This window comes from Symsagittifera roscoffensis, chromosome 4, assembly GCF_963678635.1.
Source record: "Symsagittifera roscoffensis chromosome 4, txSymRosc1.1, whole genome shotgun sequence".
Taxonomy (NCBI): Eukaryota; Metazoa; Xenacoelomorpha; order Acoela; family Convolutidae; genus Symsagittifera; species Symsagittifera roscoffensis.
In genome coordinates this window covers 47,372,504-47,444,592 of record NC_087065.1, presented here as the reverse complement: position 1 = coordinate 47,444,592, position 72,089 = coordinate 47,372,504, and the positions used below count along the sequence as shown (strand labels likewise).

The 72,089-nt window shown below is 37.7% G+C and overlaps 3 protein-coding genes across 3 annotated transcripts; 1 reads left to right on the top strand and 2 right to left on the bottom strand.

The window, feature by feature from the left end:
• Nucleotides 1–27,348: 27,348 nt before the first annotated feature.
• LOC134844617 (ubiquitin-associated domain-containing protein 1-like) lies at nt 27,349–38,640 on the bottom strand. The gene is made up of 10 exons (XM_063861381.1): nt 38,102–38,640; nt 37,781–37,833; nt 37,594–37,707; nt 37,020–37,122; nt 36,307–36,541; nt 35,630–35,948; nt 35,216–35,302; nt 34,782–34,923; nt 28,268–28,473; nt 27,349–28,004 (listed from the first exon to the last, which is right to left on the bottom strand). Exons 1-10 carry the CDS (start codon nt 38,502–38,504, stop codon nt 27,900–27,902), a joined length of 1,767 nt encoding a protein of 588 aa, XP_063717451.1. The 5' UTR covers nt 38,505–38,640; the 3' UTR covers nt 27,349–27,899.
• A 125-nt stretch (nt 38,641–38,765) lies between these two features.
• Nucleotides 38,766–40,681, bottom strand: LOC134844163 (uncharacterized). The gene has a single exon (XM_063860709.1). It carries the CDS (start codon nt 40,627–40,629, stop codon nt 38,863–38,865), a length of 1,767 nt encoding a protein of 588 aa, XP_063716779.1. The 5' UTR covers nt 40,630–40,681; the 3' UTR covers nt 38,766–38,862.
• An 8,432-nt stretch (nt 40,682–49,113) lies between these two features.
• On the top strand, nt 49,114–50,314 carry LOC134844029 (battenin-like). The gene is made up of 2 exons (XM_063860483.1): nt 49,114–49,589; nt 49,711–50,314. Exons 1-2 carry the CDS (start codon nt 49,267–49,269, stop codon nt 50,294–50,296), a joined length of 909 nt encoding a protein of 302 aa, XP_063716553.1. The 5' UTR covers nt 49,114–49,266; the 3' UTR covers nt 50,297–50,314.
• Nucleotides 50,315–72,089: the final 21,775 nt, after the last annotated feature.

Here is a 72,089-nt window from a genome sequence, read left to right as displayed (position 1 = left end):
ACAGCCTTTGAGCAGACACAACTTGAGCCGAAAAAAATTATAAAAAAATTGAAAAAAAAAATTTCAAGTCCCCTAAAACTACCTTGAACAACACTAGCAATTGCAATAAAAAATGAAAGTTGCCTACAGCACAAGCAAAACCCGTGATGTGGCAACTAAGCCGACAAAACTTGAGCAGACAAAAAAACCCGACAATTCAATTTATAAGGCAGAAACTTCAATTGGATACATGCCGAAAAAAAACAAGGTACGGCAGGGGCTCGAACGGATCTGCAAGTTCTAAGGATTCAATTAAAACGCAAGAAAGGAAGGCAAGTAAGATTTGTAAGAAAAATTGTGTACGGGAAAAAAGTCTAGTTGTCGACCACAAGATACTTGCTTTTGCAAGTGTAATTGGCTAAAAAGGATAACCGGTTGCTGTGCAAGTGTAAAACGGAATGTTCGGACCATAGTCTCATAGAAAATTCAAAATTTTTCAACCTTTTTTTAATCTTCAATTTAGTGTTGTTTCGTGTGCGTAGTGTGTAAGAGGATCAAAAGGAAAGCAATAGTAGATCTTAATGTCATAGTTGAATAGGCAAATTGAACATCAGTTTTTGCCAAAAAAATGACAAGAAACAAAAAAGCGTGCAAAAAACAAAAAAAAATTAAAGTATTTCCAAACAAAGTTCCCCCCCTTCTCGAGGATGAAACAATTATTCACAAAACGTTAAGAAAGTTGTTAGTTTACTAAGAGAAATGTTGGGTTTGATTGATAGATCCCTTTGTTTCAATTGGTGACTAAAGTTATACGTCTCAGTGAAATTATATCATAGATCATGTTCGATCTGATCTTAGAGTTAAAATGATGATTATATTAACAGATAAGTTAAAAAGGACGATTAAATAGAAAAGGTTAAATGTTTTGCGCAACTGTTCATCTTTTGTTAACTTTTACCAATGGGAGAGGCTGTTACTTTATCAACATATAGCTTTTTCGTTTCTTACAATATTCGTTGGCAGGTAGCGGAGAGAATGTGCGGAGAAGTTGATGTGCAATTCTTGCCGTAAAGGGTACACTGTATAATCCTACTAGTCAGTTGGGGTATTGTCCGATGCTAGGGTGGTGGCACTTACTTTTTCCTCTCGGTACGTTAAATTTGACTTAAGAATTTTCTTTACTTAAAATTGTTTACTTTCCGAGTGACTCTATTTAAAATGAAAATTCATTTTAAGAGAATTTAAGATTTTTTATGAGAAAAAAAATAAATAGAATTGAGAGTATTTTAGCCGGCCTTTTCAGCGTAAGAAATTAAGGTCACTGAAACACGCAGTCAGGCTCATCCGAAACAATTTTAGTTTGGTTTTCCCTGCACCTGCTATTAGACTTCAGTCCTCTACTTATCTTTATCCTCCGTTTGATCAGGAGACTGACATTTGCATTTTATTGATTTTTTATTTTTAAAAATCAATATTTATTTTAACTGGGGAACTCACAAAATTTCCACTTGCTTTAGTTACTTTAAAATTTAGAGCATCGGGGGATTTATCTATTTTCAAAGTCAAAACAATAAAGACACTCCGACTCCGCCTGACTGGCGTCGCGGATAAGCACTCAGTTTCCTCGATCATCTGTTAACCTTTCCTAAAAACTTTTGCCTTTTTCCAAGGTTAATAAAAGAGATAGAAAAAAAATCCGTTCAGAATTTGAAAAGTAAGATAATTGGTTTTGACTTTTAAAGTTGTAATTTAAGTTGTTCAGTTGAAATCTGAATCAAATGTTAAGTTAAAAAAGGCATTCTTATCTTGAGGTGTGAACAAATTTAGAATACAAAAGAATCCACTCGGATCTTATTTAAACAGTTAAAACAGTAGCCTTTTATATTTGTGTAGCATTTCCAATACTACAACTCAACCTTTTTTTAGATGAACAGTTGTGATTGCAATCCCTAAGATGGGCATTGCTTAAAGCTTGAATATAATTATAAATCAACAGGTTAAAAATTAAAATGAGCTTAAGAAATAACAAAGTTGATAACGTTTAAGATGTTATTTAGGCAATGTTTTCGAGTTTCTTCTCTAAAACCACATTTTAGTCCCTTAGTATCTTCTTATCTTTCCAGCTGCCTCAATTTGCTTTTTTAACTTTTTTTGCCCTCCGTTTTTGTTTGGTCTTTAGCCGCATTCACTCTAATGCCTTTGCTAGCTTGTCCACCTCCTCCTCGTGGTCGTGTTCCGGGAACGATGTTATTCCACTAAATGGAACGAGCAAAGACGTCTCTCCTGATTTTATGAGATACTCCTTTGTAGTTCTTTCCTTCAATTTGCAGGAGTTTTTTGAGGGCAGAGAGAAAATAGTTTGATTGAAAGAATCGTTGGGGTCGGTTGTTTGATTCCTTTGTTTTAATTAAAAAATAAACTTGAAAGTCTCGGTTAGGTTATATCACAGATAAACTAAAAGGGTTGATTAAATAAGTATAAATGAGTTATAGATGGATGAACAACTGTCTTAGATACCAAAATAGGTTTGGAATTTTTAGGTTAAGTTACATTAGTTTAAGTCAGAGGAAAAAATTAGAATCTTACCTCTGTCAATTCTGGAGTGTTACATTTTTCAAGAGTATTTTTTATTAATAAGAAACTTAGGGATAAATAAAAAAAGGTAAACAATTCTACTCAACTGAGCGAGTGAGGAAAATAATAGTTCTGAAGATTCAGGTTGATTTGTTTCTCAGCTCTTTGGCTGAGACAAATCTGCACCTGCAGTCTAGGCTTTCAATTTCATTTTCCCCTTTTTCTACATACTCTTGATGAAATTTACATTTGCAACTTATTGATTTTTTTAGTATAAAAAATCAATCATTTAACAGACTAGGGCAATTTATTAGTGTTGCACCTGCCTTACTTAAATAAAAACTCGAGTTTTTTTTGTTAGGATCGCAAAAGGACTGGAAGCTTTGTCGCCGCGCTATCTGCTTTTTAAAGCAAGACAGTAAACCAGTCCGCCTAACTGGCGTCATACTTGTTTTCAATATCCAGGCTAAAAGCAGCAGAACAAATGAGTCCAATCTCGAAAGATTTATTCAAATCGGAGAAGTGTTTAAATGTTAGAAAACTAAGCTAAACCATAAGTTGGTGTAGTATTGTTTGCAATACTACACTATGCCTATTAAATACAACTTCCTCGAAACGAGAACTCAAGTGTGTACTAGAAAAATAGAATCTTGGACAGGCCACATTTCTAATAAGTGATCAACGCCATACCTGCGAGATATCTGTCAAAAAATGTAAATTCAGAGGTCGTATGGAATTACACCAGCTCAAAGACGAAGGCAATAAAAATGGTTTCAACGAAGTCTAGGCATTTATTTCGATTCGACACGAATGATACGCCATCATTTCATATGAAAGGAACATGGATCAAATTCAATTGAGGCTCATCGAAAGATCCAAGATAACCTTTTTGTTTGGACTCGTAAGCTATATAAAGTTTGACTTAAATGCTGCACAAGAGATCTCGATATCGACAAATTTTGCTACATTTTTCTCCAGGTGATCACCAGAATTTTCAAAAACGGAAAGGGCGGTTCTCTAACTTTTTATCAGCTTTCTTTAATTTGATCAGATTGATTTTTAGATACTTTTGGTGAAAACTTCTGCGCCGCCGCAAATTTTGTCAAAATGCACAAAAACTTTGTTTTGGAACTTTCTGGAATTATTAAGCCAAAAATGAGTTTTTTGGCACCTTCTTCTCCTTAAGGCATTGATCTAACATTATCGAATACATAGTAAAAAAAATTATTTTGTCTATTTTAGGTAAAGTTTCGAGTAATTTTTTTTCGGTTGCGAAAGAAGATAAAGCAGCTTTCAGTTGCACTAGTAACTATGTAAGTGATATAAATTTTTAGGTTATTCGAGGAGCCTTTAATGATATTAATTCAGAAAAGCTATTCAATTTCGAAAAGTTGACAATCTGTGATTTTCCAGAGCTAAGAAAAGACATGGTTGTAATTGTTATTCCGAGTCGCCCAGAGTCATTCGAGACACGGCATCTGATTCGAGAAACATGGACGAAAACTGAGTCGTATGACTATCTACTCATGCATTATGTAGCCCTTTTTGTTGTGAGTTCATGACTTCAGTTTCTATGGTTGTAGTGTTTTGAAAAAAAAAAAACGTTTAATTTCAGTTTTTGAAAAGAATTTGACCAGTTTTTTTTCGCTTGTTGCACCCTGAAACTAGATAATTTAGTACCAAAAACTCTAGGGTCATCTTTAGGGTTACTTGTTCAATAGAGCCCTATTAGCGTAGTAGAAAAAAGTAACTTTGAAGAAGTATTAGTTTTGGGCAATCAAATTTGTGACTCACCACATCAATTGCAAAGTTCTTAAGTCTCATTCAATTAATCTGAAAAAGGGACCAAACCATGCTTAGGGAGAGCTCAAAATCAATTCGGTCGGCCTAAAAAAAAGGTCGACAAAATTTTCGAATTTTTTTTTCAAAATCCGCCCCCCTCGAGAAAATCCTAGATCCGCCCCTGATTAATCATAAAGTTAAAGTTTGAAAATATGGAAAATTTTAGCTTAATCAGAAGTGCAAAACTCAGTGGCGTGCGCAGAAATTTTTCTTGGGGGGACGGCAGTTTTTCGAAAAATTTTGAAAATTTTGCGGACCTTTTTTTTAGGTCGACCATTTTAATTTTCGGAGTTCTCCGAAAATACTCTAAGTGTTCCTATTTTGTCAAAAATTTTCTGCGCGCAGACAAAATTAAAAATAAAACAAAACAGGCCAAAAAAACGGCGTTTTTGGCACTTTTTGGAAAATTTTGATAAAAATGCGTTTTTTCGGCGCGCGCTCCCCCCTCCCCACACCGAGTGCCCATGGATTCTAATCGATTATAATGGATTCCCGAGACAAAAATAATTGATTATAATCCATTAGGGATGTAAAATTCAGACCACGAAATCGATTATAAAGCCATTATAATCGATTGTTTTTGAACAAATATAATCCATTATAATCCATTATAATCGATTATAATCCATTATTTTTGTCACTGAAATCGATTATTTTTACCAAGATAATCCATTATAATCGATTATTTTGAAATGAAAATCCATTATAATCCATTATAAGTGATTATAATCCATTTCATTTTTAGAACTAAATTCGATTATTTTTGCAAAACTTTGCAAATTTTGCGAGAAGTTTGCAGATTTTATGCCCTGTCTTTTACTAAATGCCATGTCTCAACTTCGTCCCCTCGCCCCCTCAAGCTTTTTACCGGGGGGGGGGGCGGTAAATAAACCTGGCGGGGGGAGTAAATAAACCGAACGGGGTGGGGGTAAATAAACCGGGGGAGGGGGTTAAACTGGTCATCTTACTCCCCCCCCCCCCCGATACGCTCTTGACTACATCTTTAAAAACATATCACTACCATTGCCGTTTGTTGTAAGCGTAGATGTACACTCTTATAGGTGAATACGCCGATATCTGAGGAAGTTCAAAGCCGGTTATTCGGAGAGGCCAACGTCAGAAAGGATGTTTTAATCGTGAACTTGAAGCAGGACTATAGACTTCTTACAGTTCAACTAATGATGGCCTATATTTGGGTAAACCAGAAATGCCCTCATGCCAAGTATGTTCTGAAAGCTGACGAGGACAGTTACGTAAACCTTGAAAAAATTGGTAAACTGATTCTGACAACAGTCAAACGAAAGAATAATTACGTAAGTTCAATAAAGATTTGTGTAACAATCTCCCCTCCCCCTATAGTACCTAGAGATATTTCTGCCCTCCCGTGCCCAACATAGGCTTCTAATCTGGATATAAATTGTATATAGAAAATCGAATCTAACTGTCTGTGTTTCTAAAAACTATTTAGTTCTCATCTAACTAGAAATATAACAGTTTATATATAGTTTCAAGAGAGAATAATCTAAAATCAGTTCACAGGCTCAACCGCAAGGAGATAAACATTTATTATACATGTTTTGAGAAGACACAAAAGTCATAGCAATACATGTAAGTTATAACGAGTGTTACTTTGCAACAGATTGGGCTTTTTTCCACTCCCCCCATATTTGAATTTCAATTTTGAAAAACTATTTTAACGTTGTCATAATGTAATGAAAATTTGCATGGTGAACAAATTAATTAGTGTGAACAGATTTTTTCTTAGCTTACTTCGTAAAATCACGCATTTAGCCATAATCACACCTAATACAACTTAAAAAACTAAAATTTGAAATTTGGGGGCCTATCGGAGAATGCAAACGATTATATAGCTACCGGGAGATCGTGGGCTCTAGCTCCACCATGAGAAACTTTTGCAACAAAATGCATTAGGTTTAGATAATTTCTGATCAGAATTAACACCAGAAACAAAGAATTCCAAGAAAATCCCTGCTTTTTTAATTATTCAAAAAAATTTCTTGTCAGATGTTTAGATTGGAAGTCAAGTATTGCTCGCCAGAAATAATGAATTTATTCGTACAGGCTGAAAAAGGACTGCTTCAATTGTTAAGCAAACAAGACTGCTCGCATATGAGGGCGAAGCCCTGATTGTTCCGACTGCCCCTTAACCCATATCGACTAGTTTTTATGGAAAAAAAACTATTAAAAATCTGTAAATTCTAGACAATATCAAAGATCAAATTTGAGCTGTACCAAATTATTACGACCAATTAGCTAGTCTCAAATCAAAGTGCAACAGTTTTGTTTTGCGGGATAATTCGCCACTTATAAGTACTTGCGTTACGCTCTCAGCATTATTAACAAATTCTTCAAAACGCGCATAATTTAGTCCAGAACATGGTCAAACTGGCCGTTCTAAAACTCCAAGGAACATACATAAAAAATGGAGATCAAATATCTTTTTTTTTGAACTAAAAAGTTCGAAAACTTCATTGAGGTATGAAAACTTTTTGTTAAAACTATTGCTTCAATCGGCGAAAACTGACTGAATAAAAAAACCTCTCCACGCATAAATATACCGTTTTTTTTTTCAAATGTCAGAGAATTAAAAACGTACCTGTAAGCAAAATTACTCTCTTTTGAAATAGGAACGGGAATAATAAACGTATTTCAAAAAATAACTATATAACTATATAGCTATGCTCAAGTACTTAAATATTAACCATGACTAACAACTTAAAAGTGCCGAAGTACAACAGTGAAAACTTTGTTCAACAGTGCCGAAAATGAAAACTTTGTTCAACAGTGCCGAAAATTTGAACAAATTTAAACATATTAAGAGCGGCAATCAAAAATTAAATAGCGATCGTTTACAATCTTAAGTGGCACTTAAAGATTTGGGAGAGAAAATTTGCAATTTAGACGTTTTGGCGCCAAAATAATTGTTTAATTTGCTGTTGCAGACATTTTGGCGCCGAAATTGGAGTGATTTTCTTTGATAATTAGCGTCAGTAATTTCCCGCTCTTTAGAAAATGCGTGTAAATTATTCTGAAATTTTCCCGCCTTTTCAGCACTGTTGTACTTTGACACTATTGAACGCCCCTCTTAAAAGTATGTAGTTCTGTTTCTAAAGCGTCGAAAAATAATAATAGACACATTTAGCATAAAAATTTTCTAGAGTCAATTATCATATGCATACAGTTTACTCGCAAAATCAGCCCTTTGGGCCTTATTGCCTCGTAATGCATAATTTATATTAAACTTAAATGCAAAATTTACATATAAGCTGGGGCGAATTTTCGAAAACTTTTCAAAATTTTGTCGACCTTTTTTAGGCTTTTTTTCGCCATTTTTTACTCTAATTATTTATAGTTACAGGGTGGATCTAGGAATTTCTCGAGGGGGCGTGGCGGATTTTCAAAAAAATGCGAAAATTTTTTCGACCTATTTTGTAGGTCGACCAAATTGATTTTCTGAAAACCACTCTCCCAAACCACTATAAAGACCATAATTTGACCAATTTAGGCGTTTTTAGGCACTTTTAAAAACGTTTGACCAAAAAATCGCGTTTTTCCGGCTCGCGCTCCCCCTCAAAATTAGTATTTATTGGCGCCAAAGGCGCCTTTAGCAAAGTTTAGGGGTCCGTCAGCCAAAAATGGATATCTCAAAATAGTTCAAAGGGGGAGCGCGAGCCTAAATCCACTATTGCATATAAGTGAAGCTGAGCTTCACACCAAATAAGACAAAAAAAGAACGAACGACAACATTCAGAAGCAATGGAAAAGTCAATTAAAAAATGAGCGTAAGAAATCTTCAAAAATTAGTTTTTTCTCTCTCTAAAATAGTCTAAAATGGCCGAAAGTATCAGTTTGCAAAAACAAACAGATCCCGACTGGAACCCGAACCCAAAGGCAACGTAGTTTCAAGCATGTTTATTACCACTACACAAAATAAGCAGAATGCTCATTTTACTTTAGCTTACATTACGTAGCAGAAGTGGAGCTATGTTCTCTCAATCATTGCGGTATAAACTAACCTATCAAGTGCTTCTAGTGGCATTGTTAACAAGTTGCTAAATCAAAAAAAGGCTGATTTCTATTTAAAAACGCTTGCTAATTGCAAAAAAATCACACAAACGCAGCAGTGTAAGCTAGCAGACAGAAAATCAAAGAAAAGCCACTAAATTGATAAAAACTGAAATAAATTACAAAAAATAGAGTTTTTTTCGCAATGATAATCAATGTAAGAAAGACACAACCATAAACCCAATTGCTGGCCTTGAGCAACCACTCAGCAACCTTTATCGCGTGGCAATTAAGCCAACCCATTTTTTAAAGCTCATGCTGATTCTCATGCAAAGTTGTGGTAATGGAAAAGAAGCGGTAATGAAATAAATTCTAAATTTTTTTGCTCCCCCTCCAGAAACACGCATGGGTATCAAAGTCTACTTTTCCCATAAATGATTGCAAAATTAGTTCGCTATGCCTATAAAATATAAGCGAAACTGTTAAAGGCGAAATCAAAAGTTCCGGCTACAATGAAAAGTCACAAGTCGCACCAGAGAATTCCACTATATTGCGACATAGCTGACAATGCATTAGCAGAAAAACAATAAGCCGAGATCTTGGTCATATTTGAATCTAAGACGGTTGCCGCCTCAGACGCGCTTGTTACCTGTGGACTAAATGCACCAGGGAGCTACAAAATCATTTAATTTTCTAAAAACATTTAAGAAATAAATGAGACACATGTAGCATTTTCACGTTCGAATTATGTGAAAAAATTTAGTTACGGGAAAAAAGTCTAGTACCCATTCGCAAAATCCTTGCTTATTGCACGGGTAAGAAAAAACGATATGCAAGAATAAATTAGATCACCACAAAAAATTTTTTCGAAATATTGTAAGACATTCATTTTTAACCATACCGACATATTTTTTCTAAAAGCGCCAATATATACAAATTATAAGGTGAAGCACGAAAAAAAGCAAAAAAAATAAAGAAGCAGGAACAAAAAAAAACAAGAATGGGCAAAAAGATATTGGAAGTTTAAAGTCTTGGTATTGTTTTGAGAGGTTTTTTGGAACATAAATCTGGTTGATCATAAAATAAAGTCCAAAAAATGTTCGAGAAAAATGTAGATCTGCCCCAGTACTCTACAAATCAAACATTAAGAAGGTCGTTGCTAAGAATGTCATGCATATGTGGCTGAATGGCGGGTTTGATTGATTTTTGATCGATCTTTCACAGAAAAGAATCGGTTGGAGGGAGGTGAATGGCCCTGTTTTTTCAGGGATTTGAACCTTTTTCGCTCCCGAGGGTTCATTTGACTACATCAAATTTCACTCAATTGACCAGCTTTAACTTTTAAGCCATATTTGCAACGAAATTGTTCATTTTTTGAGTGTGATTATTTTAAAAAAACACAATTTTTGGTCAAAACATTACTTTAAAAAACTATCCTAAAACTTCGTGTTTCACTTGCTGTTTTTTTTTAAAAACACGAATGCAGCGCAATAGAAAATGGATAAAAAGATTTTCAATAGCGTTTTGCGCGAGCCCGGAAAAGTCTGCAGTCGAAGTTTTTTTGATTTTTTTTGCATTTTTGAGCAAAAATATAAAAACACTGAAACCCTCTCACCCTTTTCATCTGCATCATGAAGATATGAAACATTACCGATTGGTAAATTTTTTTTTGGAATAATTGTCTTCTCGAGTTTTGGCTTTTTTCAGCGCCTCAGAAAAGCTCTGAGAGACAAAACGGTACAACCCGAGAGACCAAAAGCTGACAGAGTTCAGGTATGCAATTGTAGTTCAGTTTTCAATTATTGTGAACACTCAGTGGAAAACTTAAAAAATATGCGGGGATGTACTAAACGTTTTCGCAAAGAATTTAGGTAGCTTTTTAAAATTCAAATTTTTGAACTTTCTGATAGTTTTGTTTAGGAGACTATGAAAGCTCGGGGCGACCTTCCAGACTTTGATAGTAGCACCAGATCTGAATATAGACCCAAACTGAAAAGTAGCGCCGAGTGTTTGAGCCTGGAAAGCCGCATTGTGGACCGTGATAGTCGCACCGTCCGTCGCGAAAGTCTGCGCGTACCAAAAGTGTGTCGCAAACCTCTGGACAAAAAGTCGCGAAAGTCTAGCCATAGAATTGTGAAAAATACACGCATAAAAGCAAAAGTCTGCACTTGAAGTAACAAAAGTATATACTACAATTTCCAGACGTTTAACTGTCCAGACTCAAATTCCAGACGTTTAAATGTCCAGTCTCCTGTAAACTCAGAGTTTAGGGCCTTCATGTCTACATTTTGCGACCAAATCTTTGGTTGTCTAGACTTTTGCGACGCATGACGCAATTTTTGCGTCCCATGGCTCGACTTTGTGTCAAGTTTTTCAAAACATAAACTCTTGCCACGATTATGCAAATTAGGTCTGAATCCAGATGCAGCGCAGTTTCATGACCTACGCCGCGACTCTCCCGACTTTATGTCGGCCGGACTTTCCAAAATGAAAAATTTGACGCGTTTACGTAACTTGGGTCTAGATTCGGTAGCGGCGTCCAATTAGGTTTTTTTACGCTCAAAAAAGATTTTTCACCATTTGACTTTTGATGTATTTTTAAGTTCAATTCAAAACAATTCGCAAAGAAGGAGACAAAAAACGCTCTTCAATAATGAAAAAACCGATGGCGCATAAGAGAAATATTTTTTGGTTTTTAGCTACCAATTACAAATAAGTTGTTAGATTTTCCAGCAGAATAAACAAACTACCTATTGATACAGCTTTGTCAAATTGGGTTGGTTTCATCAAAAATGTCAATTATTAAAGCTTCTTGAAATTAATAATAGCGGCTAATTTGAGTTTTGCAGCGCAAGCAATACAAAACCAAATGACTAGGATTAAAAGCGAATGAATAAACAAATCAAAAACTGAAGAGAAAAACTTCATAAGTGTTTTTTTTTTCAAAAAAAAACGTTACAAAAAATTAGAAAACCGACGTGATTCTTAAATTAAATTGTCTGTAACATAGAAAACTTACAAAAAAAATGCAAAAAATCAATAAAATTTATTTAAAAATCTTTGTTTGAAAAATTTATTTGAAGTTTTTTGCAAAAAAAATGCTAATATTCCTTAAATGTATTTGTAGCTCAACATATTTTAAGAAAGCTCATTCAGGACTACATGCGAAAGCTGAAACTTTAAAAAAAACTTGGGCTATGGGAACTCAGCCGACAAAGTTAAATTGATAAGCGATAAATCGAAAAGGCTGAAAATTTCTAGTTTGCAAAAAGAATGCACAAGTCTCGCGCGGATTCGAGACGCAAAATTGTTGTAGATGTATTACAAAATTGAATGTAGAGTTTACAGCGTCAAAGTTCAATTCAAATAGGCGCTCACAGATGAAAAATTTAAAAAGGAGGAAAATTGAAAATCCCCCCTCCCCCCAAAAGCGAGAAAAATCAGTTTATGTTTCAGTCTCATTGACACTTTTCTAAGAGTCTGTTAGTAATGACAGTTTACTTGAAAAAATTTCTAATCTATCCAGAGGTGTTAAATTTGAGTTTTACTATAATTAAATGGATGCTCCGGAGTCTACAAAGAAATCAATCAAAAAGATCAGTTACGGCGCAACTGGCGACTCTTACGCTAGTTTACTGAACTTTGCTCCAATGACCTTTTTTAGAATAAGTTTCATTACGAGGCCAAACTGTGTATTTTGTGAACTGTGAGCGGATTCCGCGACAAGGGCGCTCCAATTTTTCTTTTTTTGTTCTATCATTCTCTTTGATTGTTCCGACAAGATTTTGTCATGTTTGAAGACTTGGCTCTGGAATCCAGGAACATACAGACACAAAATTGTGCGCCTATCCAGTGCACAGTTTGGCCTCGTAATAGTAGGGTCGCTGGACAAAAATTGTATGCCCAGAAGTACCATATGCCAAAGATACCAAAACAAAAAAGAATGCCAATGTTTCAGTGAGCCAAAAGAAGAGAAAACGCTTTTTTAAATGGAACTGTATAATTTCTCAGTTTTAAACTTTTTTAGGAAGCGGAAAAAGTGTATTTTGAATGGTAATTGTGTGTGTTTCCACAAACAAGGAAAACCAGCTGCTAATAAAGCTGCACCGCATATCCCGTTTTTTTTTTGTGAGTCAATGAATGTATTGAAGACTACCACACAGGGGTGCATCTAGAATTTTCTCGAATGGGGCGAATTTTCAAAAAATAATTGAAAATTTTGTCGTAGTTTTTTTAGGTTGACCAAATTAATTTTCCGAACTCTAAAATATCACTAAAACTACTCTTTTTTGGGCCAATTTTTTTTTCGGAAAAAATCAAGCCAAAAAAAAAAATTTTCGACACTTTTTGGACAATTTTGACCAAAAAATCGTTTTTCTTGGCGCGCGTGTTCCCCTCAAAAATAGATTATATTGGCACTCAAGGCAATTTGAAAATTTAAGGGTCAACCAGCCAAAGCATTTGGGTAATCAAGAGGTCGAATCCTTGAGAAAGGGGAAAGCATTTGCCTCATTCCCACTGCCCCTCCCCCTAAATCCGCCACTGCTCCTTCCTATATATGTTTTTATGATTTTTTTTCATTCTAAACGAACTCACTGATCTTCATTTAAATGGGTCTTGATGAAACTTAGTTTGTTTTACTTGTTTTTCGGTAAAAGCTTTAAATTGCTGTATTAACTACTCATTTCTGAATGCACTCAGGTAAATATACATTTTTTGAGTTTCATTAAAAATCATTTACTAAGAATAGGTAAATTGCACTCTCCAATTACAGAAGCCGACATGGCGCGAAAAAACGTGAATTACATCTAGTTTCAAAAGTAGATTTCAATCTTTTGATTGGCCAGCGGAATAAAAATTTTACCCCTTGACCCAGTTTTCCTAGATTCTATGAAATGCTGATATATTTTTAAAAAATTGAAAAAAAAGTGAAAAATATTTTAAGTACTTTTTTTTCATTTTCCTTGTTTTTGATCAATTTGCTAGCTTTCCATTGGCTATTTTTTTGTTATAGACTGAAGGAGTTTATGGAGGACGGTGCAAGCTTGAACCTAAGGTGAGTTTTCAGCCTGAACGTTTTGCCCACGTTAATTGTTTCATAGCCTAGACTTTTTTCTCATTGTTTCAATCACATTGTCGGAAAGCAAATCTTGGGCGTGTTTTTCAATTTACCGACCCAATTGCACAAATCAAAAAGATCCGATTTACCGACCCAATTGCACAAATCAAAAATCAAAGAACCGAAAATTTTTTATCATACGAGCTTCTAAAAACGCAACCTATTTTTGAATAAATAGTTAGATGCAACACGTTTGTTCGAAGCCACTAATGAAATCAATTAAGAATTTAAATAAGAAGTCTACTTTAAAGATTATCACTTCTGAAAGATTACGGACAAATTTGCCCGAGCTGTTTTAAAGGACAAGAATCTTGAATCAACCGCAAGAAAGGTTTTTTAAAATAAGAAATTAACGCTGATGAAATGTACTCATTCAAAATAATAATTCTCATTCGTTACGCTACTACCAACTTTTCAAAATCAGGCAAAAAAAGTTATAGGAAAAAACGGATTTAAAAACTTGTCGCCCAGATTAACTAAAAAAATATAGCGAGATAAAAGGTCAAGAGCGTCTACAGCATGCTACAAATACAACACAGACGGAGCGGAGCTTGGTGTCACTTGCAATACAACACAAGCTGAAAAATATTTGTTTCTCGATGAAAGACAACTACTGGCTCAGCTAAAAAAGGAGGTTTTTGTTTGATCTTTTGAATTTGTTAAGATAATGCAGTGAGAAATGCATAATTTCAAAAACTAAACTTGCCTCAGAAACTTCACAAATAAAAAAGTGAGAGTGCAAATTTTTGAGACAATGGATTCTCCCAAACACAATTCATAACTTTTATTTTGCAAAAAACAGGTCGTCGCCGCTATCGTAGAGAACATTTCCAAAACCGGGTTTCTCAATTGAATACTTCACCTGATAACTGGTGCGGTAGTTTTCAAGTAAACTCAAAAGCTTTCCCAAAAGTTTCATGTCTTTGACTTTTTTGAAGGCCATGATTTTTTACTAAAAAAGGTTGATTTCAACCACTTATAAAAGTAGGCTTTAAACAAAATGTTGTTTCACCTAAATCGGTGATATCATATTTGTTGGGGTCTGGTTATCGAGAAAAGGTCAAAAACGGTCAACAAATCAAACATTTGACATTGCCGAGAATCATAGCTTTTTGCGCAAAAAAATAATTATGCGTAACCATTTCTGCAGCAAAATATCACGAATCCCGTAACTTCATTTAATCTCAGAAAATCAGATGTGGGAGGGTCGTTTTCGTGAAAAAAAGAAAAACTTTTCAGAAATCGGTCATAAATCAAAATTTTGACGTGACGTTTCCGAGGGCCATTAATTTTTAGTAATTTTTTTTTACTTAGTTGCGTACGCAAAGAAGTATTCCACAAGAAAATTTTGAACAAGGAAGCGTTTTACCAGCTGTTTTATCAGTTGAGTGCAATAACTCAGACTTAGATTACTAGTTTTCGACAAAACGATAAAAATCCAAAATTATGGGTCAAAGTCCCCCATAGACATTCTTGAAGGCTGTACATAAAGATTGAAGAAAACAAATACTAAAAGAGTATGCAAACATACAGGGGATTAGGCGGTATTTTCTTTGATACTCCTTTTATGAAAACGACAAGTGCAGTTTTTGAGACTTTTCACAGCGTCTCAAAAACATGAAATATAAAAAAACCCAATCCCATACATTTTCAAATTACCTGTTTTAATCAAAAAAAAATTATACGCTAAACGGCCAAGCAACACTTTTGAGTTTTTACTAAGCAAGGGAACCAATTTTACGAAGCATAAAAAAACGACAATCTTCGAGCAGAAACCAGTTGATACGAAAAAATTTTATTTTATAAAAAAAAACTTATAAAATGTTTCATGTCCACCCTGAATCTAAATAAACAACACCTGCAATTAACGTGATGTTTGCCTAAACCAAAATAAAAATCTATGATAAGGAATTTAAGCTGACAAAACTTAAGCAAACAAACGAAAGCCAATATTTCAATGCTAACTGGAAATTTTTTTCAAAATTATACATACTGAAAAAAAGCTCCTGCCCGGATGAAAATCACTAAGACAAAGGAGTTACCTCTGGACCAAGTGCAAAGAAACCTGGAAGTCGCAAAGATTCAACACGGATAGCCGATTGATGTGGCAGAAGCACAGCACAGACCACATTCTAAGAAAAAAAAAACACCTTTTTTTCATCAAATTAGTGTCTTTTTTTGCCGTATGATGATTTAACTGTACAAGCGCGTAGAAATTAAGTGAATCAAGCATAAACGACTACAATAGTCTACAAACGGCAAAACTAAACTAAAAAATTTGAAACAAAAAAAAATTTTCGAATTTTTTAAATTTTTTTTCTTTTCAATTTTTGAAGTAAAACATTAATTCAAGAAGTTAAGAACATTTAGAAAGAGTTGTTTCCAGCAAAAACCAATCTAGTTATCTATTACAAAACATAATGCCACAAAATTGAACTTTAAATGCAAAAAGTAGCCTGAACAAAAAAACTGAATCATAAAATCAAATCAAAGACCTTTCAAGATTGTGAGGAAATTGCAAAACGATGAAACTTATTTTTTTTTAAATGAACGAACATTTTGATTTCAAAGGAAACACAACCAAAAACTGAATAAAACAATGCAAAGTTGAACAAAAAACATGTAATTTTAAGTTCAATTTTGAAAAAACATGTGAAAAGACAAAGAAAATAACATGTCTTTGATTAGTTTCTTGAACCCTATCCATACTTAAAAACACACAATGCATATTTTAAAAAATCAAAGGAAAAATCATTTAAAATATACACCAAACTTCAAGAATTAGTCATTTTCTGTCAGTATATTTTTTCAATTTTGTTGAAATTTGCTTATAATTTTAGAACAATAATTTTTTTAAATGTTATGTCAACGGCAATGACAGTTTCACTTCACCATAACCCAAAAATGGAAAAAGGAACTAAAAGAACCAAACTATCAGAAAGTTACAAGAAAAAAAGAGGAAGATATACTTAAAGCTGGTTCCTAATATAAAACAAAAAAAGAAAAAACCAAGAATAGTTTTCATACATAGGCCTCAAAAGTTCTAAAAAAATTACAAAATTTCACAAAAACTGAAAAAAGCCAGAAAAACTAATAAAAAATAAAAAAATAAAAAAGGTATTATTAAAGCTTTTGGTACATCAAATAAAAACTAGAATGAATGTATACTTTGTAAAATTTTAATTGAACACTATGCATATTAATGATTTACTAGAAAGTCTAGAATCCGGTTACAGCGCATAAAAAGAGCATTTCATGCTAGCTGACAGGAAAGGAAAGAAGAACCACTAAGTACGCGGACTATTCAAAAAACAATTCGTGCAGAAAAAAAATTTAGTCACGAAAAATTTTCAACTAAAAATTCTGCTCTGATAGCTTAAACATTTTTTGCGATCTGAAAGAAAGCATACAGGCTAAGTTTCCCTCGAAACACATTTGACGGCGTTCAATTAAAATCTGAAAAACAAATTCTATCGAGCAACTGAAAAATTGTTGTCATGACAAATTTAGAAATATAAATTTTAATCTGTAACTATTTTTAATGTTTTGTGCGATTGGAAGAAAAGCATACAAAATATAATTTTTTCGAAACGACCCAAAATTAGGTTAGTAAGCCAAAAATATAAAAGCCGAAAGCATTTCGGCCAAAATAATTTTAAGCAAAAAAACACAAGGAAATTATACGAAGTCAAGAATCATAAAATGAAATTTGCAAGAGTAAAAGAAAACATAAAAAGCAACTGCAATGAAAAATGCATACAGCAAGAAAAAATCTATTATGTGGCAAATAAGCCGGCCAAACATAAGCAGACTAATCACAAGCCGACATTTTTTTGAAACGGAGTTTTTCCGTTCCACAAAAAAACAGGTACTGGTCAGTATTGAAACCAGCAAATTTACCGCCCCAAGCGAATTGGTTTCCTTCAGTCTAAGTGTGCCGGAGACGCTTACAAGCTTGAATTCAAAATGAACCAAGAATTCAAGTGATTGGAGTGACTATGTTAAAAAGTTGCCAACTCGCCAAAAAAGTCTAGAAAACCGTTTTGTCAATGCTTGCTAATTGCAGGCATATTCATTCCGATTAGCGCCGGTTCCCATCATTTAGAAATTCTGGTCCCGGACTATTTTTTTCTAAGACTCTTATCTCTTTGCATCATGTCGTTAACGTGAAAGAATTTAAGATTCCCTAATGACAAAATTCCGACTGCTTGCAAATTGCTAATAAATTTTCCGAATCAACATAACAAAACGACCCCTTTCAGACCGGTTTCGACCGCTATTTTTTAAAGTCTTGCTAAAGAACAGAACTTTTTTTTGTTGATAAGGCCAAGTTTTACAACATTATGAAAAATAAGGGGGGACATTTATTCTGTTGTGGGACCAGTGCTGCCTCATCGATAAGATTTTTTTTTGACGTCAAAATACAGTTTTAACATCTGACGTAAAAGTACAGTTTTAAAAATTACACGAACAATATGAACGCAGGCTTGATAACAGAATACTTTTTTAATTGGCCGAAAGCTATATGAAGAAAAAAGAGCAATCGAATTTCTCTAAAAAAATTAAAGAACTTCAAAATTACTCATATAATTCAACATACTATCTACTGCGAATAAGTTTTGAAAAAATCAGGCCCAAACTCAGTGCATTTTATAAAAGCATTGAAACCCTGCTTCAGGTTTGGAGACTAAAATTGTAAGTAAACTATTTTGCTGTTTTAAGATTATTTCAGCACTGAAAGTATTGAAAATCGTCTTGAAAACCAAATGTAACTGACAAATCGAAAAAATATATATTTTCAGTTATCTTTTAATCAAGTATCGCCGCAAAAAGGTGTCGAAAAATTATGCACTGCGTACCCAGCCGTCGCATACTCTTGATTGCGTATACAACCAATTCTAGGTGGCCAGGCCAGATGATAAAGACCAACAGGAAAATCTAAAATGGAATGTCTCAATCAATGACTACAGCGAGGACTCATACCCACCCTACTGCATAGGAATAGCCTACTTTTTCTCAGCGTCTTTCTTACCGGAAATCACGACCAAATGTCCCTTCCATTGCATCGGGCTTCTGAACTCCAGCAATAATTTCAGTTTGTCGAACTGTTTTTGGAAATGGGAGGATGCCTTTCTGGGCTCATGCTTGAACACTTTTGACAAACCGCCGTTTGCGCTTTATGGGCTGCTTAATGGGATGAGCTTGGACGGCGCTACAACAAGGATGGCTATGTTGAAGTTACGCCAAAGATTTACAGCAGTTCACTCGGTCAAAGGAAAAACTTTCATCATGTTGCATAATATTCACAAACGGAAGGAAACAAGTAGTAACGAATGGCATAGAATATTCAACCAATTGGTTTAATCAGAAATCCAGTTCAATTGAATCAATTGATTAATTCATTACATCAATAATCCAGCTCAGTCGCTATGGAAGAATAAGCTCTTAATTACGTTTACCCTTGAATCATTCAAGCAAAAACTAATCATAAACTTTTAAAAACTAGGCCTTATCCGTTTCTATATACAGTGCTGATTTAAATTATCCGGACAAAATGAACAAAACTTAAGCTTTGAAAGACGTTTTTCTCAAATTGCGTTAAGGTTAGACAAAAAATGAAGAGAAGAAAAGTTGCTTAGAATTTCATCAGAATTAATATGGTGCAATTATTTCTCCGAAATTCGCAACCAAAATATTACCCAAAAGTTGGGTCATTTCGGCTTTTTTCAATTAATCAAGAATTACGCTGAAACTACTTTGTTAATTGATGACAAAAATATATCACAAGAAGCCACTTACACAGCCTAACAAAGTTGTAGATAAGTTGAATCTCCAAAAACCTGGATAAGAAAAATTTCTTAGCGTGATAGTCAAGAAACGTAATTTTTACGATACAAAACCAAAAATCTTTGCTTAAAAACAAATTTTAAACAATTTACTCAAAGTTTTGCAGATTTCACCCTTCTAGAACTTTGTTGGGCTGTGTAAGAGGCTTCTTGTGATATATATTTTTCATCACATAAGAAAGTAGTTTCAGCGTAATTCTTGATTAATTGAAAAAAGCCAAAATGACCCATTTTTGGGGTAAAATTTTGGTTGAGAATTTTGCAGAACGAATTGCACCATTTTAATTCTGGTGAATTTCTAAGCAACTTTTGTTCTCTCCACTTTTTGTCCAATCTTAACCCAATATGAGAAAAAGTATTTGAAAATTCAAGTTTGGTTCGTTTTGTCCGGATAATTTAAATCAACATTGTGTTATCCTATCCGCACATGTATACGTTGATATGCAATATGTGGTCAAATGGTTTGGGTTGGAAACGAATAAAACTTAGTTTTTGAAACGAAAACCACGGAGGTGTTAATAAAAGTTGTTAAGCCATTAATGGGAGGCGGAGCATTAAGTAGAATGGTCCAAGTGCAGAATGGGTCCAAAAGCAGAAAAACAGAAAAAAATTTTTTGTTTGTTTATACGGGCTAATTGATAACACAATTATTAGAATCGTAAAAAAACCAAGAAAACGAATAAACTATGCATGAAATGAATAATTTCAATAAGTTTATAGATTGAATTTTTTCAAATCGTGATTAAATTACTCAATTTATGCATAAAATATTCGTTTCTTTGGTAATATTTACAAATCTTATACTTAATTTACCGATTGGCTTGTAAAAATTATTATTTTTGTTTTTTTTTGCCCTTGGATCCATTCTGCTCTTAGACCATTCTGCTTATTGACTGACCACCCCATTAATGGGTCAAAGTGGTGTTGAGTTGTCGGAAACTGTCAATTTTTATCTCACCTGATAAATAAAAATTATTGTCACCTGATATACAGTGCTGGTTTAAATTATTCAGACAAAAAGAATAAAACCTGAGTTTGAAACGCGTTTGAGTAAAATTGGGTTGATTTTACTCAAAAAAAAATGAAGACAAAGTTGGTTGAGATTTTCAGCAGAAATATTGAGGTGTTAGCGAAGTTTGGGTCCAAAATCTAACCTCAAAAACGTCTAGTTTCGGCGTTTTTAATCAACTAAAAATTACGCCTAATTTATTGGTTCAATTGCGGCCAAAAAATGTCAAACTTAATACACCAAGTACCAGTTTGCGCCAATTTTAGGATTACCACCAATTTGTGCCGTTCTCAATTTTGATTGAGGTATATAAGAGGCTCACTTTGATAGAATTTTTTCAGTAATTAACGCTGTAGTTTCAGCAAAACTTTTGATTGACTAAAAAGCCAAGAATATTCCACTTTTGAAAAACGAATTGCAGCATATAAATTCTGCTAACTTTCTAAGCTAACTTTCTAAGTTTTATCTTCATGATTTTTGGCTAAAATCAACCCAATTTGAAAACAGCGGTTTTTAAACTTAAAGTTTTATTCTCTATGTCCAGATAATTTAAATGAGTATTTCTTTATATTGAAGCCCATTATGTCGTGATTTAGTGGAAAAATTTGAAGCTGATTCCTAAATTATAATAAATCGTGCTTTAGTGCAATAATTTGATGTTTCTTAAAATAGTTCCTAAAATATGATTAATGGAAATTCAGTTTAATAAAATGCACCACAAGTTCGTTAAACGAGACTTCTCGTTATGTAGAGCCAAAGTTGCATTTCGCATAGGAAAGCGAAAATGACAAAAAAAGTCGGAAAAACTTCTTACCGAGGAAAATAATATCATTTGCAATCAGGTTTGAGAACAAATTGATTTGGAATATAACACTACGCTTTCTAGCTTGCTTTTGCAAAACAACTATTAATTCCAACATGGTAATCTCCTGATTTTGTTTTCAGTACTTTTCAGTTCATTTTTTGACATTTCTTTGTTTGATTTTAAAAATTGCATTTTATTAATGCAAAATAAGTTGTTGAAGGAGTTCTATTTCCGTATGTTTTTCTCTGAAAATTATCGGAAATTAATTTTCTTTTGTTTCAATATTGTTCCGCGCATTGAAGTTAGTACAGAACTTTGTAATCGGGTGCATGTTTTTTTTCTTTCTTTTTTGTTTTTCTGTTCTTTTTCACACAAAATCAAATTTCTCAAACAATCATCACAATGGGACGAGCGATATATCATATTAGAACATTTCAGTCGTGATTCAAATTAAATTTAAAAATTTCGGAAAATTTTTTCGTTGTTGAGAAAAAAACGGTTTGAAACTTTCGATATTTGGTCTGGAAACTCGAGCGAATAAGGTGAGCGAGCAGGCTAATTTTGTTGTTCATCCCATAGCATTTACCACGAAAACGTTTATTTAATGGGTAGATTGATACGTCAAATTAAAGCCTTTTCAGTCAGTCGTGATTCGAATAACTCTTTAAATTTTTCAAAAAATTATCCCAGGTTTGAGAAAACCCAATTTGAGGTTTTTGAGTCTATGTCTTTTTTCGAGCAAACAGAGCGAGCGAGCAGGCTTATAACAGAAGGATACGCCATAAGACTTTATAGTAATTTCAGAGAATAAAGTTTTTCGAAAAACTTTAAGGCTCCTTTGGGAATAAAAATTTCAAACTTTCGAAAAATTTTCTGCAAAAACAACTGAACAAAAAAGAACTGTTTTTCGATTTTTTCTATGATTGTTTCTTATCAATTTTTGACTAGAACCATTGCACGATTTGCTTTTTTTGGTGACTGTCGACTATGCCAAAAATCCAATTTTTTTGTCAGATTTTTTTTATCACGCGACTCGAACAAAAACACTAAATTTAAAAATTTCAAAAAATCTTATAAGCATTTTTGTAAGATTATAATCGGAATATTCTGAGCTACTTGTATAGCAACTGGCTATGCGTGTTTTTTTGATTTTCTTTTCGTTGAAATTAAATTCAAACTGTTAAAATTCAATTGTTTTTTGTTGAATTTTAATTCTAGGATTGTGGAAACTCAAGACAAAAAAGTTAAAATTCAAAATGAGGTTATTGCGAATCAAAAAGGAACTTACCCTGCAACTTTTATTCGTTTAAATTCAATATTCGAAACAAAGTCCATTTAAATATGGTAGCAATGAATGAAATATGCGTTGCTCAACGAGTTAAACATAGTGTTATCAGAAATTTTGCCTAATCAATTATACCTAATATTAGCTGAAAGGAACTACATCAAAAACAAATTATTTCTTTAGGCCAAATTTCTTTTTCCAAAAGCGTCTCGCAACGAAAAATGAAAATTTTTTAAAATTTTTTTTAAATATCTAGAAGTCGAAACGCAGCAGGGGAAATTGTAATTTAATTCGTATTTTGTCGAAAATCCATTTAAAAGGTATTTTCAAAATCGCACAGGCTCAACGGCCTTGCGAGCAAATTTTCAGCGACAGATTACCATGTTGTTTCGGAACAAGACATATTTAAGCATCAAAAACATAGCTTGTGACAATAAAATTCGGGATAACCTTTGTCTTATATCAAGGAATTGGTACCAAATTTGATGTCACAAGGGCTCGCTGTTTGAGTTAAACAGAGATATACAGATTAAATCAATATTATACAATTGAAGAAGAAACCTTATTTTTCGAAAAGTATTTGAAAATCCAGAACATCTTGTCGAAGCAACAAAAAAAACTCTTTACTAAATGATTGTGTTATTATTGAATAGTAGTAGGAACAAACTAAACATTGGAATAACCAATCAAAACAAACCGGATACTCTATTCTGGTTTAAAAAATATTTGAACAAAATTTTGCAACGCAACGAGATGAACCAAAAACATTAGTTCAAATATCGTCAAAAAGAATTCTAACCAGAGGCGAATTTTTTTTTGCAAAAAAAACATAAAACGGCAAAAAAACTTTAAAATATATATATTTAGAAAGGTTGAATAAGGAAAAATAACGCAAGATCTTACTACCTGGACACTAAGAGACTCACATCCTCTTACCTGCGCTATGATTCCTTGTCAATATGCAAATATTAGCCAAAATAAGCAGTTACATAAGGTGCTACTTAATATCAACGGTAAATTTTGGTAAAAAACTAGAATCGATCCGCCTCCTACGTCGATATAAAGAGTCTAACGTCCTCGCATCTACGCCATGGATAGTTAAAAAAACCCAAACACTAGCCACTAAAAAAGCAAATACAACAAGTGCTATTTAAATGCTGATGCTCAGTGCAAAAAAGCCGCCATATGACAACTTTCATTTGCAAGTTGGGTCGGAAAAAAAATTGTTATTCAACACTACGCTACCAAGTTATGAAAAAATTTGTTTTAGCACTTCCTCACCTTTATCTTCATTCGTAGATGCGTGAAAAACGTATCTAAAAAATTTAAAAATTAACATCTCAGGCAAAAATTTTTACATAGAATGAAAACGGAGCTTCATTATACTTAAACAATTACAGGGACACAATTAAAACATGGCATTAAAAATCATTTTTTGAATTCATAAGCTGAAAAGATTGCTTGAAAAAAACCAAAAGAAGATATCTACAAAAAATTTACATTTTTACCTGGGCTGAGGCTCATTATAAGTGGGACATAAGGCAAAAAACTTGGGTCGACCCTCGTCAAGCCAAAAACAAAACTCGAATCATAAAAAATTTGAAGCTACAAAAACGTTTGAACCAAATCGTTTGCAATTTATTTTTCCTAGAACATGCAAACATATTCTTGAGAAATTGCTCTTAAATTACGCAACCTAATTTGAATAAACCAATATAACATGAACCAAAACTATTTATTGAAGAAAAAAATTCAATTCAGATCTGGTAAAACTACAGATTATGTAAAAAAAATTAGTTTTTGTTCTAGGGTCATATCTAAAGCTGGAAGTAATTGTTTTATTTGTTTCAAGTTTTGATGTTTGAAGCAGGGCGAAATGTGTCAAATCAAACAGTCCAAGTTTGAGCCTCACCGAAAACCTTAATTGTTTCTCAACTTAAAAGGTAATACAGAAATTTTTTGAGATATTTTAAATTATCCAGAAACAAACGTTTTTCTAACAAACTTGGAGGCGCAGGCACTTAGGCAGGCTTCTCATAACATCATGCCTCAATTAAGCCATTGAAATCAGATTCGGCTCGATTGTTTTCAAAAGAAAAAATTCAAAAAACGGACCAGAAATCAAAACATTAACTTCTCTGAGGGCTTGGCTATTTGTTTTTTTTTCCTGAGCATAACAGTTTTTGGGTCAAAATTGGGCGTAGTCGCACATGCAAAAAAAAATTCTATTCATGAGTTCGAAGTTCCCAATCCGTTCATCGAAATGAACCCAAATTCTCAGGTTTGGAAAAGTAGTTTTCGAGAAAATTCAAAAAGTTTCATTAAAGGTCAAAAAATTATTTATTTGTTTATTTTTTCCGAAGGACATAACTTTTTAGGGAGACTTTTTGGCCACCAATTTTTTTTGATTGAACACAAAATCTCAAAAATGTGAGAGTAGTTCTTGGAAAAAATTCAAAAATGGCAAAATCAAATATTTATAAAAGACAAAATCAAAAAATAGAATTTTCCGATGAGCAAAAGTTTTTTTGTTAAAATTTTTTTAGATAAAACTGTTCATGAAAAGAAATTAATCACATTTCATTCTTTATATAGAAACCAAATTCCTAGATTAGGGATAGTAGTTTTCGAAAAAATATATATAAAAATTTGCAAAATACAAAATCAAAAAATTGAATTTTCCAATGAGCAAATTTTTTTTTTGAATTTTTTTAAGCAAAACTATTCGTGAAGAGAAAATTATCACATCTCATTCTTTTGATGGAACCCAATTTTTCATATTAGGGAGGGTAGCGTTTGGCGACAGGACAAAAGTTTCCAAAATGGTCAAAAATCAAAAAATTAAGTTTTCCGAAAGCCATAATTTATTGTGGGAAAAAACCACTTATGTAGGAGAGCTTCTGATGGTTCGATTGAATTCAAAGCACCAGAATTAGGAATGTAATTTTTTGCAAAAATCATAAAATTTAGAAAGTGGTTAAAAAACACAAATATGACTTTTCCGATGACGAGTACTTTTTTGGATAAAAAAAATGAGCTAAGCCGCTACAACAGGGAAATTTCCCGCATCTCTTACTCTTGATTGAACCCAAAATCTCAGCTTTAGGAAGTTTTATTTCGTGAAAAATCCAGAAGTTTAAAAAAAACAGTCAAGAGAATCGAAAATTAGACTTTTCGGAGAGGCATAACATCTTTGAGGGAAAAATTTGGTCACAGTTGGTAAAGGACGGCGTTTCAGTCAATCAATTGAAATGCCTTTAAAACAATTTTTAGATTGAAACAAAACTCTCCGATTTGTGTGCGTAGTGTTTGATAAAAGTCAAACAGTTTGAAACAACCATCAAAAAATTTAGTTCTGAAATATCGGAGGGTCATTAATTTTTGTGGAACAAAAACAAACAAGCAACCCTTTTAGCAGATCCACAATCTGTTCTATGTTGAACCCAAATCGTAGATTTGCGAGAATAGTGTTTGATTTAAAAAAAATCCAAAAAATTGGGTCAAAAATTGGGAAAAGCCTAATTCCCAATTATAAGTCACTTGCTTTCTCATCAATTGAAAACAATCTAGTTATGGGCTTTAAAAAACATATCTGGTAAAAATATCTGGTAAAAAAAACCTGTCATTTGTTTCACCTTATCCTGAATTGTCATTAAAATAAGTTGCTAGGTTAATTGAAATTTAAATCAAGAAAGATTTTAAATTCAAAATGATTTTGTTGAAATCTCTAATCAGAAAAGTTCGGTTTTTCCAATAGTATCTTCGCGCCATTTGCAGTTTCGACTTCAGAGAACTTACTTTAAAAAAGTGAAACTGAAAACTTTTGAAAACTGAAAAAAAATTGACATGATCTAAATATCCAATCCTCACGGTTAATTTTGTTGAATTATTTAATGAGCAAAAATGCAGTATTTGAAATTTGAGTCATTCTTTGTTTCGCGCCATTTTCATTTTTTGTGGACAGTTTAAATTTAGCTTCCATTAAGCAAATTGTTGAAATCAACTCAAAACTGAAGCTAGCCAAACAAAAAAATTTTAGTCTGAACAAAATTAATTAAAACTTAGAAAAAGGAAAAAAGTCAACAGTTCCAAAGTAAGCAACTCTACTTCATTCAATGACACTAAAGATTTGAAAATATTTTTTGGATAAAACAAAACCAAATAGCGTAAGCTTGGTCCTAAATTCTTCCTTTTGCATTGAAGTCTAGAAGATATATCCAATTTTAGATCTAAAGCAGATCAATATTCTAATCAATTAGCTAAATTGTCATGGAAAACCAATTTTAGCTCAACTTAAAAAACTGAAAACGAAGTTCGAAAAAAACTGCAGTTACATTAGTGAAATAGAAAAACGAATATCGAGTAGACCGGCGGAAAACGAGAAAAACACGAATAAACTTACGGGGGTTTGAAAATGGCTAATTGGGTCAACTTGGGATAATTAACGCGCAAAATATTGCGTTCGTATAACACGCTTAAGCGACGGATTAATGAGTTTCAAATTGAATTGAAGCCAGCAATTTAGTCCTTTTAAAATAATAAGAGACGCTAAACACACCCTTCGTATCTTACATAGCATGATGGGGATAAGAAAAAATTCTTTTTTTTATTATTTCGTCAATTATGCAGTGGAACATTCAGGGCCTCGCTCTGATATATGAGCAATCTTGTGAATTCCATGCGCGACTCAAACTTTAATACATGAAATTTGGTATTGACAGCCTATGGAATTCACATTTTGTCAATATTTTAATTACCTAAATTTCCGAGACCAGTTAAAAGGCAGTCGGAACATTCAAAGCGTTGCCCTACAAGCAGTCCTATTTTATTAATTGAGACAGTTTTCTTTGTATGTTAAAAAGATTTCGAGTTTTGTGAAAATCATTTCTCAAAAGATTCAAATCTAAACGAAGAAATAATATGAGAAGCAGATCATTTACAGACAGCATTCAGTCTTACAGTTGGAAATGAAATATGTTTGAGACGTGGTAGTGGCTTTTGGTAGTGTAGTAGTGAGCAAAGAAGCCGATCTAGAAATAGCACCGAACCTTTTCGTATAACAAACAAAAATAAACATACAACAAAAACTGTTCAGTTCTATTCTTCGGTCATGGTCTGTTATGTTAAGGTACGTCAACTTCCAAATGAACAGAAGATAACTTTCAGTCTAAATCGCACAAAATTTGCATTTATGATTTAAATATTACCCCAAGTGATTTCTAACCAGGTTATTATTTATACTAAAACTAAATTACATTCACCACATCAGTAATCATTACAACTGATTGGACCTCGCCTCATATGAAGACTTTGAATCTGATATTACTAGTAGGTCTAAACTTGAGTTGCAATAGCAGATTCCTTGATTTAAAAGAGTCCTGAGATGAGAGGACATATAATATAGTTTTGTTTGCTCAAATGAGAGTGGAAAGGGAATCATCTTCGTCTGCGGATGACACTGGATCCATCAGTCCCTCTTCTCCGGTCGAATCCATCGAGGCCCCGGCCGAAGTTGACACCTAAATACATCTAACAGTCAGAATTTCACTAAGATGATAATCTGTTCATTTGTTAAATTTCACACTTCCATTACTTTCGAACTCTAAAAGAGCACAAAAAGTATTAAAAATAAAACCAGGGTACGCTGGGTAAAATCATGAAAATTAATACTGCCATTGTCTTGACAAACGAATACTTTCGAGTGACTAAATAAGAGCATTTTCTCATTCTAAAGCCCACAAAATCCACCCACTCCTATTTTTATCACGTGGCCTAAACTGACCTGTGAGCTGGTGGGACTGATGTTCTGTTGTTGTTGTTGCTGACTGCTGCTTGAGGTGGTTTGGTGCTGCTGGTTATGTTGCAGCTGGGCGTCCGAGTGTCTCTCGGTGGAGTAGATGGAGGATATCTGCACCAGGAGAGGCCCAGCGTCCGGGTCATTCAGGTAGTGACTCATAGAGTTAGGGTGTCCCAGAATATCTTCCAGGGCTGAAAATATTTATTTAGAATTGATCTATAACTTGCAGGTATTAAGTATTCACTAGACATTTACCATATTTTTTCTATTCAATTGTCATCATTATTTAAGATAAAGCCAATTTAACTACGGTAGGAATGACTAACTCCATGCGTTGCTTAGCGATTTCTGTGAAACTTAAGCATGAACTTCCCTTTATCAATTATAAATAAGGTTTAGCTGAAGCTAATTACATCAAATAATCTCACAATAAAGGGTTTATTTTTTACCGACCACTGAAACAATCAGCTTAAATTTTCTCATTCAGTTTTGTTGCATTTATTCATTTTTTTGAAGAGACTTGTAGTCGATTATGATTAGTTTACACAGAGGCGAAGCGGAGCTTCGCATCAGTTGCGATAAAACACTAACCTAAAATAAAAACATAAAAAGCCGAAAATGAAAATTTTGAAAAAAAACTAGGTCAAATAAACTTTCATATGTCTCGATAGAATTTCATTCCAGAAAAACATGAGCCAGGAACTTGAATTTTAAATCAGTAACAACGGAACAAAATTAAGAAAGAAAAACAGCCGACAATATTTGAGCAGACACAAATTGAGCCGAAAAAGATATGGTTTTATATAAAAAAAGATGTTTAAAGTCCCACCTTAAACAACAATTGCACTAGCAACTACCATGAAATTTGTTTACAGCACAAGAAAAATCAGTGCTGTGGCAACTAAGCCAACAATTTTTGAGCTCAAACAACTTGAACAGAAAAAAAAAGATTTTAAAAATCTTTCAAGTTCCCCTTGAAACTAGAATGAACAGCACTTGCACTTGCAACTACAATGAAAGTTGCTTACCGCAAAAAAAATCAGTGATTGGGCAACTAAGCCGACCATCTTTGAGCAGACACCAACTGAACCGAAAAAAAAAAGATTTTATGAAAAGTCCGGCCACGACTCGAACCCCAGACCTTAGGGTACAAAGGCAACTGCTTTACCTCGAGGGAAGCAACCTGGAACATGTTAAGAGAGGGTAAGAAGAGAAGTGATGAGAAGATAAGAAGAGAAGTGAAAAGAAGTGATTCAACTGATTTTGTTAACCTAGCTGTTAACCCGAAAAAAAAGTCTTTATTCTAGCTTGATAACGCTTGCTTCTCGAAAGCGAAGTAGTAGGCTTCGCTTTTCCTCTCGCCACATCACGCACAAAAACGGCAAAATTTTACAAAGACAGCCAACAGATAGTTCGAAAAGAGTCAATGAACGCAAGTAAATAGAAAAAACTTTTACTTGTTTTTTTACTTCAAATTCCGAAGAAAAAATAGATAGCCTTAAAGCTCTTCGAATTTCTAGAGCAATTTATGACCGGCACTTTTTCGATCAAATTAACCCAATTTTAGAAAACGGGATTAATAGATTAAATTTTTATTTTGCTGGTAAATCTGATAATTAAATTCCATTTTCGAAATTAGACGTCGATCGCGTTTTTCGATAGTGGAATTTGCCTTCCCTTTAACCAAAGAAATGAACTGAACTTAAAACCACGTCAAACCGCGAAAAAGAAAAATTGAGTCTGAATAAATTTTAAGACTTCTAAAAACACTACCTATATAAAAACCTGAACTACGTTCATCGACTGTAAAAAAAAACTTTCTTTTTTGTTAAAACGGTCGGAACTTTCTGTAAGAGCAACATACACTGCTACACTGCAATCGGTTACTCTTGCTTTCAATTTGTTTCGCTTGTACCGAAGATATCAAAACTTCGATAATAAAATCTGGTTATGTGAAAAAAAACTATCGTACCAATTTTGACCTCAAGTTTCTTTTATTATCTCGAACACGAAAAGCAGCGGGTTATTCGTAGATAAGCTAATAAATTTAAATCATAAAGGCATTAAAAATAATAACTTCAAGGTCTGAAAAGCCCAACTGCCTGTAGGGAAATGCTTTGTGCGGCAGGGTACCATGTTGGGTCGGAAAAGACATTTGACGAATAATAACATAGTGACAATAATACTGGGGATTTCTTTAGTCTTATATCAAGGTATTGGTACAAGCTTTGATGTCAACATTTGGCGGCAGTTTGAATTTAACTGAGATATACAGATCGATATCAAAGAATATCTCAAACTCATAACATACATTATTTTTAAAGGTACTTGCAAATGGAAACAACTTGACAAAACATTAAACACCTCTTTTTTGATGACCATGTAATTTATCTTTACGTAATGATAAGAACAAAATAAACATTGGAATAACCAATCAAAACAACCCGGACACTCCTTCCTGGAAAAATACGTGAAACAAAAGTTTACGTTGCGATGAACCGAAAGCGTTAGCCCAACAATCCTAAGAATTCTACACAGAGACGAAGGTGCACTTTGCAATTAAAAACAAAAAAAAACGCCAAGATGAAGCTTTAAAAAGCCCGAAAAAAAACATAGCCAATCGAACATTGGAAAAGAGTATTGAACGCAAGTAAACAAAAAAAACGCTTTGTTGAAAAAATCGCAACTTTCGAATTTCAAAGAAAAAAATAGATGCCCTTTAAACTCCACTTTCTAAACTAGAAATTCCTCACGAATTTTTGCGCCATTTGCACGTTTGTATTTGGAGAGCGCTATTTACGTCAATTTCAGCAGATGAATTTCAATCGAACTCAAAAAGTTCATGTATATCTAAGTGCATCAATATTATACGGCTTTTTCCTGAAAAAAAAATCAGCAAGAGCTATATAAGAGTCTTCACTACGTTCATTACTCTTAATCAAAATTAAAATACGGAAAAGGAATCCAGCTAAGCTTTGAAAAAACATGTCAAGACAATAGAATATGAAGAAAACTTTCCAAGCGGCAAACAATCCCAAAGTACCTGAGCTGAAAACGTTTCAGCCGAAAAAATTCAAACAGACAAACTAAAAAAATGTTTCCCTCCCCTCCACCTCAAAACACCAACACATGTTCGTGTTCACAAACACATTCGAAAATGTTCTTCGATCATCAAACAATGCAATATAAGGCCAATAAAAACAGGCCGAAATAATTTGAACAGAATTAAGTTTATAAGCAAAAAAAAAAGAAAATATATAAAGTCAAGGTTAGTAAAAACCCAAACAGCAGAAGTAAACCAAAACACTAAAAGCAACTATAATAGTAATTGCGTACAGCAAAAAAAAACAATTCTACGATGTGGCAACTAAGCCGACAAAACATAAGCAGACAAATAGAAAGCTGAAAGTTTTTTTTAACGGAATATTTCAATTGAAAAAAAAAAACAGGTCCTGTCAGATTCCAACTCAGTACCTCTGCCGTCCCAGGCGTATTTATTACCTCCGGACCAAGAAAACCGGAGATAAAATCTTGAATTCATTATGACTGAATCTAAATTAATCATTTCTAATTTTGACCATTTTGAACAAAGTTATTTACGGGGAAAAAGTGTAGTACCCGGTTGCAATACACTTTCTATCGCCAGTGTAATAAAAAGCTAAAAAGTTTCGGAAAATTGGAGTTTTTTAGTGATCGGCCCTAAACAATTGTGCTGCCGACGCTTATAGAAAGCGGCTAAAGGGGCTAAAAATGCAGAAAATTATAAATTTAGCATGTAAAAAATTAGACTTCAATTCAAAATATCCGCGAAATATACTGAGCTCCAAATTTCCTGAAAAAGGGGTTTTATTATTGTACTGTTGTAAGAAACAGAAGCTTTATTCGGTCATTTGATGACAAAAAAAAATGTATCAACTGTGTTAAATTTTTTACCATAATTCGAAAAAAAAATAGGTCGATAATTAATTTTCAAGGCTCCTGGGAATTCCGAATATGAAGTTTGAAACTAAAAGACATTAACGCTATTTCCATCATTTGCACCTTAGTTATAAGATAGTGTTTTGAGTCTTTCATTTTGCAACGATCCTGGGTTGAAAATTAGCAAATTTTTTTATGATCAATTTAAAAACAGTTCCAATTCCTTTTCTGTCGTTTTTGCTACCGTATAAGGGTTCACTTCAGGTTAATGTTGTGACGCGAATTACAAGTTAAATTATGATCAGCTATTATCAAATCTTTTTCATAAAATTATGAAAAAGATTTGATAGCAGCTGATCATAATTTAACTTGTCATTCGCGTCACAAAATCAATCGGAACTGTTTTAAAATTGATCATAAAAAAACAATGTGCAAATTTTCAACCCAGGATCATTGGAGAAATGAACAATACCAAGCCGAAAAAAAACTACTTTTTTAATCATTTTATTATTTGCGAGCTTCAAAGAATAACATAACTCACGTTTCGGCTCGTTAAAATCTCACGTTAACGCTCGATAAAATAACTCAAGTAAGCGCTCGTTAAAAAAATCAACTATAAAGATATATAAATCTTTGAAGAAACATCTAGCTACAACGGCTCTAGTAAATAGGACACAAAATGCTTATATGACAAAGCAAAAATGAACTTAATGCTCTTTGAATATCAAGAACATTTCAGGATTGAACTGTTTTTTTTTGATACAATTGAAACAATTTGAGACACAGAGGCAAACACTAACAGAAACACCAAAAAAGGAGCTTTAAAGTGAAATAAAAAAAGTAGAAACAAGCGTCGATTTGGTAAAACTTTTCTACGAATCGGATTCGCACCTCCCTGCAACCGTGAGATTTGGAGTCTCACTCACTGCCCTCTCGACCGCAGACGCTTATCTATCGACAAACACTTCTTACAAATAAAGCAGATAAATAAGCTAACAAAATGTCAATGCAATGCAGCAAAAGTGGAACCAAATACAAATAGACACAATTTTGCATGTAAACAAATGGAATAACATGGCCAATTGACAGTTGGAAAAGAGTAATGAACACAAGGAAACTTAGAAAAAAGCCGACTTGTTTTTTCAAACATCTTCAACTTTTGGATTTTGAAGAAAAAATAAGATGGCCTTAAAGCTCTTTGAATTTGAAGACAATTTATGATGGACACTTTTTTGTTAAAATAAACCCACTATGAGAAAACTGGATCAATTGGTAAATTTATATTTCGCTGGGAAATCTGATAATTAATTTTCATTTTCAAAATTAGAAGTCGATCACGTTTTTCTTGACATTTAAAATTTTGCTGTTTCGCTGTTAAAACTTTTTCGAAATCGGATAATTAACTTTCATTAAGTTTCGCTGTTAAATTTTTATTTCGCTGGGAAATCTGATAATTAATTTTCATTTTCAAAATTAGAATTCGATCACGTTTTTCTTGACCTTTACAATTTTGCTGTTCGATAGTGGAGTTTGCCTTCCTTTCAACAATAGAAATGCACTGAACTTCGTAAGAAATCACAAATCAAACCGCGAAAAATTAAAATTGAGCGTGAGCAGTTCAAGACATTTTCATGAAAAAAATATTTTAAAAAATCAGCAAGACCTGCATAAGAGTACTCACTACGTTCATTGCTCTTAATAAAAAACTGAAGTCCTTCACACTAACTTTGCAAGTAATAAATTGGAAAGCATAAAGTCAAATTATGTATAAATTTTTATTTCAAAAAAATTGCGAGACATCTTGAGTAGGAAAATTTCTGAAATCAAATTTTTATTTTTGTAGTTGTTTGAAGCAACTTTTTTTTTCGGTTCGTTTGATTAATTTAAATGCATCAACTCTTAACTTATTACTAATCGAATATCAGAGCACATTCTGCCAAAAAGCCCTAACGTTGCCACCAATATATTTGGGACTTAGTTTGGAAAGAAAGAATAGCCGTACTATTACACTTCGCTCGCTAATAAAGCTCGCAAGTATAAAAAGTGGATCAAAAGGTAAATATTTCACTCCGCTAGTAAATCTGCAAATTACAATCTACTTTCAAAACGAAGTCGATCACATTTTTCGCGACCTGTACACTTTTGCTGCTTGATAGCGGAGAAATGAACTGAACTGAATTAACAATGAACTGTATTAACCAAAAAAAAACGATCTGAACTTAAAGAGAAATCACAAGTCAAATCGCAAAAAGTTAAATTTGAGCGTAAACAAAATTTAAAACTTTTTCTGAAAAAAAAAACAAAAAATCACCAAGATCTTAATCTTTTCGTTCATTAACCCTCAGTAACATCAAAAACCTAACATTCATAAAAGTAGCAAACAGACAACTTGAAAAGGCTATAAAAACTCAAGGAAGCAAAAACGAGTGAGTTTTTATTTTTCAACGAACTTCAGGTTGAGTGTTTTCACTTCATTCATTGATAAGAAATTTTATTAAATGGCATCAATAAAATTAACTTTTTACAACCGCTCCATAGTGGTGGTGATGGACAAACAAGAAAAATGCTCTTTTTGTCTCACCTAGAAGTGTCTTGGGGTTGTTGAGGAGTAGCTGTACGAGAGGGTTGGACACTATGGCTTTGTACATGGGACTGGTGGAGTCTATGCCCTGCTCCCACTCCTCCACTGTCGGTCTTCTGGGCCAGTTCAACAGCCACTCACACTACACGACACAAGCAACACATTAACGCCATCATTCAGTACATTTGGGGGTTTCAATTACAAACAATTGACGTCATGAAAAACTTTCAAATATTTTTCAAAAAATAGACAGGCCTTTTCGAGAAGACCACCTTTGCGCACCCCATAATTTAAAAATTGAACGAACAAAATCTAGTTAGCAGAATAAATTTTAGCTTGAAACGAAATTATACGAAAAGACATCAGCTTTCGACAAGACTTTCAAACCTATGAGAATTTTCTCAAGATTGGAATGAGAATGACGTTTGACTCACAGCGAAGTTCTCGTGGTTTCCGTTTATACGCAGCGCATCGTAGCTTTCTTTCTTAGGGAAACCCATGTCCAGCAGACTCTTCAAAGCCTATAACAAATCCAATTCTTTGAAACTAAGACCATTTAATTTATGCAAAAAAGAGGCTTGAAACTCAAGATCATCAGCCTTACGACTTCCGACTGAATTTGACCCCTTTACAGAAAACTTAATTGAAAACATAGCTTTTATTAATAACATAAAAGGAACACACTGACTTCGTAGCTGGCTTTTCAAATTTATTATTTTCATTCCTTCATTCCTAGTTTATTCAAGATACATCAATTATCTGATTCCAGTGACAGACAGGTTTATTTACTAAGGAATAGATTAATAAATTCTTTTAGCTACAGCTAGCTTGATATTGTTTGAACTAACCTTGGCGTCTGGCTGAAATGACAAGTCATGGAACTCCTGTAGAACTCTCAGTCCATCACACGTGACTGTCTCGTCTTGACTGGTCATCGAGTGGTTCCCATCATTCCCACTATTAGCTCCTCCCACATCTACATCTACTTCCATTGGCTGAACACCTTCCTCCCCTGTCGTCTCCAGTGGCGAGAGGTTGGTGGGGGTGGGGTCGTTTGAGGACGGGGGAGGGGGCGAACCAGCCTGAGTGAGGAGAATAGCTGCTGTCGTGTCTTCATCGTCATCTCCATGTGCTAATAGCCATTCTGTGGCCATTGATAATGACATGCTGTAAAAAAAAACTATTATAAACTTCTGAATGGCAAGCCTGCTGCATCTAACTCTACGCTATCATCATCACATTGTCGTATTATTAAAACTACACTTCGGGGTTTCAGGTTTTAATTACATAAACAATAAAATAAACCTTCCAACAGGTGCAAAAACATTTTTTTTTCGATAAACGTTTCCAAATATCTTTTGATACTCGTGCCTACACAAAGCCAAAAAAAACGTCTTTACACACACGTGAGAAAATCTTAATGAAATCAATATAGCATTTTTCAGCTAACAAAAAAATTGCTTCGGATGCTTTCTAATGAATGAATCAAATAATTTAGTCGTTTATGAACACAATTTACACTTACGCATTGACAATTAGTGCCAGTCTTGACAGCTGTGGCTTGAAGCCCATGTCAGTCAACTGTTTCAACATGTCCGGGTCTACATGTGGCTCCGACTGAAGGGCTCCGTCCTGATTGGAGGACGAAGAGGTCTCTGATGCTTCTCCAGTTGACCTTCTACCTGCACTGGATCCTTTGTTTCCAGCACTCGACAGTCGAAATTGGCGCTCGTCACATGCTCGGCTCGCTTTCAGCAGAACTAAATAAGAGGACCAAATTTCAGATCTTATCATCTTTTTGCTGGTCAAAACTGAACAGGATTAAAATAGAGTTCAATGCCTTAAATATTCATCATCAACAAATCTTCCATAAACTGATTCGTATTCCAGCTTCAATATTCTTACTGATCCCTTTCGTTTACACATTTCAGTAGAACTGTTGAGTTGTACTGATGCTTTCATTTTTGCTTTTTAAAATAATAACATTATCATCAGCTTCTCGAGCGCGAATGCCTGTGTTGACCCCAGGCACAAATCCTGGCTTCAAATGACTTGGTCAATTTACTGTACGTTTTCATTGAAACATGTGTCATGAGGCTGTTGGAACTCTGCTGGATACATCGCTTATAGATTTTCTTGTACTTGAACAATTTGCTTGTACTCCTTACGACGCGCACATTTCGAACCTTTTCTACCTATTCTTCATAACAAGTGCAAAGTGACTGTGTTGTGTCTCACCTATAGCCTCTTTGAACATGTCGACTGCCTCTTTGTTGTGGCAGAGAAGTCTGTGGGACACATAGATCAGAGACAAGATTATCTTCCTCATCTCAGTCAGGTACTGAAACAGGAGCCCAATACAGGAGAAACCGGCTACTGTGCGAGTAACTCGCAATGTTCCGTCAAATGTTATGTTATCATTGCCAAAAGATAAACCGAAAAAAAATTTAAATCGGTCGTTGATATTCTAAAGGAAGACTCAACTCAAAAAATTCGCTTGATACCGACATTGTTGAATATTTATTTGGAGCCCAAATCACGAATAAAAAAACTGTAAAAAGATTCCACATTAGATAACGGACCAGGTAGCTAGCTGATTTCCCAAGAAAAATCTAACCTATGGGGTGGTCAGATCGAAAACACATCTCGTCCAAAATCAACAAAAGGGAGAGTATGTCAAAGCGTGTGTTAGAGCTTTATTGAATCTTTACAGTAGAGGCTACAAAGACTTAATTTAGCAAAAAATCACTATAAAAGATAGCTAAGAAATGAGATTCGCCTTCGCATCGTGGTTAAAGTACTTTTCACTTACGTTGTTGAAGTTTGAGTCTTTCTTTGGATTTCTGCTGTCGTTTTTCTTCTCTAAGGGGCCCGTTATTTCATCTATCGTAAGAGTGGAGGGTCTACTACAACCATCCCCTGTTTTCTAAACAACAATTTCAATTAGAATCAGAAGCAAAAAAGTAAGAATTTAATTTGTTTGAAGTCTGATCACAAACCAATGGTGTGAATTGCGTCGGTTTCGTTTTCCGAGGTAGCAACAACAAGGAATCTAAAAAGCACCAATTAAAGATGCAGTTTGTTAGACTTTCACAACGAAATACCGATGAATCAGCGATTCTATTGTTAGTATGTGCTCTATGCCCTATGGTACTTTGGTGGATAAACGTTTTCTCGTTAAAATCGTTTTTACCTTTTTCTATCAATTCAGCTTTAACCAATTTTTTTGAAAACTCATAAAATGGAAATAAATCACAGTAAAATATATGAGTGAAAAAATAGCATTCAAAAGATATTTTTCAGTTGAATATATAGCTGACCTGAATGAATTACACTTTGGTCCGAGAGGGTCTGCGTGTCTGCAAGACACCTGCCCGTTTTGGCGTGAACAAGTTTGAATCGGCTGTCGTCATCGTCGTCGCTCACACCCGGCACCCCACCACACGCTCCCGGAACGCCGCCGCTGCTCTCAAAATCACTCAGCCTCTTTTCCTCGATATACTTCGGAATACATAATTGCTTCACCTTTCGCACTGTAATATCTTTCGATACTCTTATATGTTGCTCGTGGCCGGACGTTAGCATTACGTTCAGCAGCACTTCGTTGTTTTGTGTCGTGTCCGAGAGGTCCTCGGCTGTGTCGTGAGATACGAGACGTGATGAACTACTACTCGTGCCTAGAGAGGAGCTCGGTTGAGCCGACATCATGATATCGTCGGCCATGCTTAACTTTGCGTGGAATAATTTGGTGCGTGGATAAGTTTGATGAGAGTGACAATGAATGTTAGATGAAAATATAACGACGACGACTAGCAAACGACAATGACTAGCTAGCTAATCACACCCACAAACAAATCTAAACCTGAAGAAACAATACCAATAATTCAATAGATTGAAGTGTTTCCTGGTTTTCAATATACGTAAATCCAGACTAATTATTTATGTGATTTTTATCTTTTCTATATTCAAAATTTAGGAGAAGATATCATTTTCACATCTATGTACAGTATGATACAATTGTTATATTAAATGTCATATCAAGGCACTCAAAATGATTTAATTCACTCGATCAAAAATCAACCTAGAACTCCATATCGGGTAATGGATATTGAGATGATACTCTAGGTGGACGCTTCTTCTTGCTTTTAACGACTGGCAGCCCGTGATCCTTAGGCACATGTGTTGGCGAAATGTTTGGCAAGGTTTCTTTAGGATTCATTTTTTCACTGCTTCTCGTAATCGAAGATGTCCGAATACGAACTTGCGAACTTCTGTCAGCTGTGCTTCGACTACTTCTTTGCGTCGAGGGTCTGGAACTATCACTACCTGCAATGTTTTCGGGTAAACTATCCTTTTCAAAATTAGGATTATATATTAGAAATCGTTTCCAGTCATTTTCAGCGTCTTCGAGAGCCAATGCTTCGTCCTTTATATCCGCTACTCGTTTTCTACGGAGTTTAAGAACTGAATCTTGAAACCCCGAACCAAACTCGGAAATTGCACTTTGGCCTTTATCGTCATTTCTTAGAATCGCATAGTTCGATTTAGTAATTTTATCCGCGTGTTGTTTGAAAACTTTTAGGAAAGTTTTCAGATTTTCATCAGTGGGTTTCTGAGTAAGTCTTTCGTAATGAGTTAAAACGTCGGCAAGCGGGTCACATAATTCCTGTTTCAGATCTTTGTTGAAGTTCTCGAACGCAACTTGAGTTAACTCAAACAGATCAGTCTGGTATTTGATCTGAAGTTCGTAGACTGAACTGTAAAACTTACATTCGTTCTCTGCTGCCTGTCTCACATGATTAGAGACGTTGCATTGTAACTGCATGCAATCAATAAATGATCCAATGACTTCTGAGACACCGACAACGTTGGTGTTCTTCAAAAAGGGCGCAAATGCTTTATAGACCGATTGTTGAGTTATAAAATAGCCGCTTTCGTCTATCTTCACGGCTTTCTTTTTTCGCTTTTTGACACTGAGCTGTGGAAATAAAAACGCCAGAAGCAACAGTTCGCTTGAAACACTCTCCAGAGCATGTAAACAACATGATACTTGGGAATTAAGTTTGTCCAAGGGGAGCGACAGGCAGTCAATAGCGGTTGACTCCAACATTGAAATAGGTCTGTTTAGATTGCAAACCGCTTGTTTTATCCCAGTTAAGTCTTTATGAACGTTCGAAACCAGAGATTCCAGATTTGGCAGGCTAATTAAATTCAGCTTTTCTTGGAATGTTGAGGATACTATCAAGTCGAGTAAGGACAGATTACCCTGATCAGGATCTAAGCCTCTGAAACTCACTTCGGCTTTATTAGCTGGCCATACGGAAGAATTAATTGCGGCGTCAAACAAAACTGGTTTTCCCAATGCCACTGAGTCTAACACATGACATGATTGTGACAGCTGATTCTTCGCCCCATTTAAGTGTTCAACGCTAGAAATTAAAACTCTCCTCGGAACAGAAACTTCCGTACTTCCTACATCTTGTGCGACGAAACGTCTCAAATCGTCACATGATCTATCGATTGTAGAAACAGCGTCGCTAATAAGCCCCGTGCGCTGTTTTATACCTTCATAAAGCACTTGAATTTGTCTTTCTAACTGCAGAACTTGCATTTTCAGTAAATTAATTCTCCGCTCGTCGTTTTTTTCGGAACTCTGTTCTGCTGTCATGTGTTTTACGATGAACTCCAACTCATCCAAACGTTTATTTTGGTTTCGGTAGTCATACAAAAGCTCCTCGGTGAACATTTTGAGATCGCCGACCTTGTCCAAGTTCACGTTCGCATATTTCTCATTTCGAGCCACTTCAACGCTCCGCTGACTGTTTAATGTTTTTGAAACAGGGGGCATTTTATCCAAATATTGTAACTTGTTCAGCTACATGCTAACTTTGTTCACACTAATCTATAAAAACACAGCTTTTAATGCAACCAACAAAAGTAATGAAAAGAATAAATAATTGCACTAATGGACTAGCTTAAAAGTTTTGATTTTTTTTTGCTTTATCTCAAAATCAGTTATTTTGACGCCATTTTAAACCTGTAGATCCTACACTAGTGGGTCAATATAAGAGCAAACTGAAATTTTTACTCTAAAATACGTGTTTTCAATGTCCTTTTCGCACAACATTTACTTCAATTTTCAGCAAAATTTTTTCATAGACCAAGAGCAAATGATCAGGAGCAAAAAGATCATCGACCAAGAGCAACCAAAAATTGATAGTTACATAGAGTGTAGCTGTGATTATCTGCCCTTGGTCTGTGAAAATTTTGCAGAAAATTGAAGTAAATTTTGTCCAAAATGGACATCGAAAACAGGCAATTTAGATAGTAAAAATTTCGATTTGCACTTAATTTTATCCACTAGTGTAAAAACCATTGAAAGGAAGATTCTAGAGATAAACCAAAAAAAAAACTCCGATTAAACAGGTCCAGTAGTGTATAAGATAAAAATGATAACTAAGCCTTAAAACGCACAAAATGGGAATCATTGCTGCAGGAAACAGTGAGAGTGAAAAACTGAACAACATAATTGCATTTTGGGCGATGGCAACGACTCAGCTAAGCATTCGATCTGGATTGTCAACTGCTGCACACGACTTGCTTTCAGTTGCGACCACTAGACCCAAAAATCTACTACAGTTAGTTCAATTGTAAACTTCTACTACGTTATAGTTCCGACCACTCTCGAAGGTGGATTTTTTCCAGCCGATTTAGACTACCTAAAAAAAGCTCGTACTGGGTCAAGTGAAGTATCTTATTGAAAACCAGTCGCTATTCATCGTTTTAATGGTGATTATAAAATCATTCTGTGTCAAGAAAAACTGGTCTGAATTTCATGCTGACTATAAACGATTGAATTTCATATATAAAAGCGTCTTAGAATCTCTGGATGTTTCATCTCATTTTAGAAATTTTTTTTGAATGATTCACTGAAAAATTTGAAAAATCATATTTTTATCAATTGTGTTCTAAAGAATTGTACAAAAATTACGATATCTCGATAACTTAAAATTTAACGACATATCGATAGCATTTTATCAAAGAGTACCAACAAATTTCACACTTGTCTTGAAAAAAAATTGACATTATCCATAATATTGATGACGCGTTTCTTGGCCGCACCTGATTGTGTATGAATGAAAAGCCCGCTTGTTAACTGAATTTTAATTGCCGGGGGTACATCGAAGATTCAAATTCTGCAGTCGACATATTCTATGCGACACTTCATACTCTAGTTCAAAGATATGCTTTTTGTTTCAGTAGCATTGTAAAACCACCAGCGACTGAGTGCAACTCCACTTCGACTGGAAGCATAGTCGCCGTGTGCTATGTGTTCAACCTAATTGCCGCTATGCTAATCATCATCTTCTGCTACGAGACCAGCCCACTAATGAAACTAGTACTGATGGAGACTTTCTTCATTGGGGGATTTGTCATAATCACTTTCTCAGATGCGCTGTGGACCTTGTTTTGTGGAGTCATTGTAATCGGAATTGCAATCAGTATTTTTGAATTGACCATACCACCACTCGCCACTACTTACAAGGCAAAAACCATTCAATTTTGAAAGTGTATTCACAAAAATAAACTAACCTTTTGATTTTTATCTATTTTCACTTGCGATTAAAAATGCCGTGTTCAGGTGTGAAAAAAAAAGTATTTCAAAAGTGAGCAATATCCAGCCATTGCCTAATACTACGATGAATTTTAAAGCTCAAACAAATCAGTAGAAAAAATCATTTGGGGGAAAAACGGTTGTTTTTCATTTTGCAATCAGCTTAAATTCTGCTTTCAACCCATTTGATACGGCTAGTGTACAAAACAAAGACGGCTCTATTTACTGCTTTCTAGAGACAAAGAAGATGAAAACACAAAAAATTGTCCTAAAATCGTGTATCAAAAAATTTTCAAAAATTATTTTTGTAAAACCATTAGAACTCAGTTACATGGACCATAGAAACACCAAAATTTTTGTCAATTTAAGTTGAAATTGCATAATCACAAGAAAAATTCTTGCTGTCGCAACTGAGCCGACAAGAAAAAACTGAAGCCGATAGTTATTTCCTTCAAGCGGAAAGTTTGCTAGAAGGACAGGCATAATCGTACCATGCATGGACATTAAATCAGCGCCAAACAAGCAAACACGCTGAATTTAAATCAAATAAAAACCAGCGATAAAGTGCAGATTTTTCTGCATTCTAAATTATTATCGCAAGTCATTAAATTATAAGCAAGAAAAAAATTCATCAGAGAAAAGTTCAAAAAATTACACGATCATAAGAAAAATTGAAATCAGACCTACGTCAAATAACTGATTTTAATTTTTTCTCCAAACCGAAGCTAGTATCGGGTGTCGTTATTTGGAGCTAAAAAAATAGGACTCGCAAACTCAGCGTAATCATCAAAAAATATAACAAAAGAATGAGATCATTAGAAAAAAAATTTAAAGATTGACTTTTAAGTGTTGTGAAAAATCAAGGATACTTTTTTCGAAACTGAAAAGAGTACCGGGTGTTTTTCTGCAAATTATATAATGATTTTAAAATCGAACCAAGTCAACAACTCAGAGGTTCGCAATGATGAAATAATCAACCAAAACCTGATTCAGCGATAGAAATAATTAATAAAAGACGTCCAGTGGCTGCGTTGGGAAAAAAAGAAATGACTGCAAACCTTTTGAATAAAACGTTTTTGAATAAAAGAAAATTGAAAACCAATGAGCATTTTTTTATTTAAAAAGGATTAAAAGGCGACGATAATTTTTTAGAAAAACAAAAATGCGCCGCTTTTTAAAAAAAAAACTTAAACAGAGGCAGCAAACGAAAAAAAATCATTGGGAAGCATTTTCAAAAAAAAACAAATTAAAACAAATTGCTGCATTAAGCTATTTTTCACTTTTTAAAATCGTTCAGAATATTTTTCAAAAAACGCCAGACAATGTGGAAAACTTCAACTGCCGATTCAACCGCACCTAAAATTAAATTGGAAAAATATCAAAAAGCTAACTGAAAAACTTGAATAAAAATCAATTATCAAATTTTTCAAACTCAGTAACTAAAATAAAGAAGTTCAAAAAGAAGTCAAAATTATAACCCCTAAGAGTACCCTGACAGGAAAACAAAATAGGGTTGATAATTTCATGTTTTGATAGCTTAGTTTGTTGTAAAATCAAAAAAGCTTGAAAAACGCCATACTTCGAACGTTTTACAAATTCAATCAGCCCTAAATTTTCGATGGCAAATGTGCGATTAGGAGCAAAACCAATGATAGATGCAAATCCGCAGGTTAACAGTAACGTTAAAACTTATTTGCACAGCAATAGCTATGTTAACATAGATTGCAACTAAAATAAATAAAGGTGCATATGAATGTTTATCATGTGAGCTTGGCTGAAACATGGCTGGAAATATCTCGCTCAATTAAACAATACTAGCACATAACTCGCACATTCAGTGCTTTGAATATATCGTTGAACGTGAAAAGAGCTTCTTAAAAAATACACAAAAATCATCAAAAACTATTGCAACCGTTCCATTAAACAATGCGCATACATCGGGGTTTACTAATTCCATTATTGAACGATTTATAAGTCAACTTTAAACTTATACTTCAACAAAATTGTGTATCTTTAAAACTACTTTCATCTGATATGTCAATTTTCAACAAAAAAAAATCTAAAATGCAGACAGCATTCAGTAGCTTTTTTCATATTGTTTTTTTCATAAAATCTAACTAATATCCTGTTGTAAAAATTTAATGTTCTAATAACAATCAGGTTCTAACAAAAATCAAGTTTTTTTTAAAAAAAAACTTTAGTTTGCTGAAAAACTTGAACAAAAATCGATTATCAAATTTTCATATCTCAGAAACTAAAAAAAAGAAGTTCGAAGAGAAGCAAAATTTATAGCCCCTAAGAGTATCGTGACAGGAAAACAAAATAGGATTGAAAATTTTGGTAGCTTTTCTTGAGAATTCAAAGTTATGTTATTTTTTATATCTAAGTTTTTTGAAATAAATTAACAAGAAATGCAAAATCTCAAAACCAAGAAGATTTGAGCAAAATTATTTGGAGCGCATATTTGCAACTTCTGAATGTATCTTGATATCACCTCTAGAGAATTTCATGTTTTTCTAGTGTTTATGAAAAAAAAATCATTAAAACCTTATATCTCGAAACCCAAAATGATTTGAGCAATGATACTTAGAGAACAGATTTCCAACTCCTAGGTGAAACGCGATAGCACACCACAAAAAAGGTTGATGAAGTCAAATTTATTTTACTGTTTATTAATTATGTTTTAAGGAAGCTTTTAAAAAACACAAAAACGCCACATCTCGAAAACCAAAAAAATTTGAGCAGTAATATTTGGAGGAGTGATTTGCAACTCCACAATGTACCCTGATATTACACCCCCCAAGAGTTGAACTTCAAATTTGTCAAAAAAAAACATTGATACGAAATTCTTTAAAAAATTGCGAAATAAGGAAAGATTTGGACAGTTAAAACTGTACTGAGAAGATAGATAAACAAGATGGATTTTAAAAAAAAAAACAGATAAAAAGATAGATTTAAATAGTAGATAAAAAATAGTTAAAAAAATTGATAAAAGATAGATTAAAAATCGAGAAAAAAAGATAGATAAAAAGACAGAATAAAAAGATAGACAAGAAAAGACATCACTCATAAGATCAAAGAGAGAAAGGTATCTCTCTATATCTACCACTGTAAATGATCAAGACAAGTTTTAGATACTGGTCACACTCGGGTTGCCTCTCTGACAACAGAATCAAAACCATATGAGTTTAACGTGTTCGTGTAATTTGCACTTATCAAATTGGTTTTTAATGTATCTATATTGAAGCCCCTGCATACAATCTGTGGCGTTTGAGACGATCTGCACGAGAAAGGAATCTAAATTTTCTAAAAACTCATGTTTATTCTTTAGATTAAAAGATAGACAAGAAATAAAGATAAAAAAAGACAAAAGACATCACTCATAAGATCAAAGAGAAAAAAGCAAGCACACTATTTGGAGAAAACGCGGAGGCACATACCTTTTAAAAAACAGCGGGAAACTTTTGCTCCTTAACACGTGTATGTTCGGTAAAAAGTTTTACGTGCTGGCTCTAATATCTAAAACATGTCGACATAGGGACTCTTAAACATGTAGAAGAATTAATTTATCAAAAATACAGTGTATATTTTCAAACATTAATTTTTACAATTAGAATAACTGCAATTAATTTTGAAAGGATAGGTAACGAGATCAGCTGATCTGCTTTAAACCTACCCTGCCTATTGGAACACAACAAAATCAGTATATATATAAATATAGGGTGTCCAAAAATTAGGATCCCAACTATAATATCTCGACAACTACTCGGTCGATTTTCTTGAATATATGCAAACATACCTAGAAGCCCCAGGCAGAAGTTGTGTAATGACCGGTTATTTATGTTTAAGTGGAAAAAACGCCTTTTTCACTTTAACAAAAAGAAATTCACAAAAATGTTTTTTTAACGTTCTTTCAGAGAAAGCTTGGAAACCAGACAAAATAAAATATATATGATAAAAAAGATTCCTAGAAGGGATTGAACTTATGAATCCGGCGATGAGCCCGTCGCTTTACCGCTTCGCCATGGACAGTACGAACATTTTGTAATTAGGTAAAATTTATTCCAAACAAGCTCAGTTAAAAATTAATTTAAATAATTAATTTTCCTTCTACCCTTTTTCTATCTCTTTTTACCTTCTCCTATTCTGCCCATTTACCTCCCCTTACTCATTCTCAGTTAACTATCCTTGTTTGATTAAACCCAGCAAGCTCCTGATCCCTAATTACCCTTTTTTCCGGCATGCGCTGAGAATCGAACATATGATCCCTGGTGACACAGTCGCATATTTAACCTCTACGCCACGGACGGCTTATGTGAATATACAATTAATTAATTCTGAATTATTTAAGATGTAAGAATTTTTTAATTCAAGTGTTATAAAATGTAGTTTACTCGAAGATAAACAAGACACGTTTGGCGGTAATAACCCAATTGCTGTGAGGGTGATCTCTGGGAACAAAATGGCGAAGTTTACAAACGATTCTACTTAGAGTTGCTAGTTTTTCGAAACATGTTGAATTTGTGTTTTTTGATGATACAAATGATACTTTGGGGTCTATTAATCCCTAAAAAACTGCAAAAAGATGCAATTTCAACGTCATGATTGATAGAAAATGATTGGTTTAAATTGGAAGCACTTAACCCTACTTTCGATTGCTGTGTTTTGTCTAAATTCAAGGCAAGTTTGTTAGCATTCAACCAAACACTTTTATTTTGATCAAATCATTTTAAACTTCTGAGGCTGCGCATCCTAGTGCACTTAAATTTGTATCGTCTGCGAAGTGAAACACCTCAGTGTTTTTACATGAATTAGAAGATCGTTTATATAGATAAGGAACAACAGAAGACCTAAAATTGAGCCGTGGCACACCGCAAACATTGAGTTTCCCAGAAGAAGTTGATTCAGACTTTTCTACACGCTGTTGACGATTACTTATATAACTGCTTAACCTGTCTGATGCTTTGCTTCTTGTTCCGTAAAAGTTCATTTTTTTAATTAGCAATTCATGATCAATAGTATCAAACGTTTCTTTTTGAGATCCAAAAAAGTTGACTTTTTTGCCACTTTTTCCATGTCGTAACCTTTCAGTTACCTCTACTAAGGCATCAATGGTACTATGCTTAATTTTAAATCCAAACTGTTGATTATAAAAAAAATGATTTTCACGAAATATGCATATTCTCTATTGTACATTACTCGCTTAGAAACCATACTCAAAGCATTCAGTATTGCAATTGGAAAATCATTCTTTGAACCAACTTTGTATAATGGTAAAACTTGAGCTTTTCCTAATTCACTCGGAAATTTGCCTTCTTGAAAGGATAGATTGATTAATTTCGAGAGAATTTGCGAAATTACTGAGGCTGCTAATTTGATTATTTGGTTGTTTATATTGTCATCGCCTGGAGAAGTTTTCAATGCCTGGAGAAGTTTTCAACGCCTGTAACTCAACAATGCCTGCAAAATTTCATTAGTTGTTCATCTCTGCGAGAAAAAAAAATTCACATTTTTTGTATAGTTAAACCCATGCTTACAAAAAATTATTGAATTGTTCCACCAGTCGAAATTGAAGGATGCTCTGTGACATGGGGGAAAAACTAGGTATTGATAATGTACTCGATTGTTTTGCTTCAAGCTCATTGAGCAGTTTGCAAATTTGCCAGGAGTCTCCGATGCATTTATTGGGTTTGTTGAAATAAAATGTCTTTTTTACACTTCTTTTTTTAACTGTTGCCTCGCTCGCTTAAATTGGTATAACTTTTCCGTGTCGTTTTTTATCATTTTTGTGTAATTTATTTCTCTTGGTTCTCAAGTTTTTCATTCGATTACTAAACAATGGAGGAAATTTTTTCTTTGTTTTTAGTGTAAAATAGGTGCATATTCATTGAGTGTTTTGACAAAGCTGAGGAAATTTGTCAAAACTTTCATTAATACTCGATATTTTTAAATCTTTTAGGCGATGATTGAGCAAAAACAAAAACTTGTCAACTAGATCAGAGGACTTCGAAAAGGAGGTATCTCTAAAAATTTCAAAGCCTTCTTCCTATTTTTGTTTAATTGGATTAGGATGAATAATAGGAATAGGACTGATAGGATAAAGATCCGAAAAATCTTGATGTTCAAGGACATTTATATTTATCACTGCAAATGATCGATACAAGTAGTTTTTGATACTAATGACACTCGGGTTGCCTCTTTGACAAGAGGATCGAAACCATATGAGTTAAACGTGTTTGTGTAATTTGCTCATATCAAATTGGTTTTTTAATGTATCTAAATTGAAATCTCCGCATACAATCTGTGGTATTTAAGATGATATGCACTCGAGAAAGGCATCTAAATTTTCTAAAAATCTGTTTATCTTGGAGGGTTATAGATCACCGTTATGACAAACTGGAAACCTAGGTGTGAGATTTTCACCGATAAAGCCTCTTCAATAACTATTGGCAATTCTTCAGCAATGTTGGTCCCCTTCAGGGCTTGAATCACTGTCTTCGCAATTCATGATCTCTGTATTGATCATAACCTTTTAGAAGTGAAGCGTTGGAATCATCTTGGGTATTTAACCATATATTGAGTATTTAACCACGTGTCAAGTAAAACGCCAATTAAATAATGTATAGATAGATAGATAGATAGATAGATAGATAGATAAAGATAGATATAGACATAAATAAAGCTATCAAATCATTCAGTTTCGAAAAAAGTCATGTTCTGGTTTGATAACAACTGCATAGAAAGCACAAAATAAAACAGAACTATGAGGGAAAACAAACCACTCGACATTTTAAAATATTGACCGAGCAAATTCTACTGCAGATATCATTTCAGGTTCAGGCAACAAACGCATTGGCAGCTGGAGCCGGAATGGCTCAAACTCTCGGGTCCACAGTATATGTTTCGATGAAAGCCATAAACGTATCAGAAAATGAACCATTCTACCCATTCATTATTATTAATTTGGTCGGACTTTTGGTGTTTGTGGTCCTACTAACTCCGCCTGAGAAAGATGACAATATAGAAGACCTTTGGTCTATGGATCAAGAACTTGAAATTGTTCCTCTGATTGTAGGCAGTGGGGCCATTGAAAAACCACAAAGCCAGCCAACGAACACATCCAGCAGTCCAAAAAGCAGGAAACGAAATATGCATCTGAGCCTTTGCAAAAAGGCTGATATGTTTGCAAATAAGTTAGTTCTATTTCTACACAAAACGAAACATTGTTTCATTTCCTTAGTCGCACTGTTTTATTCACACTGCTTCATTTGCTTCGTTAATCGAATTTAAAAAAAACACACATTTTGATTTCAGCACTTCCCTTGCGGACGATATATGCGAAGCTGTACGATCCCTGGCAGATATCCTCATTTACCTCGTTTTGTTCTACTTCCTCGAGTACTACACAAATTTAGGCCTCTTAGAGCACGCCACCGTACGCAACTTTCATCTTTCCACTTCAGAGCAGTACAGATGGTATATGTTTGCTTATCACATCACACAGACCATTTGCAGATCAATTCCACTTCCTGACTGCTTGGAATCTAAGCTTGGAATCATTACACTAGGACAGGCAGTTATTACAGCCGTAGTTTTCTCACATGCACTTTTCGACTACATTCCTAGAATTGAGATTATGACGATGGTGGTTATTTTGGAAGGCATTCTAGGATCCGTTGCGTACTTGATTGGCCTTAGACATGCCCGTAGCTGTTCGGCCAAGGAAAGCGTGAAAAAAGCTGCAACTATTATGGTTTTGAGCGCAGATGTAATGGCTTTAGGCCTGGGCTCAATGATGGCGCTAATAACACATGGAACATTCTGTCATCGAAGAATGCAAAATATAATCAAAAGCGTCAAAAAACATTCTCACGTGTCTTATGTTCAAGGGCATCATTAGTAAAAAAAATTCCTTTTGTGAAACCGATATCTTCAATTAATTCAAGTTTTATCAAGTCAAGTTTTTTTTGTTAGCAATTTGATAAGTTAAATCAGTCATTTACTTAATACAATAAAAATTTCATGCGTTTTCAAGCTGTTCTTTTCTTTTCCGAATAGCATAAAAACCAGAAGAGTACCAGGTCAGATAGTCACGTTGCCATGCCTGCTCCAACCTTCCAAATCGGAAGGTATTTCGTAAATCGGAGGAGCAACGAATTTGTCCAGGTATCTTACATACACAGTCATACTGCTCTTTGTCATTCCCAATAAGTGCTTTATTGTAATGTTCACTTTCTTTGTACCGTTCAGGCTCAACATTAAAGAGTGCTTTGAGATGACTCCAAATTTCATTGGACTGTTTATCAAACAAATCGATTGTCAATTCTTTGTTGTTCTTCAGAAACACTTGAAGAAAAGGAGTAGGAGTTATGTCTTCGTACTTCATGAAATGCACGCCTGAGTTTCTGTGCTGCAGTTGAGGCAATCGCAAACTAACAAATTTATTAGCACCTTGCATTTTTGGTGGGCAATTCCGCTTTACGTAATTGAAAGCCATTATCTGCACATCTTTATGCAAATAAATATCACCCTTGTCTAAGTATTTCAAGGTGCCAATTATGGGATTCGGTCCGATCCACTTCTTTGCTGACATAGCTCTTAAATAAGACGATGTTAGACCGGGAAAAGGAAACAGTCGAAATTATCCTTTGAATTTTTGAATGATAGACCTGTTCATTTTGCAAGTCAGATTATTGATAAATTGAAAATATGCTAAAGAGATAAGATAGACAAAAACTGAAAGAAGTACTCTTCGAATAGTACTCTTACTTCCCAAAGACTTTTCGGTAAAAAAATAAATAATTTGAAACTAACTACAACGAACTTACCTCCAGTACCTGGAAAGTTGGAACAGCAAAACTCATCTTGGTTAAGGGAGTAATCCCGGGCCCGAAACCATTATACATACATACAAGCAGATGTCAAATGAAAATAGTTTCAAAGATGGATGAGTAAGTCAGATATTAATGAAATAATTTTACAATTGTAACATTCGCCCAAATACTACACAGCGACGGAGCGTAGAAAAAGTACCTATTAACGACTGGCAGGCGTCAGTTACCTTAATCCTACTTTTTTTTTCAGAAGGTAATCCGAAGGTCAAAAGTATCATAGTAACCGAGGTTACAGTCATGAGTCCCTTCATCATGTATTCCAGTCAAAATCCTTAGAATTTTTTAGATATGGAAGTGATGATAAAAGAAGATGACAAGTGTTTAGGTCCTTTTCAATTAAAATCGATACGGGTTACGTTTCTTCAATAAGAACACGCACCTCGACACGAGATAATATAATATACAAGTGTTACAAGTAAAAAATTTCGTCGAAAATTATTTTGTCATTTATTGTTCCGAGTACGCAAGCGGCGTTCGCAATCTGTACTGCCAGGGAGATTCTCTGTTTTAAAAAGCTGTCTGCTCTGGGTTCCTCAGTGCATATGCTTAGGTTCTTACAAAGCTTGCTCAAAAAAACTTCTGTGCTGGGGCCGGCCGCGCCCTGAATTTCAAAAGCTAGCGGTTGAAAAAGATATCCATCATTTACAAGATCTTTATATTTGTCAATTTTTCGCTCTTCCGCTTCAGCGGCAGCCGTACCAGGGTTACAAACAGACCCGGCATTAATCCTACAAGGAGCTAAGGAGTCTACTACCGTTACATCCCACAAGAGCTGCTTACCATCAGCCCATGGAACGAGCGTCAAACCGTCTGGTCGCTTCTGATCGGTCCTGTAGAAGTGTCGTGGTTCTAAAACAGACGGAATGTGAGTAGATGATAGACTCTGCTTTATAAGGGCATTCAGGTTTGAATGCCTAGAAAATCTCCCTGCACTTTTGAGGCAAGAAAGACCATGCCAACCATCCTCGGTAACGTCTTTTCCGCACACGCATTTATGCTGCAATCTCAGTCTCGTTGTTGTTAATCCAACTCGTTTTTCACCGTCTTGACCTTGCCAGTTGATTTTCTGGTCTGTTTAGGGCTAAGTAAAAAGTTACTATTTTTAGGCCATCAGTCAAACGACTTTTGATCAGCTTTCGTTTACATGCGAACACAACCACATAGCTGAGTCTCGGATCCTCAGACTACGTGATTGCTATTAAAAACACGGCTCGAGTACCCTATTTTAAAAATTTTTTTTGTGTGACAGTTCTACATTAAATCCATTGGAGATGGATTGACCCTTTCCTCTTTCTAGCTACTCATATTCTAAAATATCAAATAATACCGGTGTTAATTCAAAGTTCTACGATATCCAAGTAGCTACAAAGTCAGTTTTATATAGTCCCTTCACATACAACAGTCTCTGGGGAACCAAGCCTCCGCTCCCGTAATCTTCCCGAGATAACGTTCTTATCTCTCCCAATTTGTGGCACGGGAGGGTTCCGTGGAATATTCCTTCCCCACTGAAGCTTCCTTTTCCACTAATTTCTACTGCTAAGGTTCTTATCGTGTGTTACTGCCACGATAAGAGGCTTCGTTTCTCTCGTTCTTTCGTGCGACTGTTTTCTGCTGTCTCCGTCTCGTTGTTGTTCTGTTTTTTTTTGTCAAAATGGCCGTCTTTTTGTATTTCTCAGAAATACTTGCCCGTCAATCGAAATTTTAAATTTTTAAACTTCCGGAATATTTCGACCCTCCTTCGCAGTAATTTTTTGTTACTAAGGTCTTTATTCGTTTTTTCGTGTCGCCGGAAGGTTGCGCTGTGCCAATCCGGCAGAATGGCACATACTCACCGGACAAGTCCCCATCAATGTCCCTATTGATCGCATAACACCGGGTTATCGTCAAGTGGTACTCCAGTTTTCTATAATTGATCTTAAAAATCGCATAAGAAAATGAAATTTATCTACTCCACCTCAACTCACTACGTGTCACAAATGGCATTGTACTACATCATCTCAGAATGACCATCAGTATGACCATCAGAAAAATTATTGCCAAATAAGCAACCTGAATGTTGTTTAACTTGCAGCATCCAAATAAACGATAAGCGAATTATTGTCTGCTGCTTTTACAATCCACCTTCGAGCAGCAAATATTGCTATTGTCTAGGCGATTTTGCACAAATTTTAAATGAAATCGAGAAATCAAATCAATCAACTGCAACACTTATTTGCGGAGACGTAAATTTTCCAAATGCAAACTGGATTGACTATAGTAGCACGGAAAATGAAGAAAACTCAATAATTGAACTAATTGAGCAACATCAGTTCGAGCAGGCAATAGATTTTCCAACTTGTGGCAAAAACACCCTAGACATTACATTATTCAAAAATTGTCACATTCATGCGACTCCTGACGAAAATTTCTCAAAAATTTACAATTGCTCCGACCACAAAGCAATCAGCATTCTAATTGAATGTCCTCACCAAGAGGTAAGAGTCGCTTTTGAAAACTTTCGAAGCTTCGGTAGCGTGGACTATAACGAAATCAAGAAATCAATACTAAGTGAGCCTTTCTCACCAGTATGTCACACAAACATCACTAGAATGTTCGAGGAACCTTACGACTATTTGGAAAATTTGGTAAACCAACATGTGCCTAGATGAACGAGACGTCGCCAATCACTTCCGCCATGGGTTACGCCAAGTACCTCAAACATCATGAACAAACTGCAAACACAAACTAGAATATAAAAATTGAAACCTACAAGCTACCGCAGAAATCTCATTCTGTCTCTAGATAAAATGGTGGAAGAAGCAGTAGAGAAAGATAGAGTAAACTATCAGGAAAGTTTGATGTCCACTCGTAACACACATTTAATTTTCAAACACTTTAAGAGTCTGAAAAAATCAGAAACTCTCCCAAAGACTATGATCAAGGACGAAATAGCTGTTTCGAAAGCCAAAGAAAAAGTGAACTTTTTTGAATGAATATTTTCACTCTGTCTTTTTGCCCAAATCAAGCTTCAACCTCAGTGACATGAAGTGCGAAAACACGATATTGAGTAACTTCAGTATCTCAAAAACATATATAAACCAAATTATAACAGAGCTGGACATAACAAAATCGCGGGGCCCAGATGGAGTCCCACCAATTTTGTTCCAGCGAACGGCCAGAGAAATGACCACAATTTTGCGTTGCGTTTTTAAAAACATCAAGAGGGTAAGGAAAATACCAGATAAATGGAAAGTTGCGGCTGTGTCGCCTATTTACAAGAAAGGTGACAAACGACTAATGGAAAACTACCTGCCGGTGTCACTCCTAAATATCATGCTGGAAAAGTAAACTCCTGGAAAAATGCATGTATCCAGCGTTGTATGACCATTTCATCAAATTTCTCACAAGAAGTCAGCACGGTTTTGTTAAAAACCGTCCAGTTGTTACAAACATGTTGTCTTTCTTGAAAGAAATCTACGAAGCAATTGACAGGAACGCTGAAAACCATATGATCGCCTTCTATACCGACTTCTCTAAAGCATTCGACAAAGTCCCACATTATGAACTACTAAAGAAAATGAGCAACATTGGAGTTGGAGGCTGTTTCCTTGAAATAATCGCAGACTATCTCAGCAACAGGAAACAATTTATTCGTGCTGACAATTTCTCATCAAAAACTTTACAAATTACAAGTGGCGTACCACAAGGATCGTTGATTGGTCCATTATTCTTCTGTATCTTCATAAATGATCTTCCTGAAGTATTGAAATTTAGTGAACCATTTATCTTTGCAGTCGACCTAAAATTACTAGCAGTGAATGTAGACACAAAGGACATCCAGCAGGACCTAACAAGCGTTGAAAATTGGGTAGACAAAAACAAGATGAGTCTGGCACTGGACAAATGTTTTAAAGTCCAATTTAGAGGAAATCAACACGAATTCATTCTTTGTGAAACAGCAGTGGAAAGCTCGAATGTGATAAAGGATCAAGGAATACATGTGTCCAAACATTTAACATGGACAATCCATGTTGACTCAAGAATGTCGAAAGCGAATAAAACGTTCTATTGCATCCGCAGAAACTTAGAATTCAAAGTCAAAATGCGCATAAAACTTCGTCTGTACAAATCCTTAATACTTCCTGTTCTAACGTATGGTCTAATTATTTGCAATATCTCAAGAAGCGACTTAGGGAGATTAGAAAGGTTCCAAAAGAAAGTCTTAAAATGGATCACGGGAAACGATTCTGACTATACAGAGCAGCTGAGATTTTTAACATCCTGCCTCTGGCGTTGTTTCTCCAGCTGAACGAGTTACTGATGATGGCGAATTTCATGCATGAAGAAAACGATCATATTAAGCTCCCATCAAAAATTGAAAATCCAGGAAGAATGAAAGAAATGTTCAACCTAAACAAGACCAGAACTGAAAAAGCTAGAGGAGAGTTTACATTCGGGACGTGCCGTCTAATAAACCGACTAAATCAGAAAATTGAATTTTGAGAAATGCGAGGCTTAAAGCGAAGATTGATACAGATGATGTGGAAGTATTTCGACGATCAATTCTCAGAACAAAACAAGTGCACATGGGTCCTCTTCTGTGACTGCAACATGTGCCGAAACAACAATATGTGCCGGACAATATTTTGAGAACTTTGGGCATATCATCCCATCAGTATCCTACTGAAAATTCAGAACAATAACATCAATAACAACAACAACAACAACAACAACAACAACAACAACAACAACAACAACAACATCTCATTGCTTTCCAACATTTTCACAAAATTTGCGCCATGAGGAGTGTCCTAGATAAAATTTCTTTTCTGACTACTTACGTCATCTTGCCATAAAACTTCTTTTCGCTCTTTGTGATTAAAAAGTTGGGACGTGGCATGGCCACGCACCCGTTAAAATTAACTTAACATCACTCACCAAGTATAATCAGTTATTTATGCGGTCCTATTTGATATTAAAACTAAGAAACTCTGTGGCTAGGAAACTTATTGAGTTACTCACCCTTCTCGAGCGAGTTTACCCAAACTTACCAAGCCGCCACACAGTGAAATTGTGTCTTACACAGGTTAAAAACTTCAGTCGTGTTTAAATAGGTAAATATACACCTATGTTCTATATATATACATAGGTAGAATAACTAAAATTTTCTTTCAACAATTTTAACAATTGCAACAATTTTCAAACTCTGGTTTGACCAAACTAGATCAAAACAAAAAGTTTAACAAGTTCAATAATCAAACTTGGTTGATTGGTTCAAGTTTTAACATACAAAGACAATCAAGTTTTTTCTCCTTCTCTTCTTTTCTTGCTCACGTCTTCACTTGTCCTCTTCGTTCCATCATCTTCATTCCATTGCTTCTCCATCCTGATCTTCAGCTTCGCTGTCTTCTAGGACTTTCTCCAGCATGTCCATGGAGTTGCGGGCCGTGCCCCAACTCTCTTGTTCCAACAGCCTCGGTTTGCAACAAGGTAGCAGGTCCACATTCACCTTTTGCTCCCAGTTCCTGCAAAAGCTGTTGTGAGGACACAGGCTCACCTTTCTTTCTAGGTCAGCTCTTAAGACCTCTTTCTTCTCATCTTCAGTTGTACAAGGCGCTCCAGCTACTCGCTTCACCGCCGTGGTGACTGCGTTTCGGTGCGTTAGGAATGCTCTCTTATAGGCTCCCGGTCCTTTATCTAGCTGGAAAGATTGATAGGCTTCCGTGTTCCTCGACATGTGACGCTTCGCGCGTTCATACATCCATGACGTCATCACTGCACGGAAGCAAGGCATCAACCTTTGCCTTGACCATATTCTTTCAATGGCTTTGGGTATTCTCAGAACCTTGCAGGTGGTTCTGAAAAGATCCAATTCATGGCTCATCTTCACGTTGCTCAGCTGCTCAGGAGTCGGCACGGCCGTCTCCTGGTCACTTGTGTCCGCGTTAGCCTCCAACCATCTCACTGCCAGCATGGCACTAACCACCACGATTGACACCTGTTGATTCTGATCGGGCAACCCCGTAGAGTACAACTCCTCCACGTCCCATACTAGCATCAGATTCCCGCGTTTGGGGTACCATAACGTCTGCGCCAAGCAATGGCAAGGATACTCCCCATGGGTTTGATACCCTGAGGCTCCCATCAACGGTTCCACCTCCATCATAATTCTGTGTAAATCGTCTTTCTCTTCTATGGTGGGGAATTCAGTGGGTAACGCTCCACTCGCTTTCTGCTTTTGGAACTCGCTCACATTACCTTCGTTCAATCTCAGAAACTCTTCACCCACTACGTCTTGCAACTCGCCTTCAGATCTTTTCGGGACTGCCCGAAAGATCTTCGCCAACAAATCATATGACCTCTCCGACATTCTGGCCAACCTCACGCACTTTGGCACAGAGAAAAGTTGGTCAATCAACACCTGCTGCGTCCTCGCATTTACCACCACCATGTGCGTAGGATACCTACTATTGCAATATGGCGCGGAGCTTGAACCCACCAGATATTTTGAACCAGTAGGTTTATGATAGGCTTCACTATCCTTCAGATTCATTTCATTTTCCAGAGCTTCTCGCCAGCCTCCAATCTTCTGCTCTGTCTGCAATGCTCCAGGGAATACTTCCACGCTGAGGGACGCCACTAGCTCATGGGCACGCTCCAGGCGCTCAAGCGATTCTATCAAACTCGTCATGCTACAAAATCCCAAGGCTGTGGTCAAGTTTACGTCCGTCACCCCATGACAGTCCGCGACCAACTCCATGCCACTCTTATCTGACATGCTCAATCTTCTGTACAATCGTGCCATTTGTCGATGCTGCTCGCTCAGCGTAATCAGGCAGTGTCCCAAGTTGCAAACATATCCTTCCATCCCACTATGTTGAGCCAAACAGGTGCCTTGCTTCAACCAATTGCTCGATGGACTTTCCTGGGATAGCTCCGTGGATGGGTTGCTCTTCCGCTTCGTCATCCTCATTGCCAACAGATGGTGTGTCAAGGCCAGATCATGTAGACTCGCGTCATCATCCAGGTCTAATGTGATATCCGCTGTCATGTCCCAGATTAAACCGGCGTTAGGATGGGGACACCAAGAAGGCTTCATGAGCTCCCACATGGTTACTAGACTGGTTTTCAAGGGACCGTCCCAAGAACCACAATCAAAACTCACTTGCCCCTTCAGCTCGGGAACCGAGGGTTCGACCACTCGTTCTTCTAAAATAATTCCCAGCTTGGGTTGTTCCACCATCAGCATTCCAGTTTCCTTAATCCGTTCGACCCAGAAATTGAGCACTATGACTTGCTCATAGTCGAAGTACGCTTCCCTGGCTTCTTCATTCGCGAAGGGATTATACGCTATCCCCGGAATGCCAGACACATATTGGAACGACTTCAGTTTCCCTAGTGTTGCAAAGTCTTTTTGTCCCCTGACTGCTTCAATCAACTCCCGGCTCACTTTCAATTCTTTGTTGGAATACCTTCTCACTTCTTCGAACTTGCGATAGCTCTCCATGTCATTCGACTCCCTATTTGGTACAATCAACGGCATATACTGATATAGTTCCAGGAGTGCCCTAAGGAAGTTTATTTCGCAATCAACTCCCTTTTGCCGAATGATCTTTATGCATTCTCCCAAAACAGGAGTGGGGCTACGATCCACCACGAACCTCACACAGCAAAGGGCATCCTTACGCTTAGCCCAGGCTATCGCAGAATCGTCTTTTGAAATCAACGCTCGCAGGGCTTCCATCAACTCCAGCTCCTGTTCCTTTGATTTCGAATCATTACTGGCTTCATATTCCGCCTTCTTGATGCCCATCAAGCGCCAAGCCAACCGTACTTGCAGGTCAGTTCTCGTGCACGGATGAGCCAGGTACGCTGCCACTGTCGCAGGTGCATGCATCGTCTCGTCGAAGTATCTTTGGAGGGTCGCCCTCCAAGAGATTTCCAGTAGCTTTTCCAGCCCGATTTCGTTCGCTTCCGAGGACATCACCGTGCCGTAGTCTTTCCGATTTAAATTAGAATTATCCGTAAGCCCTTTCAGATATTCCTGCATAGCTTGCTTCTCGCTCCAAGCCATCAGGTGCCCTCTCGCGGAGTTCCTCGCCTTCAACATCTCCACATAACCCCCTGCTGGATCTTCCATGTGGACCGATTCCGGCACAGTGACTCGACTGTACTCGACCACGTCGAGTTGTCCCTCCAGTTTCATCTTGGCCATGTTGGTTCGCGAGGGCCTGTAATCTTCAAGTCCTCCAGATCCACACTAACTGATGATCTCCATCTCTAGCCTAGTGTCTGCCAGGGTTCGTGCCGTCTTCTTTGATTTCGTGGCTGTCGTGGTCAGACCTGCCAAGAGCATAGGGGTATCAGGTTCTCTTTTTCTCCCCCGGTCAGTGTCGCTCCATCTCCTTGCCCGCTCTCGCCTGAACGACCTGCGCTCGTCAAAGAGGCCACCACTGCGCTTGCTTTTGACTTCACCACTCTCTGGTTCACGGCTCGACTTCCTGTCTTCCCTTTCAACCGCTTCAGCCCCTTTCTGGCTCGTCTAACGGGTAATTTCTTTGTGACCTGCTGATCATCGGCACTGTCCTCTGTAACTGACTCGGTCAGAACATCAGACTCCATGGAGTTCATTATTTTCTCCAGGACCTCACGCATGATTGGTTGGTTCAATCCCACCTTCATTATGGATTGCGTCCCATATCGTCGTATCACGTCCCATGACCTTTCCATGAAGTTCACTCGGCTCCAGGTTGCCCCTGTCTTGCTTTCTAGTTCACTTTGGTATCTCTCCCATTCCTCTTCCGGTAGCGTACTCAGGAAGGATACCCTCATTGACTCTTCAATTTTTCTCCTCCTCGGTGACTCATGGAGCAATCTTTGTGGATCCCTATTTCGGCACTCTCTCGCCTGACTTATTGGGTCCATCGGGGATAAGTCGGCCGACGCCTCCTTTGTAGGGGACATGAAAGACGATGGCGTCATCAGCAAAAGACTCCCATCGACTTCCCCATCGTCGACTTCAATGAACCGGTATTCTAGCAAGTCTCTCTCCAACGCTCCTAGATCCGTCTCACCCGATTTTTCCGTCTTTCCCCCGATGTCGTCATCGTCCTGATCCATCAATTCATCGTCATTTGCATCAGGTTTCGGCTTAGGTCCTGAAGGGCCTTGTCGTGTTTCTATGTCCGAGTCCGGCCGCGCCGGTACGGTCAGGTCTCCTGCATGATAGAACAATTCATCGTTCACCAGGAATTCTACGGACTCCTCGCCATGTTGTGCCAGGTCTTCTATCGTTATGTATGACCCTCCTCTGCACTCCTTTGCCACTTCCAGCATCACTACTTTCACTTCTCCTGACCACTTCAGTCTTGATAAGTCATCTGTGTGAGCATACACCTCGTTCCACATCTCAGCCGAGACCTCTGGTCTCCTGGAAGGTGGTACTTTGATCTTTTTCTTGCTCCAAGCATCAGTAAATGTGAAGTCAAACTTGTTCGCGGCTGCAACGTTCCAACTGATGAAGCGCGGCTCCATCCCTTCACTCCACTTCAGCATTCTCCTCTCTGCATCACGAGCTGCTCCGATGCGAGGGGCAATGACGGGAGATGTAACTCCGAACAACATCCTCCTTATCGGTGGGTATCGAGGGCATTGGTCCGGCAGCGGCCTGGACCCGGAAAGCCACGCTTGCTGGTTCTCTTTCGCGTGTGCGTAGGCTTCTGGCAAGAGTGGGACTCTCATTGCCGCTCCTGAATTTTTCACTACTGGTCTCAAATTCCAAAGCTTTGGGTTAAACTGGATGTGGGAAAGGTCTTCGCGGCCCATTCGGCACTTGAAGTTGTTGTTGAAATCCATCAGCACCCAACCTGGCTCCGCTATTCTTCCGAACAGCCTATCGTCGCTGGCCAGCCCTCTCAGCTCCCTCTGCTCTAACCAATTCAGCACGGAACAATCCACGACTGAGACCAGGTTGACATAGAACACAGAATTCCTGTATGCCTTGACTTGCACGTCCGGGAACACGAAAGACATCACCGGTCCATACACCACCGTGACGAATTCCCGCAGTCCGTGAATCAGAGCCAACGGATCGATCCGCATCATAACAGCCAAATCTGTCAGCAAGGGCATGCCACAATACTGCTTACACTCACCCGCATCCGTCGCCACCTTATCTTCTCCCGTCACACTTCTGTTCTGTTGCAAGAGATATTGGAGCAGGGGAGTCCTCCAGTCTTTCATTTTCCTGAGCGAGGCGGTTTCCAACTGCGCGTTGAACTCACGACTTGGTCCCTGGAGTTGTTCGGGGTAACGCAATAGCACAAGCAAATCACCCAGTCGACAGTAGGTCATGGCAATCAGAGTCAGGAGTCCATCTAATCTCAAATCTGCCAACGCTTGGGTGAAGAGGTTCGCCGGCCCCTTCACGAAATTCTCATGACGAAATGTCACGTACAGGGCTAATATCAGGCCAATCGACAGCTTCCTGATATCCTTGACGAAGCTCGCGATCAGGTTCCGAGATGCCCTCGGATAGCACGTCGACAGGAAGGATGGCGTCCATCCCACTCCCATTCCACCCAAGGTGGCATCTGATCGTTCATATTGTGCCCTCGTGGCCAGTACGTCAGCTTGGAACTTGTCCAACGACATCGTGTTTACATCCTGCATCAATTTCAACATCATACCCCCAGCTAACTCCCGGGCATCAAACAAGTTCTTCAGATACACGTGTATCTCTTTGATCACTGCCGGCGCATGCTCGAACGCGTCCTCTCCCAAGGTGCATAGTCTTGGTGACAAGTACAACCATCAGTTGTTGTGCGGCTTCGTGCGCAAAGCCATTGCCATGAGATCTTCTTCCGCTGATGTCATGTTTTTCCAGACTGTCATTCCCTGCTCATTCTCTGCGTGATCCATCTGTCTGAACCAGAGATCGTCAGCCACCTGTTGTACCAACAGATGATCGTCATCTACCCCTGGTCTTAACTTCAGCAATCTGGCGAAGTTGGACAGCTCCAACCTCAGAACCTCATCTAACACCAACCGAGTTGTGCTACAATTTTTGAGTCCCTGTATGGCATTGGAAATGTCAGCCCAAACGGCAGGAAGCTCAGATCGGGATGGGTAAAAAATGTTGGGGTCTACCACTCTGTTCGGGGCAGGAATTATCACGTTGAACCGTCCCTCTGCTATCGTTGTGACCATCGTGTATACAAACTGAAGGGGTTCTAGCAATGCAGCGTACCCTGGTGACAACACAAAGACCACCTTCACAACATTTTGAGTGAAACGTGGTTTTGCTGCTGTTTCTACCTCAGCCATCGCCGAGAGCAATGTCATTATCGCCTCCCCTATGACCTCGTTGCTCGGGATCGACCCATCCGTCAGACGTGTCAACAAGCCCCTGCTTTGCAGATGATCATTCGACCCTGCAACCACTATCACCTGCGGCTCCATGCTGACCACCCTTCGCACACTTATCATCATGCCTATTGTCTGTCTTCAGTTCAATTTAGGCGCCGTCAAGAAAATCACGTCGGGCCAAAAGAGAGAACGAGGCGTATAGAGATAATCCGAACTGGCCACAATGAGATACTTGGCAGCTTTCATGTCCAAGGGATCATAAGCGGCAAACAGGCCGTCACCGACTGGGGCCTTCAGTTCCCCGTATCTCCTGTCATCTCCATCCACCGTGGTCGTTCGGGGGTAGTCTCTTGAAAATTCGCCAGGCGTCTGACCGGGTGGTTTATCAAACTGCCTGTACATCTTGTGATGCTTATTATTAGGCTTGTTATCTGTCTGAAACTTGCCCTTACGAGCAGGTGGCGTCAGTTCCCTGGTTCTCTGGCGGACGTCCGTAAGAGACCGGGTATTCAAAGGTCCAAGGGTTTTGTCCTGAGGCACTCCACTCAGGTCTGCGTGCCGGAGCGTAGTCGTGGAGCTGAAATGCTCCTGCTCTGCTAGCAGCCAATCCACGCCCGGTATCCGATATAGTCGCGACACTGTGGGACTTTCTCCACCGATCATTCTCATTGCGTCCTCCCGACATGTCAAGGTATTCATGTTCAACTTCGTTGACATGTCCGCCTTGTACTGTCCCCAATGACTAAGGTCTGATCGGTTCCAAAGCAGCACGCTGCCTGGTTCAACTCCCTCCGCTGGCACGGCGCTCGTAGACGGTCCTACTGCTGAAGCAGGGTTTGCCGTGGCGGGCGGGTCGTTCCTCCTAGACACGGTCTGGGAGTTATTCCTGTTCTGATCAACTGATCTCCCGAGTCGGCTTTCAAGCGGTTGTGTTCTGGGAGGAGGAGCAGTCCCTAGCCTCTCTCTTACGTTTGAGCTCGGAGCGATGGGTGCAGCTGTAGCCGTCTCCATTGCCAAGGGCCCTAGGCGGTTGACGAGGGATTCGGGCACGCTTGCCCTTCTTATTCTATTTCTTCCGGTCGAGCTGGTCCAAGCCAGAGAACTGGTCGCCCTCGACTCCTGCTCCACTTCCCTCAACTGCGTCTGAAATACGTCATTGATCCAGTGTCTCCCTTGTTGGGTGTTGAAATGTATTCCATCTCTGGTAAGCGCGATGTGAGATCCAGCGAGATCCAGAAGTCGCAGCTCGCCAGGGTTGTTTCTCACCAGACTGCGGATCATTTCGTTCCACCGTGTCACGTTGCCATTCATAAAATCTGCCACTGTGGTGCCCACCATCGAGTTCTGTGGTATCGTGCACAGCACCACAAGCCTGGGCCTATACTTCTCCTTTAGTTCGTTCAGGAGGCATACCAATAGAGGCTCCCACTTGCTCTCCAGAGTCACTGGGGCTCTCGAGACGTCGTTGGTTCCCAGCATTGTTACCAGCGTATCCAGATGATCTTCGCTCTGGAATTCCATCATCTTGATGACCTGAGCCACTGAGGCTCCTCCAAAGGACAGAGTGGTAGTCTGACCATAGACAAAGATCTCATTCAGATCCCTCACCAAACTGTCTCCTATGATCAAGTGGCGACTCCCTGGGGGAATTACCTGATTGCTCGTAGCGGGGTTCCAGCTCATGTCATTCAGGCAGGCTCGAGGATGCTCCGCGCCCACTTGCGTGAACTGGTGACGTGCCATCAGATTCTTCCTAATGTCTACCACGCGGGACTTTTGAAAGGTTCCACCATGCGCAGTCCCCGAGGACGCTCCCCGCTGGATGAATGATCACGACGTTGGGAAGGAACGATCCTACCCAATGTCCGCCCAGTGGTTCTGTTAATCTCATCCATTGTTGCTCTGGCCACTTGATTGAATGATTCTTGGAACTGAGGAGCGAGATAGGTGTCAGAAGGGTCTGGTATTGTGTTCCTCTGACTGGGAGCAGACTGTTGTGTCTGCTGAGGAGCCTCGGTCTCTCTCGATGTACACAGCTCCTGTACTCTTGTCTTGGGGCGTGTGTCGCTGGATCCCTCCGAGGACTTCATTGTCGCCAGAACTACTTCCTGTGACACTTGGCTCACTTTTGCTATATACAGCTCCTTCAGGTGCTTTATCTCATCCTCCTTATAGGCCACCTGCAGATCTTTGTAATTTCTTTTTCCATTCGTCTCTTTCTCGAGCTACCGCCCTACACTCCTGGAGTTTGACACATAGCTCGCTCTGATCTCTCTCTTTCTTCTCCAACGTCTCAATCGTCTCCGACGTCTGGATTTCTATTTCGCTCACCCTCACTCTCTTCGGAGGAGGAGGAGCTGTTGGAGAGTCGACCGAATGTGACGGGCCTGGCCCATCACGTTGTCTTTTCGCTCCGATGAGCGGGTGCGCAGGTTGGACCGGCAAGGGCATCTCACCCAGCCGATGGTCCCTCTGTTCACCTAGTCCTGGCTCACGAGCCAGGTCGTGGCCAGACATTTCTCCCCACCGCCATTTCATCAGTCGGTTTCGACCTCTCTCGGCGGTCCCGGACTCACCGAAGGCCAACATCAACACGACTTCTGTAGGGCGATTCCCTCGACCCTCTCGTCCTAACGCATTGAGGAGCGCGACCACAAACATCGCCAGCCCCGGGTCTTCTCGTGTAAAGTCACAATCGATCAGCCGCTGATAGATCTCGTCTAGAGTCGCTCCTAGACTCGCTGCGAGGAATTCCATTAGTTCATTCGTGTCACCCATTTCTTATCGTGTTGATTTTTGTTGTCGTGTAGTTTCTTCCGGTTCGTTTGATTCAATGAATTCAACAAACAATTTCTGATCAATCGAGATCTAAAAAACAAGTCGCGACTTAAAATCATCATTTTTGGATAAAACATCATTCAAATCTTTAAAACTCTTCATTGAAATTCTCTTCTCAATTCTGATTTAAAAATTTAGCACCAAGGTGGATCGTCCACCTGTATCTTTGTCAGGGTAGCACAAATGAGTGCTGTCACCTTGATTACCTGGAGTATTCCTGGTCTTTTATGACACAAAACATAAAACATATCATAATAATAACATAACACATAAACATCACACATCTACACTTTCACATAAAAACATAATCCGTAATATTGTACCTTAAACCTAATCCTAATCTAAAAGTTGACACTAATTCTTATCAAGTGAACTTAATAAAAACCACTTATCACCAAATGCAATTCCTAGCATTTGCTCAGAAAGTATTTTTTTATGTAAGTAAACCTCTAAGTCAGTTTCTGAAAATATCACATGTACAAGGGCGTACAACTCTCTCGGATGTAGCTTTCCCCTATTAGGATCATATACTGGTAACGAGAGAGAGGTCATTCCTCTCTCAACCAGAAAATCCCTAAGTCGATTCAAGGCCAATACCAAGCTCTCTGGATCTACGTGTGGCCTATCAGTGGCCTTAGTAACCAGGAAACACAAATATTTCCCTGGTATCTGTGATGCAACAGGGGTCAGCGCTATCATCCCTTCCAAACCAGGCCTCTGTTTCCATAAAAATTCGATGTTCTTATACTCTCTTTTGAAATCAGCCACTAGTGCTGTTTTGAAGCTTACGTCCGCGGTTATCGCTATAGCTCATGTGCGTTCCGTGAGTATGAAATCGCTGTCCGTTATGACGATATTGTTTGAATAATGGTTCGGTAGGTCAAAATACGATTCAAAAATTCGTCCGAAAGGTGGTTTTTTAGCATTCTCGCCCTCTGTCTCTAGTTCTCCGGTTTCTCTGGCCGATTTCAATTTTTTTATTATCAGATTTTCGGTGTGGGTGAGTCCTACCCCCACTCCCCAGACAAAAATATCCATCGACGTCCCCGTCGATCGCCCAAAGTCTAGGAGATCGAGGTTGGACTCGGTATTGTCATGACTGACGTATTTGATGCCGTCTTTATCGACGTCCTGAATCGTCAGGATCGTCTCTTTTGGATCTGTCGGCAGATCATGGAGCCATTCGAGCACCCGCAAGTTCGTTAGTTCTTGCTCATGAGTCTGTTCCGCTTCTGGTTCGAAATCCACTTCCGGTTCTGATCGATCGTCGATCCAATCCTGATCCATGTCATTCCCCAAGTCGATTTCTTCTAGCACCGCCACTTCGTCCAATCCTACCAGCGAGTCCATCATATCACTTACAACTATCCTGTCTACGACGAAATCCTCGGATTGTATTTCTTCTTGTTTTTCCTCTCTTGCTCTGGCGTGTTTCCATGGTGAGAGGAAGTCAGGCTGTATTCCTTTGTCAATTTCAATTTGTTCCGGGTAGTCCCAGTCTTCCTCGGCATAAGGTAGAGTTTCATCATCCACCTCTACTCGTTCGGTCAACTCCAGATCCAGTGGTAGGTCGCAATCGTCCACCACCTCATTCCCGTCGTTTTTGTCGCGAGTACCCCTTTCATTCACCTCACAAGCAGGATCCACTATCCTATCAAACAGTCTCCCTCTTGCATGTCCGCTGGGATGCACCAGTCCTCTGACGAGGCATTGTGTAGTTTGATATTTTCATAATGAGCTGCTCTTCCAGTGCTCAATCGATAAAAACGACCTCCTTGGTGCACCTCTGTGATCTGAATTGGACCACGCCATTTCTTTAATAATTTCTTGGTTCCTTTTGGTGGAACCACTTCCTGGAACACCCAGACGTAGTTGCCAACTGAGTAGGCTTTTGCATCGGCTGTCCTTTTATCAAACCTCCTTTTTTGTCTAATTTGCGCCTGTTGCGTGTTCCTCCTGCATAAGTCATTGAGGTCCTGCTGTCTTCTAATAACATTCCGCACGTACGTTTGCGGTGCTGTTCTCTTCCCCTCATATTCAGGGTAAAAAAACGTCAACGGAAGCGCTTTTTCGTGACCCGTTAGCATCATATGCGGACTTATTCCCGTGGTGGAATGCTCCGTGCTGTTGTAAGCACCCATCACTTGCGGTAAGAGCTTGTCCCAGTCATCCATGTAGCGTGAACAAAAGACTCTCAGCATGGATACCAGTGTGCGATTTTGTCTCTCGACTAGGCCATTCGTTTGCGGGTGATGAGTGGTCGAGTGGGCCTTCGCTACCTGCGACCTTTTCATTAACTCCCTCGTGAGATCACCCACGAATGCTTTGCCATTGTCCGATTGGAAAGTGATGGGGCAGCCATGCCTCGCTATCCACACATTTTTCAAATGATCGCATGTTTCTTCCGCCGATGCTGTCATGCAGGGTGCTGCCTCCGCATATTTTGTAAAATGGTCGATCATTACCAGCACCTGATTATATCCCGTTGCTGTCATGCAGATCTTCTGATGATCAATTTGCACCACTTCGTTGAATCCCGACGACTCTATTGACTGTAGGGGAAACCTCAGTTTCCTGGGATCCTTCGCCTGTTGACATGACAGACATGCGGCGATCCACTTCTCACAAGCCTTCTTCAATCCCGGCCATTCGAATCGTTTCTGTATCCTGTCGTACTTTTTGTCCACGCCTTGATGGCCCATCTGATCATGTGAACGAAAGAACAATTCGGTCTGGTACAACTGTGGTAACACTATCGAATTGTATTTATAAAGGACCTGGTCATCTTCCTTACGTTTACAGGCTACGATTCCGTCCTTGTTCAGGTACAACAAGTCTTTTCTCTTCAGGTAGAATTGCTTCAAGATCTTGTAGCTGTCTTCTTCCAAGTCTCCCTTGTCAGGTGCTCCATTTTCGATCCATCTCTTCAGACTGATCGTCATTCTATCATTTTGTTGAGCCCTTGGGAGATCCGATAGCCTGTACCTGGCTTTCAAATACGTCTTTACCACGTTCATTTGCCCACTCATTATTTCTGGAGCATGAGCATCGTCCATCAACTTGACACACCATATCTTTTTCAAAGGCGTCGCTTCCAGCACTGATGGTTCCAGATTGGTACGGACGACCGTACCATGTGGCAGCAATCTGGTTGGGCGATTCGAAACTGCTATCAGCTCGAGCTCATCGGCGGCATTATCAACCACGGTGCCCTCCTCATTGGAGGTGTACCTGTCTCTGTCCGGATCCTGATGCATTTCCCTATCCAGCCCGCGTTGTTTCCAGTCCACCAACAAGGAATGAATCGCAACCTCCGATACATCGGAATTAGAAGTAGTCTCGGATGTGTTGTCCCAGGACTGCGGCCTCGAGTTATCACTTGAGTCGAGTGATTCCACCTCATCACGTTCCACTCTGTTTGGGATGTTTCTCGACTCCCCAGACAAAACTCTGTCCCTTGGTCGCTTTGAATCCGACTTCCCGGACAAAATTCTGCCCCTAGGTGTTCTCATCAACCTCTCCCCGGACAAGTTGTCCTGCACGGTCCTGAAGATGTCCGACTCCCCGGACATTGTTTCGTCCCCGGAAGAACAATTTGAGCCCGGTTCGTCGTCTGCTTTTGCATGTGTGAAATGTACTTTTCTGGTGAAGCTGGATTTCGACTTGATCCTGACTTCCTCATTGGCTTGGGTCTGATTCAGTGTGCCATGTTCAGTGAACGAAGTTCTCAACAAGACCTCCTTCGGCATCGAGCTCACCAGCTGGTTCACTATCGACCTGCAATCCCGTTCAACACCTCGGCTGCGAATGGACACTTGCCTCTTCTCTGTTCTCTCAGTGACAGTCAACCGCTGCATGGTCTCCATCCACTCACGATCATGCCTATCCACTTCCCTGTCCAACAAGTCACGGAGCTTCTCCATGACGTCCGGCGCCACGATCACCGTTCTGTTCAATAGAGCCATGCTGTTTATACCCAGCCTGGTAAGTTCTTGCTGTACCAATTGGGATCGGACTAGCAGATCCAGAGGAACGGGCTCGCCACTGGCTAAAACCTTTATCTCCGCGGCCGTCTCCACTGGAAGGTCAGGGTGTCCGGGTATAGGATGCCCTGACTTGTCTAACCATCTAGTAAGTGGCAGTTTGTCGTAGGTTACCTTGTCCAGAAATGAAAACCCGTCTTTGATTTCCGATTGGTTAGCCTGCTTCTCCTCGAGGCGCTCATAGAATTCTGTCTTTTTACTGAGGCTATCTGGTGCTTGTCACGGGTACGGTGCTCTATGATCATGTGGTATCCATCCAGGCGCACGATCCAACGACCAATATAACTTTGGTCCATCGAATAGGTTTTCAGCCAGGTAAGGGCACGATTATCCACACGTAACTTGAAGGGAGCACTCCCCAAGTAGGCCCTGTATTTTTCAACGAAAGTGATCACCGCGAACATCTCCGCTTTTGGTGCGCCGTACTTCATCTCAGTATCACTCAGGACTTTACTCCCGTAGGCTATCGGACGAAGAACCGTTCTCCCGTTCCACTCCTGCTCCTGGTGAAGTATGCCCGATATCGCAACCACTGATGCATCCGTGTCCAGCACGAACATCCCCTTCTCTGTTGGCATACCGAGGACCGGTGCCTCGCAAAGTTCACGTTTGATGTTCTCAAATGAAACTTGTGCTTCATCAGTCCAAGTTAACTTTTTGCCCTTGTTTCTCATCAACCGCTGCATGGGGTATATTTTGTCAGCATACCCCTTGATGAATTCTCGATAATAATTAGCGAATCCCAAAAAACTCATCAGCTGTGTATCTGTTTTAGGAGCCTTCCAGGTCAACACCGCTTCAACCGCTTCAGGATCTGGTCTCACTCCATGTTTATCCACCAGGCGGCCCAGATACTTTATGGAATCTCTGAGGATTTCACACCTAGAGGGTTTACATTTCAGACCCGCCTGCTTCATGCAAGAAAACACCTCATCCAACCTCTCTATGTGGTCTTCTAAGGTTGGTGTTGCAATCACAACATCATCGACATAACACATGATGAGTTTCCCGTATTTCTTAGTGACGCTCGTGATTGCCTGGGCCATCAGTCGCTGGAATGTGGCCGTCGCGTTGCACAATCCGAACGGCATCCTCTTCCACGGGAACAGTCCCAGCTCGCACGCGAAGCCTGTTTTTTCTCGATCTTGCTTTCGGAGTGGCACTTGCCAGAACGCAGAGCCCAAATCCAACGTCGTGAAGAACTTCGCGTCTCCCAGCTTGGATAGGCTCTCATCGATGCGGGGAATCGGGTATGCGTCCTTTATAGTCACTGCGTTCAGATAACGGAAATCACAACAAAATCTGAGTTGTCCCCCTTTCTTTTTCGCCATGACCACGCCACAAGCCCACGGGGACTTCGACGGCTCGATCATGTCATACTCCATTAACATCTCGATTTCTTTCCTACACGCTTCTGACTTGTGAGGGGTCATCCTTTTCGCCCCATCCCTATGAGGTACCGAGCCCTCTTCTATCTCAATCTCGTGTTCTACAAAGTTACAGCCACCTATGTCGGCCTTATGTTTCGAAAAAACGTCTGCGTTCCGACTTAGCACCGCTCTGAGCGAATCTAGTTCCTTTTCTGATATTTTACCCTTCAGATGTTCTATCTCAGGTAGGACAGGTTTATTCGCTGCTAACTCTGCTTCCGTCGGCCTCTCAGGAAAGTTGGAACAACTAGACAGCCCATCATCTGTTTCCGACTTCATTGAAAACAATTTAATTTCCTAGAAGATTTCAATTCATTTACTCTCTTCATTATACATTCTTGGTTCGCATGCAATGGACATTTAGTTACATCAACTTTTTTCAAGTTCTCCAACCTCTGAAAGTCTGTGTTCAGAGGGAAAAGCATAGGCAAGTTTCTTTCCCCTCCATTTTGTCAATGTTGTTGCTTCTGTGTTCAACAACACACTCACACACAGTCCGCTCTGAGTGAGTGAGAAGCTTCTTCCTAAAATAGCCGAGCTTTTACTGTTTGGATTTGGTACCAGACACACCTGTCTGTCATTGCTGAGTTCATTCAAGTTCCTCATCCTAAACGTCGCTACTACGGCTTGGTTTGGTTTTAATCTAACTTTTCGATCCAGAAAAATTGGCACCTTGGCCTGGTTAATTAAGATCTTATTAAGGGGTTTCTTTTCATACTTTCTCTCAGGATCCTTGATCCTAATCAACCCGTCATTGAGATCGATCGTGACATCAAAATTGCGTACAAAGTCCCTTCTCTAAGATGAACTGATCGGATTCGTCCAAATTCTCCACTACTAGGAAGCTCATCCAAAGATGTCTTCCTCCGAGCTGTAGTGAAATGATCGGGGTTCGTCCAGTCACATAGATCGCTCCCTGATTGGCAGCTGCCAACCTGATGTTTGTCGGTATGAGATCCGACCTCTCGAAACCCATGTTGGTCCAAGTTTTGACTGGCATGACACTAACTACTGCTCCCGTGTCTAGCAGTCCCTTTACTGAAAGTCGTCTGCCTTGCACGTCCAGCACGTGTGCGGCCAGATCGGCCTCGAAACGTATGTGCACCGCATCTTGTTCGAGCATGGCGTTGTGTCCGATTCGT

Bases quoted from the DNA above. Each gene is read 5' to 3' on its own strand.
- LOC134844617 (XM_063861381.1), bottom strand. From the start codon at position 38,504: ATGGCCGACGATATCATGATGTCGGCTCAACCGAGCTCCTCTCTAGGC. The intron at 36,542-37,019 runs GTGAGACACAAC...CCTCTTATTTAG, and splicing joins CATGTTCAAAGAGGCTATAG to TTCTGCTGAAAGCGAGCCGA. The intron at 34,924-35,215 runs GTGAGTCAAACG...TGTGTCGTGTAG, and splicing joins GAAACCACGAGAACTTCGCT to TGTGAGTGGCTGTTGAACTG.
- LOC134844163 (XM_063860709.1), bottom strand. From the start codon at position 40,629: ATGCCCCCTGTTTCAAAAACATTAAACAGTCAGCGGAGCGTTGAAGTG.
- LOC134844029 (XM_063860483.1), top strand. From the start codon at position 49,267: ATGGCTCAAACTCTCGGGTCCACAGTATATGTTTCGATGAAAGCCATA. The intron at 49,590-49,710 runs GTTAGTTCTATT...TTTTGATTTCAG, and splicing joins GCTGATATGTTTGCAAATAA to CACTTCCCTTGCGGACGATA.